The 72089-nt window shown below is 32.1% G+C and overlaps 5 protein-coding genes and 1 long non-coding RNA gene across 7 annotated transcripts in view; 3 read left to right on the top strand and 3 right to left on the bottom strand.

Moving 5' to 3' along the window:
• Window positions 6229–9145, bottom strand: LOC105155645 (EG45-like domain containing protein). Its single transcript, XM_011071548.2, has 3 exons — window positions 8982–9145; window positions 7091–7367; window positions 6229–6241 (listed from the first exon to the last, which is right to left on the bottom strand). The coding sequence occupies exons 1-3, from the start codon at window positions 9085–9087 to the stop codon at window positions 6235–6237; spliced, it is 390 nt and encodes a 129-aa protein (XP_011069850.1). The 5' UTR covers window positions 9088–9145; the 3' UTR covers window positions 6229–6234.
• On the top strand, window positions 20934–23112 carry LOC105155647 (EG45-like domain containing protein). The gene is made up of 3 exons (XM_011071549.2): window positions 20934–21122; window positions 21948–22224; window positions 22931–23112. The coding sequence occupies exons 1-3, from the start codon at window positions 21020–21022 to the stop codon at window positions 22935–22937; spliced, it is 387 nt and encodes a 128-aa protein (XP_011069851.1). The 5' UTR covers window positions 20934–21019; the 3' UTR covers window positions 22938–23112.
• Window positions 41894–44502, bottom strand: LOC110011604. The gene is made up of 2 exons (XR_002286628.1): window positions 44331–44502; window positions 41894–42588 (listed from the first exon to the last, which is right to left on the bottom strand). It is a non-coding gene; the product is annotated as an uncharacterized LOC110011604 (long non-coding RNA).
• LOC105155648 (EG45-like domain containing protein) lies at window positions 42023–43163 on the top strand. Its single transcript, XM_011071550.2, has 3 exons — window positions 42023–42158; window positions 42340–42616; window positions 42918–43163. The coding sequence occupies exons 1-3, from the start codon at window positions 42056–42058 to the stop codon at window positions 42922–42924; spliced, it is 387 nt and encodes a 128-aa protein (XP_011069852.1). The 5' UTR covers window positions 42023–42055; the 3' UTR covers window positions 42925–43163.
• LOC105155649 (RING-H2 finger protein ATL56) lies at window positions 50857–52069 on the top strand. The gene has a single exon (XM_011071551.2). It carries the CDS (start codon window positions 51124–51126, stop codon window positions 51652–51654), a length of 531 nt encoding a protein of 176 aa, XP_011069853.1. The 5' UTR covers window positions 50857–51123; the 3' UTR covers window positions 51655–52069.
• Window positions 68101–72089, bottom strand: part of LOC105155877 (serine carboxypeptidase-like 18) — a 7386-nt gene continuing 3397 nt past the window's right edge. Inside the window, exons 7-15 of one of the 2 annotated variants that reach the window (XM_011071861.2) lie at window positions 71896–71997; window positions 71363–71449; window positions 71089–71256; window positions 70912–70983; window positions 70540–70685; window positions 70310–70423; window positions 70111–70165; window positions 69500–69632; window positions 68101–68564 (exon numbers count right to left, since the gene is read on the bottom strand). In XM_011071861.2, the coding sequence (XP_011070163.1) occupies window positions 69549–69632; window positions 70111–70165; window positions 70310–70423; window positions 70540–70685; window positions 70912–70983; window positions 71089–71256; window positions 71363–71449; window positions 71896–71997 (828 nt within the window). In that variant the 3' untranslated portion in view covers window positions 68101–68564; window positions 69500–69548. Of the gene's footprint in view, window positions 68565–69075; window positions 69267–69499; window positions 69633–70110; window positions 70166–70309; window positions 70424–70539; window positions 70686–70911; window positions 70984–71088; window positions 71257–71362; window positions 71450–71895; window positions 71998–72089 lie in introns of those variants that run through there. The other variant, XM_020691451.1, reaches the window with a different exon arrangement.

Raw genomic sequence — 72089 nt, forward strand, 5'->3', positions numbered from 1 at the left:
GAGTAGGGTCAATTCCTCGGGTATTGGCTTTACTGTCGATTCCTTCAAAGAAAAAAAATAATTGGGGATTTTGATTGTGAAAAAGAATAAAAAACTAAATTAAACTAGAGAGCTAATAAAATTAGAATAGGTAAATATAGGAGAAGACTTTTCTGGTTAAGGTCGGATTCATACTCAATTCCATTGGTTGATCATTGGTGTAAATATAACATTTGATTAAATAAATAAACCAGTATGGTCATTAGTACGACCTAACGACCTCACCTTTCATTACCTTTTCCTCAGCAAAGGTACGACCATTGGTTAGATCCATAATCAATGGACAATCCTGGGAATGTCCACAAGATTTAATCCATCAACAGCATTAAGAATCAGAAAGACCTGATTCTAACTAACAAATTGCTACGAGAATAATTCATTTAAGTTAGATCATGCATTCCCCATAACATAACTAACTACTATGACATAAATAATCATGTTAAGTTGCTACTGAGTATTGAACTAAACAAACAATTAACGAATTTGAAATATTGCTCAATTTTTCCATCTTTACTCCATCAGTTTCGGCAGCAACACAAGACTCTCCAGGCAGAACTCCGACGACCAGTCCTTCTAAATGTAATGTTTACAAGCGGTGGCTTGTTGGGGAAGATGGAGCAAATTTCTCTGGCCATACTAAAAAAAATGGAACAAATAATGGAGACCTCAAATGCCTAACAATTGATGTGGACAATCTTGATTTTCGCAAGGGTATCTATGACTTTTCTATATATTATCACACAAAATAAGGATGCAAGATAAACATGTAAACAGTATTATTTTTAAGATTGGAGGTTTGATTATGCTTCAACAAGGTAATGTAAACAACTAGCAAAAAGGTCCCCAGTTTTCACTAATCCTAACATTAATAATGGTTTAATCAATCAACTTATAAACACATCACAATAAGTAAAGGAGGCTAAAAGCTAAATGTTACTAATCGTGTGATATTATTACATTTTCAGCATTTAAAGACTTGACGGGAAGAAAATGTGGCAACTTTGGCAACAGAAGACACTTAAAGAAAAGGAGGAAACTGTGGCAGATTTGCATATTTGATTAGACGCCTGCACACTGTGCAGAAGAATGAAAGGAGCAATTTTTGCTACTGAAGATGGAATGATTGATGAACGAATTTTACAAAATTCTCGTGTTTGGAAGGCTTGCTAGGATCAAGGAATTAGTAGATTTAACTCTTTTTTGTCAATTAGGTATCTACCCTATTTTTGTGTTCAAGTTAATGGGGTACTAGCAGTATAAATAGAGAGGCATTTTATACCTCTTGGATCTTTTTTTTTCTACTTTTTACTTCTATGTTTTGAATACATTGTATTTTTTTTAATGAAATTCTACTTTTCTCTTATGAATTCTTCTATTAGTATGTTATGCTAATCCTTTTATTTTCCACTTCAAGTTATAGTGATTGCTTGATTCCCAAATATTGTGAGATCTAATCTATGCTAATTCACTTTCATTTAAAAGATATTTTTATTCTCTCTACTCTCATTACAAATAATCTGATTTATAAATAATATAGTCAATTATTCATTATCAAAATATTTATCTAACTAATTGACCTTGCAAATCCATAGTTATTTGTATAGTTCAAGAATTATTAGCAACATAGCATGATTGATTATGTGAGAGTAGTTAATTATGTTTCTCCCCCCTCTTTTATTTTTTGAAGAAACCAACTTACGACCAATCCTCGTTGAATTGACCCTACTCACCACTTTTATCAAAGTGTTTGTAGAAAATTATTTTTTATGGTCTCTACACCCATCAAATTTTGACTCTGTTGCGGGGGATTAGTGTTTTTAAGTAAATTTCTTCTCAACTACTTATTTTTGCTATTGATTTTTTATGCCAAGATCTTCTCGTAGAGGTGAACTAAAGTTTGATCCTTAGATCAAGAAGATCACACGAAAACTTCATTGGGACTATTTGAGCATATCGGACTCACGCCAAGGCATCCACCGACCCTCTGACTGATCAGGCATCATGCACTCAGGGACCTTCTCTTTCCTTTCTCTCCTTAATTTTCGTCCTTGAGTTGTATGTCTATATACACATTGAGGGCAATGTGTTAAGTGTGAGGGTATTGTGTTATAGATATCTATAAAATTGGTGGGTGATTTTTGGTATTGGGGGGTAACTTTGACTTGTGTTACTCCTTGATTGATGAATTTATAATGAGTCTCTTGATGAAAATATTTGTGAAATATTTGCTTTGATCCACTGGTGAGTTTTTCGTGACTCAATGACGTTGTATGCAAGGAAAATATATGCTCCATGTTTTAGATGATTCATGGTTAAAAATTTGTTTTTTGCAATAACGACTTGAATTAAAGTTTATACTTGTGAAGTTAACAGACTGAACATACCATGTACGACTTTGAGCTCAAAATACTCATTAGATATTTCATTTTTCATGAGAGAAAATGCTTTTGTGACTAGAGCATCACGAAAAATGGGTGTCTACTCGAACGAATGGTTCTCAAAACAAGGTGAGGATTTGAATGTTGTGGTTTTTGTGCACTAAAGAATGTATTTCAAAACAAGTGTGGGGGTTTTTATATTGTGATTTTGCATGATGAAAAAGTGTGGAAGCTAACATTATTACCTTGTTCTATGTCTAATTGCAAAAAGAGAGGAAAAAATAAAAGAAAAGAAGAAAAGTTGGCAAGAGACAAGAAACCGATATTCTTTCCTCATGAAAAAGAAAAAGAAAAAAAAAAGAAATAGCAAGGCATAGTTCAAGAAGTTATCAAAAAACTTGGGGAATTGAAATGCTAGATGAGTTACTCTCGAGAGCCTTGATTAAATTGATCAGTTGATTTCTTGGTGCTCTATTTGAATTTCTTGGAATTTAACCTCCTTATCCATAAAACTTTCTACCCCCAAATCAGCTCCATTATAATCAAAGTTAAAGACTTTTTTATGTATATGTATGCATATTTCCAAGTGGTGGAGATGTGGTAGATAAGCAAGCATATGATGAAGTATTATCATAGCAAGTATTGAGGAAAACACTCACCCATACACACCCGAGTTTAAAAGCATATATGTTGAGTTGTCTTTACCATGAGGCGTGTCATTTCTTTTGCACACAGTTACATCTTGCCTTGAGTGTTTTCACTTTTGAAGAGGGATCCAAATGCTAAATGATCTAATTTTGCTCAAGGACTAGCAAAATATTAAGTGTGTGGATAATTGATAAGTGCATAAACTGCCACATTTTAATGAGAATAACGTCTTTTTATAAAAGTTGTTCCTAATCATATGGTATTATTGCATTTTCACCATGCAAAAACTTAATGGAAAGCAAAGATGGCAACTTTGAGCTAAAAGCGGCAATCGAAGACACTTAAATAAAGGAGAAAATTGTGGCATATTTACATATTCGATCATACGCCCCCACGCTTAGTGTTTCAATCAACTCTGTAGAAGAAGGAAATGAGAAATTTTTCCTACAGCGGTGGAATGATTGCTGCATGAATTTTAGAAGACTCTGTTGTTTGGAACGCTTGCTAGGATCAAGGAATTGGTTTATAAACTCTTTGGGGCAATTAGGTATCTACTCCACTTTTTTATTCAAGTTCATGGGGTACTAGTAGTATAAATAGAGAAGCATTTTATACCTTTCGATCTTTTTTTATCTTCTTTTTACTTCTAGCTTTTGAATACATCGCTGATTTTCTAATGCAATTCTACTTTTCTCTTATGAATTCTTAAATTACTGTGTTACGCTAATTCTTTTATTTTTTAGTTGAAATTATGGTGATTGTTTAATTTTCAAATACTGTGAAATCTATTCTATGCTTATCACTTTCATATAAAAGAAATTTGTGTTATTCTCTGTGCTCTTATTACAAATAATTTGATTCATGAATGGTATATCAATTATTCACTGTCAAGAATATTTACCTAGCTAATTGAACTTGTAAATCCATAATTATTTGTGTAGTTCAATAATTAGTAGCAACATAGCATCGTTGATTATGTGATAATAGTTAATTTTACTATGGAGAATGTGATCTAACTTAAATAAATTCTCGTAGGAATTTATTGGTTAAAATTAAGCGTTTCTATTTCTTAATGTTGTTAGTGAAATAAATCTTGTGGACTTTTCCAAGATTGTTCATTAATTAGAGAATTAGCCAATGGGCATTCCCTAGCTAACGAAAAGGTAAGGAAAAATGAGGTCGTTCTGTCATACCAATTGCCAAAACTGATTTATCTATTTAAACAATTGATATTTTTGTATCAATGATCAATAGTGGCATCAAGCATAAACCTGACTTTAACCAAAAAAATTCTCTCATATTTATTCATATTATTTAATATTGTCTTTTTAATCTCACCCAAAAACTTTCTCCAAAGTTTTTGTAGAAAATTATTTTTAGTGGTCTGCGTATCCATTCCCCCTAGATTACAGGAAATATTATTAGGGGCATAGGAAAATTTTAATCCATATCGTTTTTGGTCAAGTTTAAATCAATTTTATGACAGATGCAATACATTTACCATGTAATTGGTGTACGATTTAGAAAAATGATTAATCACATGACAAGTGTATTAGACATGCTCTATGATTAATTTGATTCCTCTAAATGTAGTTTGGGTAAGAATTTTGTGAGGGGCATATGTGGAAAATCAATGGAGACAACATTTGTGTGTTTGTGTGTTTTGAAATTCCAACTTACTCATCCTATTTAATTTGAATTCTTCCCGCATTAGAGATCAAACTGGTCAAGTTGGCAGGCAATGCAAAGATCAACGATTGTCACTACAACTTCACCATTCCGGCAAGGCTGACGTATGTTTTGGTATTATTATATTATTTGAATTTTCTAGAAAATAAATTGTACTATTATGAATACTTTTACTTTAATAATTTGTCGAGCTAAACAAAATAAGTGAATAAATAAAAACCTCAAAATTAAGAAAATTGTAAAAGTTTTGCGACATATAAAACTTATGGTTAAAAGAAAAGAAATCTTTTAATTAAATATTAATAAATAAGAGAATTTATAATGAAAAAAGACCAAGGTTTTTTTTGTCCTAAAATAGGGCAAAAACTAGTAGTTGAAAATGAAATTTTTGATGGATAATTCTTTTAGAATTCAAGAATAATTTAATAATTTTCTAAATATAACAATATATTATAAGGGGGATTATAGTAATTTTTAATTTTTAACTTGAATTCAAGTCAGTCCTCTGACAAACGAGACAAATTTATTTTGTGATTCACTTTCTTTTTATTAGTAAGTTATTACATTTAAACAGATCAGTTCACTTCAAAACATGAGCCATTAATTAATTACTTTGAATTTGTACGGAGATGAACGCTTCATATTTTATCTTTCGAAAGGCACAATGCATCGTATCTTTATTGATACTTTACAATATCATATTGCTCCCAAAAATTCCAAAAATTAAATGGTGAGCAATATAATTTTCAAGTTGCTATAAGCTTATTGCATATTAATATAGCCTTTTTTTTCTGGTAAAATTTAACAGTTATTGCCTACTTATACATTTCAATCTATTTTGTATTTTAGACTACGCAAGCCGTATCTTAGTCATTTCGTTTTATTTGTACTTATTTTATTTTCTCATTCATGATAATTGTTTTACTTCTTATTTTTTTTGGTTCAAACTGATGAAATGATATTGAGATTTTGAAATTATTTCGAATTACTTTTTCTTTATTCGGCCATTTTCTTGTACTCAATAAAAGTAAGTTTCTACTCGTGCTTTATATTTTAATTTTTATAAGTAAGATCGTTTTAAATTATGTACTTTAATATAGTTTTTGAGGAAGATAAATTATATAAACAAACAATACATATTTTTATTTTTTATTTTTATATAGTACTGGATATATGTAAAAATCGACCCATGTGTTTAAAGCACTATGATTTACCTATTAAAGCACAAATTTTATTTTGTGTAAAAGATTCATTTATAGAATAATATATTATAAAATATTTTATTTAATTTTAAAAAAATACTAACCGTGCATAACACGGATTCTAGGATAGTTTTATAAATAAACAAGCATATTAAGTATAAGACACTGCAACGAAAAGTAGACCATATACCCACGTCTATAAAACTTGAATTCATTGCAACCTCGTAATTGTAAGATCTTGAAAAGTTGAATATTTTCGTTTTACCATTGCCGTTCCCTTAAGCCCTGCAAAATTACGAGGGATCTCCAAATGTTAATTAAACTTGTTCTAATTTTTTAATTATTATTATTATTATTATTATTAGTCATTTAAAATAAGATTACATTTCTCAAAATAATTTTTCTAAAATATTATTTCAATAAAAAGAGACTATAATCCCAATTTTTCGTGACTTAATCAATCTAAAGTTGTAGCCAAACACACTAGAGACAATTGCTGTGGCAATTTTGGTTTTGTTGCAATTTAATTTAGTAATTACGTCCTGCAACTTAAGGAATTAGCATATTAAAATTAAAATTTGTCAAAAATTGTATGTAACCGGATTTCGGCATGTGCACCTCGGATGAGCTCCTAATTCCTAGCAGGTTGTAATAATAAACGAATTTTGTCTTAATATGTCAATGTTTTTTTAAATTACAAGGCTTAATTGTCAGGTTCAATTTCATCCGAGATTAAAATTACCGCTCCTTATACTTAGGGGGCAATTAATTAGTTGCTATTTTTCTGTGTTCTAAAAAAAAAAGAAGAAGAAAAGAGAAATTTTAAAGGTGTATGAAGTCTTGAATTTTGATTATCTAGCCTCCCCTAGATTATACTATCAAGCCATAAAAATTTTTATTAAAATTTGGTCTCGTCAAATTTAAATCAATTACATGATAAGTGCAATATTTTTATCATATAATTGATGTACAATTTAGGAAAAATGATAAATTACATAGCAAGTGTATTACATTTATTTTATAATTGATTTGATCCGATTAAATTTGATTTGGACAAGAATTTTGTGAGGGGTATACATGGAATATCAATGGGGGCGACGTCTGTGTACGTGTATTTTGAAAATTCCAACTTACTCATTATATTCAATTCGGATTCTTGCAGCATTAGGGTCAGCAATTCTGGAGAAAGCTTCCGCAGAGAGATCAAACTGGTCAGGTTGGCAAGCAATGCAAAGATCAACGATTGTCACTACGACTTCACCGTTCCGGCAAGGTTGAGGTACGTTTTCGTTGGTGGGTCCGGTGCACCGGATTCTATACCTTCTTCCACAGGCCGTACCATTGTTGTATAGATCAGGATTAACTGCTGCAAACAATGTGCTTGGAACTTGGGATCCGTAGCATGCAGATGCTGCATTGTTACAAACACTTAATACACACTTAATTGGCTATGGCCTAAATCGTGGTAAATAATTTTTATTAATTATAATTAAATAAAAATTGATACAAAAATTTAAATTATCTAGTACGAAAATTATTTTTACCATGATTATGAGCCATAATAAATGTTTTTGCCATGACTTTTAGCCATTACAAATATTTTTTAGTAACACCAGCAAAAATCACGGACAACAATCTTTGTATCGCCTTGATAATCAATCACTATCTACTAAGTTATTTATTTTTACAATTACTATTAACTATAATTAAATATTAATTTCTCTTTAATGGTTGTACTATATATGCAATTTTCTTCGAACTTAGGTAGAAAAAAAGAATTTGTATGAACTTTTGTTCCATTTTACTCGAGAAATTAAATTACAAACAGAAATATTATAATAAATGTATTCTCATAACTAATAACTAAGGCCAAAAGTAAAAAAATAATGGTGAATAATAAAAAACGTAGACATTGCAACCACTACCAATTGTTATTTAAACAAACAAGAGCAAAATATCAGTTTACTGAAATTATCCAAGGATAAAAAACCCTTGGATAAATTCCATACTTGATAAATTTTATAAACAAACCCAAAATATTAGTTTTCAAACTCCATCCGAGTAACCCATGTGTAGTAATTTATCCCAAAAAGTGATGAGCCCAAATGAAACAACAATTATAGAGATAATGGTGGGTTTGATAACCCTTATACAATAATTTACAGATCAATGAATAAAGAAATAATAACAGAAAAATAGCAATATTAAAGTAACTGGCTAAGGAGCCAGATCCGGCAACCGAATGCCCAAGCGCCACCATCGGCCGGCAACCCTCACGTTTGCAAAAAAACCCACAAACCTACCAAGACACAAAGACCCACAAAAAGACCACTTAGGTTTCACTTAGAATCACTCATAATTCCACTAAAGAGTTTCTTTCACACTCAGCAAATATTCTCACGAAGTATTTCACGAAGAAGGGTTTTAGTTTTGTTCTTGTTCTATCTCTCTAAAATCATAGAAAACCAATATATAGATAGATAGATAGATAGAACACAGAGAATAGAGAAAGAGGTGAGATGACGAGAGATTTCCAAGAGCATTGGAAACTTGATAGGAACAAAACCAGAAATAGAAAAGAGGGAGAAGAAGAGACATCGGCTGAGTAGTGAAAGAATAGAGTTAAATAATGATTTAGGGTTAAGTACAAGAAGGATCGGGTTTGTGGGTCGGGTCAGGTAATGGGCCGGGCAACAAGTGGGATGCCATCCAAGTGAGGGGCTTTTGGTGGGTTGGTCCATGGGCCAAAAAAATCCAACATTTGTCCCCCTGGACCATGGCCCAAAAAGGAACAAGGCACAAGGCTGGATCCGGCATTCATTGCTAGAACTCTACGTTGTAACTAGAAAACAGAGAGAATGACTTTGTACACAAGGATAGAAAAATAAGTTAAGTTATAAATTTTTCCAAAATACTCCTCCAATATTTTTTTCAGAAACCAAATTTGCATCTTCTTCCTTTTTGGCATTTTGCAATCTTTATTATTATTATTATTGTTAAATAGCAAAAGAGGAAGTGAACTTACGAAGGGGCGTTGGATTGGAGAAGGTGGCGATTCCAGGAACGGCACAGGCCATGGAAATTAGGCTACTTGCAATGACTGCCAATATTATGACTCGTTCGGGGCCCATATTTTTTAACCTAAATTTTGTGAGGAAACAAATCTCCTTACCTTTGTTTCGTTCGTTCAATTAATTTACAATCCTATTTATAGGATGATCAGCTCATGGAATTTCATTTAACACTAATTCTTCACACTTTCTCTAAGTCTTATGAATGACTTTGCAGATGAAATTACAGAGGCTTCTACTTTCTACCATCGACTTTTCAACTTCGAGAATTTGCACGACATTATCAACATGTATGCCGTGTCTTTTTTTTCTTTCTTTTTTCTACTTTTTCTTTTTTTTTTTTTTGATAAGTTATAACAAGCACTTTTGGTAGTTAGTAAAATTATAAATACTCTTTTATTGTTTGGAAGATTACTGATATCCCCCTAAGATTAGCTTAATTCATTAGTCTCCTTTAGGTTTTTTTTTCCAGTTTTGTGTTGATTTAGCCAAAAACCCTTTGTGAACTATGAATTATAATTTTACTTATTTTAAAAAAAATAATTTTTTATAAACTGAGGGGATATTTTTTTTATAATCTTTTATTTTTATAAAAAAATTAATATACAGTAAGGGAAAAGTTGATAACTCCATACCCCCATTCAAAAATTATATAATTTTAATAAACATCAAGGGATATGTATTTATAATTTTTGAAATAGTGAGGGGGTTATTCATAATTTACCATTTTTCCTTCTTTTCTTTGTGTATGTTTACTTGTTTGCTTGTGTATTTATTGTAGTTTAAAGGTTTTCATAAATGTTAGAACCAATTTGATGTACAAAAACTCAAGTTGATGGCAATTGATGCTTAGCTCATTTGATGAAGTTGAGATCCCATAATTAAGACGTCATGTGTTTGAATCCTACTAATGTGTGAGTCGCTCTACTTTAATGTAGTTGTTGACCAATCATAATCGTAGTTATCGATTAATTATATATATTCGATATTTTTAAAAATACCAAATTTTCGACACAGCTAAATGAAAAAAAATACATGGAAGGGGAGTAAAAAACATTTTACTATATCCATGTTTTAATAATATTAGCCACTAGTTTGTGTGTGTGTATATATATATTGATGAAATCAAAAAAAATATTTTCATAATTATTATCTTGCTTTGACCAAGAAATTTTAGTGAAATACTGTTGAAATATAGTATAATTTACTAGTAATTAATCTTAATCGAGACAAAAATTGAACAGTATCTAAAATATGAGATCTTATGACCACGTGAGTGAAATGTCGGATTTGCCATCACCTAATTTCATAGAGGAAGAAAAGAGGATAAAATTGAGAAAATTGAAAAGATAAAAAACTAAATAATGAGGAATTCGTAATCGATAGGATAAAAATAATGAACAGGAATTAAATTATAGATGAAAAATCAAACTATCCAGAGAAATCTCAATCAATATAATCTTTATATCCATGCAATCTATCTGAACTTATTTATCTCGAAACGTGTAAGTGTTATATATGACTGAAGATAATACCGTAGATTATTCTTACAATATATTAATTAGTTCAAACATTTCTTCTATTGAAGAGAAGACAATTCTTAATGAAATTGTGTTTAAATGAAAGTCAAATCAGACAGACACTGAATAGAGCATGACTGTATCTGCTGGGGCCTTATGTATGAATTTAGAATGAGCTATATATGTTGCAGTATCACATATGACAAATTATCTAATTAATTATAAATTAGAGATGTTTATTTGGAATAAAGGCGAAATACCTTAAATATTGCACTAGAAATACTTTCTTGAGATATTAATTTGCCAGAACTTATGAATAAATTACTTTCCATTTATGTTTGTCTTTAGGGTTTCCAACGTAACTATAATTAAATTGTGTCATAAAATTGTATTTTTTTAATTTAGTCAAGATTCATAAAAGTTCCTAATACTATATAATGTGGCTAGATCGATCCAAAAACTTCGTATATAGTCAAACAAAGGGTTTAATGCAATTTACCATTCTGTGATATTGAGAATGAGCAAAGTACTCCTTATGAAAAAAATAGTAGCAATTAATTGCTTCGTTTTAAAAAACATAGAGAGTATATTGCTGTAATTTTTAAATATAAAGAGATAAATTGCTATGTTATTTTTCATAAAAAAGTATTTTTTTCATTTACAATATCAGAAAAGAGTTGTTTGTATTTTTCCGGTCAAAGAAAACAAGCCAAATTTCCTTGGGATTTTCTGGAAGGATTCCGTATGACAGTTACAATTTACGTTGAACATAGGAAAAAACTAAATTTTGATATGATTTAAGACAGAGACCTGTTGTGGCAATTGGTGTCTGCGCTGCGTGATGTACGTATGGATTTATATTCGGCACGTCACATGACAAAATTGACAATATTGTTGATATTGTTAACAGTTTCTGTGTGATGTAACATCAGATCAAGAATCTTGGTCAGGTTTACCAGTCTTTGATGGCTTTCTGCCCAGAAAACATGAAAATCCATGTTTTGACAAAGCGGTCAACATCGAATGTTTCCTTCATAAAACATAGATGATGTCCCTTAACTCAATCATATTACCTTAATTATTCACTTAGCTCAAGTGATAAGATTGAGGACTCGACTAAGATTTTGTGGGTTTGATCCCTACAAATGTAAGGTATATATATAGTCTACTTTTGGCTCAAAGGCAATTTTTATCCACAATTTTGGTTATTTCCTATTTTAATTCAATAACTATTTAGGGTTGCAATAAAGTTCTTTAATTATTTAATTTGCTCGATTTTGGAACATAGGCCTCCGACATTTTTCTAACCATCGAATTATTACTCAACGGAAAATAAGTGCAAAACTCATACGGACCGACGTGCCGTGAATAATTTGCGGATACATTTTTTATCAGCTGATTTGTTGATGATGTGGCGGAGGATGGATTTTATAAAAAAAGAATATTCAATGTGGCAGAGGTTGCCATGTCGACTTACTGATATGGAATAGTATCTTATTTTCTTATTTTCTTTAAATATATTTATTGATTAAAAAATATAAATATACTAAATTAGTATTTAAATTTAAATATATTGAAAGACGTGGAATTATGAAACCGAACCCCGTCCATAAATAATTGAGAAAAGTATTATTTTAGTCCGCTAAGTATGCTTAATTTTAATTTTAGTTCGATAACTATGTCCATTTTTGTTTAGGTTCAATAACTTACGAAATTGCTTACTTTTACTCTTTTGGCAGATTTGCGGACAATTTTACCCCTATGAGTACATATGGACTAAAACTGCTTTTCAAAAGTTGCATAGGGGTAAAATTGTCCGAATATCTGCCAGAGGACTAAAAGTAAGTAATTTCGTAAGTTAATGGACCTAAACAAAAATGGACATAGTTATTGAACTAAAATTAAAATTAGACATACTTAGTGAACTAAAATAATACTTTTCCCTAAATAATTATAACAAACAAAAGACTACGTCTATTCCAACTTAAAGCTTTTCTTTTTAGTAAGAGAATTTGCTGATTTTAGTGACAGTACGCCGCCACCCGAGACGTGCCAAAAGTTTTCGTTGAAAATAAAAATCATTTGTGAAAATGAAGTTTGATTTTAGACATGATCATCATACCTATGACAGAAGAGGAGGGAAAAATAATACAAATATATACGTTCGAATACGAATAACTGACAAACTTGTCCGGTTCTCTGCTTAAGTTTCAAAGCAGCTTTTCAAGAACAGAAGCAGTAAACACAAAGGCAAGAACGAGGCTCAAAATTTCGAGACCTCCTGCAGGAGATTTCGTGCATATATATATATGTTTATTTATAGTCAATTATTGAAGGTGATATATGTAAAATACTATTTGATAAGTATAGTTAGATTACAACCAACTTTTATGAGTTTTGATATGATTATACGAATTTTTTTTAATTAAAAAATTATAAATATTTTTTTTATTATTTGAAACACTACAAATACCCACTCTTAAATAAAAAATAATTATATAGCTTCACTACCAAAAAATTAATTTTTTGCTAGATTATAAATGACCATAGGTTAAAAATCATCAATGCTATTAACCACGATTAAATAGAATTGAATCAAAGACATAAATTTTTATTGCGATTAATCAATATTCACAATGATTCTTTGTCATAGTCAAAATATTTATCATGGTTTAGCAAAGGCTAATATTTTGGCTACACTTACAAAAACAACAGTTGATGGCCGTCGCAAAATCGTGGTTGATTTGTATTTAACTTGCAACAACTTTTTTCTTCTAACTATAATTATTAACCATAGTGAAAAAATATATTTTTTTTCTAGTGCCCCTAGATGGTAATGTGAAAATACTACTTTACCCTTATTGATTTTTTTCTTAATAAAGTTTGAAAAAATATAAAAAAGAATCTAACGCTGATGCACATTTAATAATCAATATGCATATTAGTTCAAAAATATTTTAGAAAATTTTAAATTGTATATAAAATTATAATTCACTGCAAAAAAGTAGGCATCCAACTCCAGCCTAGCCATAGCATATACTTATATATATATATATATATATGTATCTATAACTACAAAAATGATTGTAGTTACTTTTGAAACATATAACTTTGTAGCTAATTTTGGCTACAATTATTTTAATTTCTGTAACTATCTCATAACTACGAATATCTGTAGTCCTTTCTACGGATATATACAATATGTAAGTTTTGTTATCAATTTTATTGCAGTAATAACTAAATATCCATTGTGAATATTTAGCAATTTTTATAATCTTAAATATGAAAGTTCTATTACTATATATATCATAGTGTCACTTCCTGGTTCTGCTCCCACAGCATAGCACTTTATCTCGCATAGCACTTAATTTCAACTTTGCTTGGTGATCAGCTCTGATATCACTTGTCGCGCCCCGGGCCACTATACTCTTCCGAAGCGAGAATTGCCTCGAAACCCGTGCATCCATGTGCATTCTGAAATTTAATTATGAATAATTCACTGAGAAGAGATATCAAATGCACTTAAATTTTTTGATCAATATTTATATATTACTTATCTAATTATTTCATAATTCATGTGGAATAGTGTATTACGTACACATTGTAATGGATAGTCTTTAGCCACTATTGTGGCAATGGGCAGGAAAAAATTTGTAGTAATTAATTTCCAATGCCATGGCTATGAAATATGTAGCAATTTTTTTTAACGAAATTACTTAGCAATGTCGTCGTTCACTATAGAATAGATGTTTAATAGTTATTTTCACTAGTATAGAGATGGAAATTTCATTGTTAATTTTGTTTCCATTGCAAATGAGATTCTGTATCATTTTTTGTTTTCGAAACTACGATACTTTTGTATTTCGCTTTATAAATTAAAATATTCTATAGTTTTTGTTTTTAAATTTATTCCCTATGCAAAACGTTGTAGTTAAGTCGTTGTCTACGTACCTCATTTTCTTTGGATACCTTAATACATAATTTGCTACAAAATATTCATTTTTAGTCCATCTCATTAGCTACGGAATTACAATACTTATAGCCGTTTCATTGCCCTTTTTTTTGTTGGATAATTTAATAGACAATTTGCTATGGAATATCCATTGTCGGTCCATCTCATTAGCTATGAAATTAATTTCATTGCAATATTATTCATAGTATATGCCTTGTTCTCTTGTAATGATTCATAATCCCAAATGGTATTTTGGTCAGATCACTATAAAAATTGAATGAAAACTAACGAATGCTAACGGAATGAGCTCGTATTAGACGAACGTTAAAATAATGGAGTATTTATAATTTTCTAAACGATAAAAAGATATTTGTTATTACGCCAAATCTTATTAAAGGTTATAGTAATTTACCCGATAACTATTAAATAATTGTTAATTCGTTAGCGGTTTTGTAAACATACGCTTCCTCCTTAACAATATTGCCTAGAATAATAATTTGTTTGCATACTTTTCTCATTCTTTTCCATTATAAATTATTTTTTAACACTGTGGGGGCATCTGAATATAGTTTAGTTGAATTAACTTCGCTCATTATATCAAAATTATGACAGTAGGTGAAGCGACATTATCAAATACTCTTTCTTCCTTCACTAAAGTTGAACAATAGGGAAATATATCATATATCTTTTGGCAAGTTTCAATTAACGAAAAATTGTGCATTGCATCGGATATATTTTGTCAAATCAGATTTCAATTAACTCAAATCGTGTATTTATAATCAATATATTTTGCTTCATGTTTATTGATTCTATCTTTTATTTTGGAATGTGTTGTATTACATATTTTGCGCCGCACATGATTTTATGGGACAAAAAATATTTATTTTTAGGTTTAATGGTACGAAAATACTATGAGATGTTAGAAGACCAATTTTTCCTCCTTTTTCTCAGACTCGAGTGACTTTTCCCGCCAAAATTGTGGGATTGACGGCCATTAAGGCCCATGTGCACGGGACATGGGCTCTGCTGTTAAGTTGATACCAAAAATGCTTATTTATTTTTTTTGTTTAATAGTACCAAAATCCGAACTTGTAAAATTTGTGGTACCAAAAACAAAACTAATATTTTTTAATAGTACCAAAACACGATTTTGCCGTATTTATAATATATCTTAAAACATGACGGATGATGGCCTACCACAACCGTTTATATATATATACTCGTGGAGAAGTAGTTACACTAGAAAAAATATATATATAGCTGTTTACTATGACTATAATTAATAACCATAGTTAAAGGTAAAAACTCGTGATAGATACTAATTAACCATGGTTGCACGATGAATATTAATTGTTGCTTCTGCAAACGAGCCAAAACATTCGCTGCAACTTAAGATTATAACAAATATATTTTTTCCATAGATAAAACCACGACAAATGTTGATTAATCATAGGCAAACCTTAAATTTTCGTATTGATTTTATCTGACTATAATAGATAGTATCTATTTACTACGACCTATAAATTCTGGTGATTTATGGCGCAGACGAATTTGTTTTGTTAATCTGTAAGATTAATAACTTTTTAGTGCACGCTGGACATGCAGATTATCTGATAGACACATATAAGATAATTAAACTAGTAATACTTGAACAATTTTGGCTTTTATTTCATGTGAAAGCCATAATGTTGATATTCGTTGAGGTTATGTACATCTGCTTTTTCTTTGATAGAGTAACATATTTTCATTATGGGTTTTGAGTTTTTCAAGTTGAAGCTAATATCATATTATAAAAGGTAAATTACATTGAGTCTTGAAGGTTAGATTTAATTATATAAATATAATATTTTTATTTTTTTATAAAATTATAATTATATTTATTGAGGTTTTAATTGTAATTACAAATACATTCTCTATACCATGGTGAAATTTTACAAAAACATCCCCCGATATATCGCACTAACACCCCGATAAGAGATGCATTTGTAATTTTATAAAAGATCAGGAGTATTTCCATAATTAGACCTAATGTTAAGGAGTATCGATGTAATTTATCTTATTATAAATTAATATGCCACTGCAAGATTTTGTGGAAAAGAATCATACATTTAACCATGCATTTGTGTGATATATTATTTTATTTTATTTGTGAATTTGAAATTTTTTGATGCAACAGATATTAATTTTCTTTTGGGACAATGGAACATCTAAACATCTCTCTGTTCGTGCTTTTTACAAAAAGTGGATTGTTATAAACTACAAAGACCACTCTAACCATTTTTAATTTTTGGAAATGATAATATAATCAAATAAATCGAACAGTGAATTGATCCGATTATTACATCAATATAACAAAAATGGGTAAAATAAGCTTTCTCTCACTGAATTATTTTTTATGTTACATTAATTTACTTTTTTAAACTAACAAATATAATACTTACCCCCTAAAATAAAACTTTTGAACAATATTGCCCCTATATTATATATATGTTTATTTAGTTCAAAGAATTTTTTTTAAAATAATTTTGCATTTTAAGTTTAGTTAAATTTTCTTAATTAAAAAAATATATTTCAAATATAATAAAATGAAATACAATTAGTGAGTTTAAGTAGTTCGAATTTTATTTTATTTTACAGATTCAAAGTTAAGTAATGAATGAGTAGAATAACTACACCGAAAAAATCATAAAAAGGTTTTATTAATTTGATTATAAAATTAAGTTATTAAGTAATTATTCTTTTAGAAAAAAATAAGTAATTACTATCGGATTTTTAAATATATATTTTTTAAAATATGATAAAATACATATATTAATTTATTTCTAAAAACTTTTGATTAAGTATATGTATTTGTCAATTTCTTTTAAAACTCATATTTGAGTTGTTGGTTATATTACATTTGTTGTGTATCAATTATATATTAATTTATACTTCATTTTTAATTTAATTTATACTTTATTTTTAATTTAAATTTTTATTTATTTAAAAAATTAGTTAGAAAATAATTTGATAATAATTTAATGAGCAAAATACTAATATATATTAAAATAATATAATTGTTAAGGCATGAGGGTCATTTTTATCCAACTAAGGGGGTAAGTGATATATTTATCAATTTATTGGGTAAATTCAAATAAAATATAGTTTAGGGAGCAAACTGTATTTTACCCTAATAAAAAATGATGAAATAAAGTACAATAAATTTATATAAATCGAGACAAATACATAAAGTTCTGATGAAACTCTAATCATTGAGTGCGACTTTCTAGGCTCCATGCAGGTTAAAATATTTTAAATAAAAAACACTAGAAATTTTTTTTTTACTGCCAATCATTTATTGACTATGGATTAAACTTTGTTGTAAATAACTATTATTAGCTACGATTAAATAAAAATCGATTCAAAAATTGAACTTATTTATCATGAAAATCATTTTTCCTTCAACTATGAGCCAAGATAAATGTTTTTGCCATGTATTAGCACAATTTCAAATACTACGGCCAACAATCGTTGTATGGTCGTGATCAATAATTTTTTATTATAATTATTAATTTTTAATTATGACAATAATTATAATTTAATATTATATTTTTATAGCAAAAATACCATATTGAATTAGAAAAATATAATAAAACCCGTCCAACCAAGGTCCTATACACCCTATGGTGCTAACAAATTATTCAAACGAGAGAGGTAGGAAAAAAAAAACAGCCTCTAACAACGTATTTACTTATTTATATATTGGGTAAATTACACTACCTTTTTGAGTTTGATACACTTACCAATACCCCTTGTTATTTGAGAAGTTGTAAATATCTACTTCAAATAAAAAATAACTATATAGTTCCTAGACGGTGAAGTGGACATTACTATATAATCCTTGCTGAATTTAAAAAAAAAGAACATTTAAAAAATATAAAAAATTTTGAGGGTGGATAAATTAAATAATAATCTATAGGGAAATATTAGCTTATAAAATTATTTTAGAAAATTATAAAATATTATAAAATTATATTTTATAATCTAAAAGGGCATTTTGGAGTTCATCATAAAAATTGGATGAGAACCTAACGAAATGAGTTCGTAGTTAGACGAACATTAAAATCAGAGAGTATTTATAATTTTTCAAATAACGAAAAAATATTTATAATTATGTCAAATTTCAAGAGAAGATCGTAATTTAGTTTTTATGTATTTGTTTCATTTATCTTGGACCGAATTTCTTAGATGAATGTTCATTGAAGTAGGCCATTAATAATCATGTGCATACTTGGTACTAGATGTGGGAAAGTCTTGGTCTCTTCTTCAAATGTTTTAAATTTGAATTTCTGCACATGGAATTGTAGAGTCCACTACTTCATAATGACATCAATTTTGCATTTTATTTATATACCATAATTTAAGTCGTTTGTGATTTTGGTACCAATATTATTGACCACACCAAAATACATCCTTTATCTTCATAATTTTTCTCCTAATTAAGTCAATTCTCTGATAATTTTTAGCGAATTAGCATGTGCTGCTCACGTGCTCCATTAAATTGAGGGTTTGAGAGGAAAGAAAATTAGCCACATTTGGCGATATCATACAGAAAACAAGACTTTTCCGATTCCTCTCAAAGTGCCCACCTCTTCACGCCCAAAAATTCACTTTCCTTCGTCATAATTACAAATTTCTCTGAAGAAACCACAGTAATAGCAAAATAATAATAAATAATCAAGACTTTGACATAGAAAAGAAAGTTCCACACTTTCTAGGAAAAAAAAAATTTTGGTCCATTAACTTTATTCGCGATTAATTTTAGTACACTAACTTTTGTTGTTATCACATTTTGACAATAATTTACAGAAATGGGTCAATTAAGCACGGTGGCGAACGAAAATTGAATTTTTTGTCGGAAAATAGCATGTGCACGGCACATGCTCTTTAATTTGAGAATTTTTAGTTCCATGTGGCACTATAGTATTACATGGCACTTGAGGTGGCAATTTTTGGAAGGAAAAATGTTAGTTTTTCCTCCCAAAGCTAATTACCAACTAATAAAAAGAGAAAAATACCATTTCTTCCCCATTTTGCTTCCATCCTCATCCCGTCTTCAAATGTTAATTTTCCCTCCCAAAGCCAATTACCAACTAATAAAAAGGGAAAAATAATCTCCATTGAGGGATGGGTTTCTCATCATCACCATTTTAGTAGCAAAAATTTTAGATTTCACACAATAATAAAGTGAATCGTAAAAAAGGGGAGAGAAATTAGGGCTGAAAAATTTGGGGAGTTCTGCTTCTAAAAAATTTGACAAGATGTACACGTCATTGTCTATATGGAAATACACGTGGCTATACTGGCTGCTTTTTCACCATGGCCTTGCCAAGTCAGCAATTTCCGGTGGAAATATTTAAATTAGCCGAAAAATTGGCAATAAAATCCTAATTTGTATTTAATTGATCAATTTCTGTAAATTATTGATCAAAATGTGATAACAACGAAAGTTAGTGTACTAAAATTAACCGTGGACAAAGTTAATAGACCAAATTTTATTTTTCCCACAGTTTTTTGCAGCCGATCTCATGTCTAATCGATCCACACAACAAAGTGAACCCACCCCATCGCAGAATCATGAAGCTTCCTTTTTTATTCTCATCCATTGCCAAGCTCAATTGCGAGGCCGCCACACAAGTGACATGTCGACATGTGCTAAATCCATCAAGAAGTTATGAAAAGTTGATTTGGGACGGAAGTTGCAAAAGTTTTTGAGTTAAAGGTCCAATTAATGTGCTGACCTCAATAATATTGTACCAGAATTGCTAATGTCTTAAGTTACGAGACGTAAAATGCAATTTTTCAGAAAATGATACGTTTGGCTTGTTCTTTTTAAATTAATTTACATCTAAATTTAACTGAGTGTCTATCCCGTCAAATTGTGTGCTTGATTTTCTACAATTGAAAAGTTTGGCATGTCTGCGGAAGGCAAATTTTCCCTCAATATACGGTTTTGACTAGTCCAATTGAAGGAACAAATAAATTCGCTTACACAAAGGAAATTATGTTAGACTTTTTCTTTTTTATTGAATTTTCAACTTTATTCAACTCATATTTGTTGAACGTCCATCTCATCTCAACTCGTTCGAGAGGAGATAATTTAATATTAATATCTTAATATGTTCCTTCAAAATCTTTGTTTGGCCTGACTCTAGTACCATATAAACAACCACTTGTAGCAAATTGTAAGAAGTTCAGTTAAAATTAATGATGCTGAAATGAAAAATCAGACAAGAACCCTAGCTGGAGTCTTGGACGAAATATTAACTGTCAAATAAAATCGGCCTATGTTTACATAATCACGAAAGTCAGACCAAGGGAACGTGTGAACAACGTTAACTGAATGCAATTGATGACCTGATGTCCTATAAATAGGGGGCATTACCAGTCATGGAATGCAAGATATAGTGTTATTACATATAATTAGATAAAGAACTGTAGGACAAAGTTTGGAGGTCTTTCCAGAAAACTTAGGTCGAAAATGGCGATCGAACGTGTTATAATCTTGGCACTCGTTGCCAGTAGCCTCATTGCCATGGCTTCTGCCATTGCTGGAACTGCCACTTTCTACACTGTTTACGTTCGTAAGTTCTCTCTCTCTCTCTACTAATGATTAACCAAATTTTAAACCGGATGGTTTTTTAAAAATTTGAAATAATTATATAACAAGTGTAATGCACTTGTCTTGTGATTAGTGTTTAGATGAAGAAAAGTGATGATAAATGTATCAAACTTACTATAGAATTGGTTTAATTCGACCGAATCTAGTTTAAAATTCGCTTGAATAATACGACAATATCACACTACAAAAAATGCAAACTTTAGCTATGTATCATGGTTAAAAACAAATAGCCATAATAATAGTTATTGACCATGGTCATGCAGCGGTTGTTGGCTGTGGTATCCATGAGGGTAACAAAAATATTTGTCATTGTTTAGCTATGGCAAATACCTTTTTCTTGATAAAAAATCTATGTTTTTGAATTGATTTTATTTAATTATGGTCAATAAAAATTAATTACTATAATTTTTAGCCCATAACTATTAAAATTGTAGCCGATAGTAATTTTTTTTTAGTGTGAGCTGTAAAAGTTTGTAAGTATATATGCGTGCGTGTGATTCATTGTTTTTGCACTGAAACATTGAACAAACATTCTTCTTACTAGACAATTTTTTCTTTTTATTAAGTGAAGTGATCATATACTAATTATCAATATCACATAACTATATCTAATAAAAAGTTACTATAAAGTAGAATAGCATCCCAAGTAGATTTCGAACACATGACCTTATACAATAATCCACGAACTTTCTAGACATGGGAGAAAAGAGAAAACAACATAGAGGCTCAATTTTGATGAAAAATCCCATGTCTAAATTTAAGATTAACGGTCGTCCCATGTTTGCAGCGTCTGCATGCTATGGATTCCAGGACCAGGGGACGATGATAGCAGCAGCTAATCCTGCTCTGTACAACAATGGTGCGGCCTGTGGAAGAAGTTACAGGGTTCGATGCACTGGACGGACCAACGATGGCGTACTTCAGCCCTGCCGCAATGGTGAAATTACAGTGAGGATTGTTGATCTCTGTCCAGGATGTGGACCCGACCAGCTGGATCTCTCCCAGGAAGCTTTCTCCATGATTGCTGACCCTAATGCTGGAAGAATCCGTATTGATTACAACCCGTGAGTAGACCTTGTATTTTGGTTCTAAAAAACACACTTATTTAGAAAAAATAAATTGAAATATTCGACTTAGATTCAAATTATGGAAAAATTGCTATTTTAGTTTCATAATTATAAGAGATAGGCAATTTTAGTGCCGGAATTCAAATTTTCAATGAAGCCATACGATTTTGAAAAATCGGTCTTTTAACCTAATGTCAGCACAAAATTCTGCCAGGTAGCAATTTTCTAGCTAATTTTACCATTAATTTGTTAATTTTTTAAAATTACAAAACTTAGTTACGGAATTCAATTTCAATAGATCTAAAATTACCGACCCTTATAATTACAGGACTAAAATTACAATATTCCTTTTAATTACCATACCACATTCGTTAAAAATAATTAATGCATCGTTAGACACATTTCTTTTTCAAAAAATATTGAAATTAACTCAGCTCGAGCTTAGTTAGAAACCCAAAAAAATGAAATATTCGTAAATATATTAAGTTACTTCATCTCAATTAATTTGCTTAAATAAGATCCATTCAAGCTCGATATAAATAAAATAAGAACCAAATTGAAATACTATTCTTGAAACTGGATAAAAATTAAAAAATGTTTCAAACATAATATCTTGCACTCAATTCAATTTTTCCACTCCATATATATATAAAAAACACATGTACATATTATCACTGAATCTGGTTCTTCTGGAAATGTGCAGGGCATAAGGTGGCATCCAACTTCAGCTTTCCAAGAATAAGCTTTATGGAATGTTATTTATGTGGTATATGTAAACTAGTTGTTGTGGAATAAATGATGTATGGAAATCAGTGCAGATTTCTGCGGATGTTACTTGTAATACTTCCATTAAATGAAATAAAGATAAAGTTTTATTACTTTCTTCCAAACACTGCTCCTACTTCTAAAACTTTAGAAAAAAATTACATTTCAGACAAAAGCTTAACTTGACTTTGTTATAAATAACTTCAACTTCATTTCAACCTATTTTACCCTCAATATGATTATCTTAATTCCATTTTACCCTTCTAATTCAATGTATTCTTTAGGTTTTCTTCAATAGGTTGATTACATTTAAACTTCCTTTAAAAATATAAAATTGTACTTTATCTCCATATAAAAAACAAGATATATAGTACAGAAGATTATTGTAATGAAATTAATTTTATAGCTAACGAGATAGATTAACAATGGATATTTCATTATAAACTTGTGTACGTAGACACCGAAATATTACAGTCCTGTAGATAATTAATAAGATCAACTAGCGATGTATATTCCATAGCAATGTATATATATTACAAATATTCAAAGAAAATGAGGTACATAGGCAACGAAGTGCTACAAATATTGCAACAAAGTGTACATTAGTTCAATTTTTATTACTTACATATATATTAAATTAGCTATGCCTTAATGTTTCGTTAATATTTTCATTGCTAGTACAACGGATTATTTGTTATAAATTTAAGGAATTTTTTTTAGTCCAATAACTTGGCTCTAGTTCAATTAGTACAACGGTGGCTGATTTTTCTAATTTTCGCTAGAAATTAGCATGTGTGCGGCATATGCCATTGAATTTGGGGATATTTTAATCTCATTTGGCACTAAAAACTGACGTGGCAGATGAACTGAATTTATTTTGTTAAGTAATTATATTTTTTAGTCCACTAACTTTGTTCATGGTCTAATTTGTCTAATGTGGCACTAAAGAATGACTTGACATTTGAAGTGGATATATATATTTTTTTATCTCTTCTTTGCCACATAAACACTTTTGTTAAAAAAGGTCAAATTTACATAAAAACAAGCTTTGAATTTATATTTTATACTAGCTTCCGTTACACGTGATCTGTGCATGCATATAATAAATAATCTTACACATTTTAAAATATATTATAAATTAGAATAAAATATATAACTCAGTATACCAGCTTATAAACATATATATTATCTACAAAAAAAAATATAAACACATTAAATTAAAGATAATTATAAATATTTATTTTTTAAATACTTAATAATTATATATTATAAAAATCAATTATTTTATAAATAATTATAGATTATATAGATAAAACATATAAATAATTTTATTTTATTTTGTTATAGATAATTATTCTATTTAATTATAAATTATAGATAAAACATACATATAATTTTAATTTTATAAAAAGTACATTAAAATTATAGGTGATTCTTATTTTATATCATATAATACATATGTTGCGGAATGACTAATGGTGACCAAGTCCTTGCCCTCTTAGCCTTGTTTTTAGCTTATTTTAACAAACAAATTCAAATCTTTTTGCTAAACATAAACATATCCGTTTCATTATGTGGGGATGGGATAGAGTCCTATTTGTTTCAACAACTTAGACATGGCTCTATAAATAGGCTTGGGTTCATTTCATTTTTCACACAAAAAAAAATATCGAGAGCCTCTTCTTCTCTTCTAACTCCTTTCATTTCTGAGTGCTATTTTTGTTCGTTATTCTAAGCTTTCTTTCACGAATGCACGTGTAAGACAGTAATAGCTGTGTTAACCTTGGGGAGCGATCGGTTTATACTATCTGCACCACAGTAGTACCGAAATTTCGCTTTCAAGGCAATGGTTTTCCACGGCACAGACTTTCATTTTTTCCAACAGTTGAAAGCGAAAATATTGTTATAATGGCTGTTCCAATTGCTAAAATACTGCCTGACCTCTCCAAACCGGAGCCACTTGACGGGACCAACTATAAACGATGATCACAAAAGTTGCTCATATTTTTTGAACAATTGGACGTGGATTATGTGCTGTTCCAGAATCCACCGGAAACTCCAGCAGAAATCTCCACTCTTGCCATTATTGCAGCGGCAATTCTCGCAGAAGGGACGTCTACAAAATCTGAGCATGAGATAAAAATTGAAATACGACAGAGACAATAAAACGGTGAGAGGTCATCTGCTCAATCATATGAATAATTCTCTGTTCGATTTATTTGTCAACTATAAGAGTGCCAAAGAAATCTGGACTACAATGGAGGCAAGATACGGAGGTGATGACGCTGGAAGAAAAAAGTACGTCGTCAGCAAATGGCTTCAATATCAAATGGTCAATGAGAAGCCTATAATGGACCAAATCCATGAGTACGAGAACCTAGTAACTGAAGTGCTGAGCAAGGGTATGAAAATGTGTGAAATTTTACAAGCCAACGTACTACTGTAGAAATTCCCTCCTACTTGGAGTGAATATCTCAACCACTTGAAGCACAAGAAAAAAGATCTAACACTTCAAGAACTAATCAGCCATATGAGAACAGAGGAAGCAAATCGCCTAAAACATAAGGAAACGTCTCTCTCTTCTGTTTCAGTTAAAGCTAACCTTGTTGAGTCTGCTGGATTTAAAAATAGGTTTTCCCAGAATAAAGGAAAAGTTTTACAAAAGAACAATCAACACAAGACGTTCAAAGGACATGGCGGCAAGATCCAAAAGCACAAAATATCGTGCTACTGCTGTGGGAAACTAGGACACAAAGCATACCAGTGCTACCAAAGAAAGGATCAATAAAAGACAAAGCAAAAACCAACCACTAAATCTACTCCACAAGTCAACCTAGCTGAGAATGATGAGATCATCGCTGCGGTAGTTGTAGAAGCCAACTTAGTAGAAAATAAAGAAGACTGGATACTAGATACTGGCGCATCCAGGCATTTATGCTTCAACAAAGCATTATTGCATGAACTTAGTAACGCAACAGACGGCGAGTGTGTCTTCATCGGAAACTCTACAACCGCCGGGGTCTTGGGTAAAGGAAAGATCTTTCTTAAACTTACTTCTGGCAAAACACTTGCTTTGAATTATGTACTGTATGTGCCTTCCTTATGTAGAAATCTAGTTTCTGGTAGTTTATTGGATAAAGTTGGCTTGAAAATTGTGTTAGAATCTAATAAGGTTATAATCATTAGGAATAATAACTTTGTAGGAAAGGGATACTCTGGTGGTTTATTTGTTCTAAATACTGTTTCGCCTGCCATTAATAAAATTTCTTCCAGTTCAACTTATTTTATGAATCTGTTGATATTTGGCATGGTAGATTAGGACATGTAAACTATTCCTCTATTAAAAGGTTGAAAGCTATGAATCTTATAAATATTTTTGACACAAACGGATGCTTTAGATGTGGAGTCTGTGTAGAGGTAAAATACGTAAAGAAACCTTTTAAACCCATCACATCTAGAAGTACTGAATTACTAGAATTAATCTACTCGGATCTAGCTGATTTCAAAAATATATTAAGCAAGGGTGGTAAAAAATATTATATCTCCTTCGTTGATGATTTTTCTAGATACACTAGAATTTATTTATTAAAATCAAAAGATGAGGCTGCTGAAATGTTTTTGAAATTTAAGGCTGAATTCGAAAATCAATTAGATAAGAAGATTAAAAGACTTAGATCTGATACAGGTGAGAAATACAATACTAAATTCTTAAAAGAATTTTGTGAGATTAATGGAATAATCCATGAACTGTCTGCTCCATATACACCTCAACAAAATAGCATAGCCGAACGAAAAAATAGAACTCTAAAAGAAATGACGAATGCTATGCTTTTAAGCTCAGGTGCCTGATAATATGTGGGGGGAAGCAGCTTTATCTGCATGTTATATCCTTAATAGAGTCCCACATAAAGAATTGGATAAAACTCCTTATGAATTATGGAAAGCATTTGCTCCTAACCTTAAACTTCTTAAGGTGTGGGATTGTCTAGCTAAAGTAGCATATCCAGATTTTAAGAAAACAAACATAGAACCTAAAACCTTTGACTGTGTGTCTATTGGATATGCCCAAAATAGTGCTGCATATAGATTTATGTGTTTAAATGATAACTCTTTTGTGAATCAAGAGATGCTGAATTTTTTGAACTTGTTTTTCCATTAGTTAAAACTTCTAAAACGGACATAGCCTCGTCAAGCAATAAACCTTTGTTAACTTCCTCTAATTCTATTGTGAATGAACCCAGAAGAAGTAAAAGACAAAAAACTGAACATAGTTTTGGACCAGACTTTTTAACTGTCTTCCTAAAGGAAGACCAAGAAAAGATAAATGAAGACTTTTGTTTCAATATTTTTAGTTGAAGATGATCCTAAGACATATACGAAAGCAATAACCTCCACAGACTCTAGTTTCTGGAAGGAAGCCATTAAAAATGAACCAGATTCTATAATGTTAAATCATACTTGACATTTAGTAGATTTGCCTATAAGAAATAAGCCTATAAAATGCAAATGGGTCTTCCAGAAAAAATTGAAACTAGATGGACCAATAGACAAATTTAATTCACGATTAGTGGTTGTGGGTTTTACACAAAAGAAAGACATAGACTATTTTGACACATATTCACCTGTGACAAAGATTGCAACCATTAGAACTCTAGTTGCACTGTCAGCTATTCTTAGCTTAATAATCCATCAAATGGATGTAAAAACAGCCTTTCTAAATAGAGACTTGGAAGAAGAAATATATATGGAATAACCAGAGGGGTTTATTATACCTAGCCAAGTTTGTAAACTTAGAAAATCACTATATGGATTAAAACAAGCACCCAAACAATGGTATGAAAAAGTTGATCATACTTTAAAAACTAATGGATGCAAAACAAATGTATCAGGTACATGTGTATACTCAAAATTATTTGGGACAAAATGTGTTATTATATGCCTATATGTCGATGATATGCTGATTTGTTGCAGCAACATAGAAAGACTTGATTCAACCAAAAGATTCTTATCAGCACAATTTGACATGTAAGATCTAGGAGAAGCTGATGTAATCCTAGGTATTAAAATTAGAAAAATAGAAAATTGGTTCTCTCTTTGTCAGTCTCACTACATAAAGAAAGTTTTGGACAAGTTCGGTGGTCAAGATCAAATACCAGTCAAGGGGGCGACGGGCCCACTGTTGGGAGGATTTTTTTAAAATTCATATTAATATATACTAATATAAAATGAAAAGTTTCTCCACACTAGCTAATAAACGACGGTAAATAATACCGCTGTACTAATTTTTAAAAAAGTCAAAAATACCCTTTATAAGAAAATAGCTAACTTTTTCAAATTTTCAAAATTTAAATTTATCGGTTAAATCATTATTTTTCTTTCTTGTTTTTTATTATGGTAATCTACTAGTTTATATATTTTACTCTTATTTATAATATATTTTAAAGCGTAAAAAGTTATTTATTATATGCATGTATAAACGACATGCCACAACGACTATTTATATAATAATTTTATTTTATAATTATGTATATATTTATATAATTAAGCAATTAAATGACACATCAGCAATTTCCGTCCATTTTATTGAAAAATTGGCTCCTAAACCCTAAATCGAATGAATTTGACGTAGTTTTGCAACATAGTGTATAAAAATTGAGGAAAAATTATTTTTTTAGTTTGCTAAGTATGCCTAATATTAATTTTAGTCCGATAACTATACCCATTTTTTTAAAATCTAGTAACTTCAAAAATTGATCAAGAAAGATCTTTCGATGGACGGTTTTTCTTTTTATGACCAGAAATATTACGCGGCATGCTAGTTGAATATAATTTGGTGGTTTTTAAACTTATGTGGCAATTGAGATAAGGTGAAAAATATGTTGGATATAGTTTGAACTAGAATATAATTTATAAAACTAACATTACTTTTTTCAAAAACAAATAAACCCCCCACCCGTCTCCCTGTTCCTACCCCTCACCCCAGATCCTTCCCCGCAGCTCCTACGTACCCTCCTCCCCCCGCCTCCAGTGGCCCCGTCACCCGGCTGTCCCTACCCTTCTCCCCACCCCCAACACCCCGCATTGAGGGGGTTGACGCCAAAATTTGGGTGATTGCATCGCCTAGAGGTGCGGGTCGACGGCTTTGCCCTCTACTGTGGTCGGCGATGCTGTCGCGGGGAGAGGACGCCGCTGTCCTCCTCTGTAGTGGCGAGAGGATACCCAATTAATAATTTAATTTTAATTAATTTGATTAAATATAATTAGAAAATTTTAAACTAAATAATAAATTTTATTAAAATATATTTAAAATAAATAATTATTCAAATTAATTAATAATTTTTTTATAATTAATAGAATATTTATTCATATAAATATTTAATTTGAAAAATAAATTTATTATATTAATTTTTGTATTGAAATTATAATTTAATCTTGCAATTTGGAATCACATAATCTTAAAATTGTACATATTTTTCTAGAATTTTTATATTAAAATAATATTCGGTCAATACTAATGGCCACATATTACCTATAGTTGTACACGTGTATCAATTGCCGGAAGTTCAACAACTTACATGCCACGCTGACAATTTCCGGCTATTTTGCAAAATCTCATCGAAATATTCTCTACAAACTCCTAATTTTGATTAAATTTTATCGGATTATAAAAGTTAAAGGACTTAAGAAAATTCAAGATAGTCACCAGACTAAAATTAATATTGGGCATATTTAAGGAACTAAAAAAATAATTTTTTTAAAATTGATAACTACAAAATTAATGAACTAAAATTGAACGAGGACAAAATTAATGGACCAAACTTTTTTTCCCCCAAATTTGAACAAACATGTTATCTATCATTAGAATTAGTTGGAACGCTGTAATATTCCGTCACTATTTCCGTTCCTAGCGATGGATTATCTACAGTGGAATAAAAGTGTAATATATTTATTACAAATTAGCTATAAAATTTGATACCGCAACAACTTAAACTTTTGTTAGTGCAACAGCTTAACTACAAATTTTGCGTAGAAAATAAAATTTTGAAATAAATCTATAGAATATCTTAATTACCGATAAGTAATGAAGAGTTTGATAAATATGTTTTGCAATTTTTATTGTCAGTGGAATATATTAACTACCAATATTCTGAAGAAAATATAAAAAAATAACTTAAAATAATAACTTGATATCATAAAATAGAAAACCAATATGTAATTTTCTATGGATTTCAAGTTAATAGTTTCACTAGTATTTAAATTTTGCCATTTAAGTGCAAAGTTATTGCAATGAATTCAACTATATGTTCAACTGTTCATAATTAACCTTAACAAAATATAAAATATGAACATTAATATTTATTTGTTTTAATATATTTATATGACTTACATGTAGAGTCTGAATGATATGATAAATATGTGCTGAGTCCCAATTATTTATATTATAGAATACGTTTTTTTCATAAAAATATAATTTAATTATTTGTACTTTTCAAAAATCAATTAGCTCACATATTTTTCATACAATTTGTTATTTTCATAAAATTCAATCTGTAGTTGTAGAATTTATTCCAATTTTTTATAACAAATAAGTTCATTTTAATCATTTGTGGCGAAATAAATTTAGGACGTAGGTGGGTTATTAAAACCTAAAGTATATGTGTACAAAACAAGTATATATATATATATATATATATATATATGAAAATTAGAATACTTCATTTTTTGTATATATTCTAAAGTGACCAGTAATACCCATGATTTTTAATTAGGTGCAGATGTCATTTACGTATTATACATATGCCATACTATATTAAATATATAATTTCCTAGTTTATTGGATAATTCACAATTCTTTTTTATCTAAAAAATTCTAACTTTATGGAAATTAAAGTTATTTATTAGTATGTCGTATACCACTTGACGATGATATATTCTAACATGAAACATTTTTTAATGCATATTATATTAATGATGCGTGCGTTCAATTTACTGTAAAATGAAAATAAACAAAGATTAAATGTATTTTTGGTCCCATACCTTAATTATTCTTAATTTCCGTTCTTTAACTTTTTGGAATAGTATTTTGATTATGAATCTTTTTAATTTTCACGATTTTAGTCATTTTGTACACCGAAACTTACCTCCACCAGTGGGAAGGTTGAACTCCGATGAAAAAAGATTGAAATTATGAAAATTTAAGAGATGGAGGACTAAAATGCTAACCTAGAAAGTAAAAGGACAAAACTACTGAATAAATGCCCCAATTTTAAAATATGACGTGAGTGGCATATGTTGTTTTCCGGTGAAAAGAGTGAACTTTGACGAAAAAATGACGATTACAAAAATTAAAAGGAATAATTACACTGTTCTGCAATAAAATTTGGTGTAATTGCATATAAATCCTTGTAGTTTGAAATATTACATCTTACACCTTTGATGTTTGCTTTCGTCAAGTAAATAAGTTGCTCCTTTTGTCAAAATTCACTGAATCTGATGATATTAATAAAAACTCGAATAAAAATTCATATTTTACCCAAATTGACCTATTACCGATTTATTGCATGTTAAATAAATTTTTTATGACCAAATTATTCTTACACATGTTCAATACTTAATGTATTTGAGGAGGTATATCTTTACCGTTATAAGGGTATTTTAATTACATATGATTTACTTGACTTGCAAGAAGTCAATAAACAGACAACCGAGGCAAATATCGATTTTCATCCAATTTTTTGTTAATATAAATAAATTTAGTGAATTTAACTAATTGAAGGATCTATTTGGTAAACAAAAGCAAACTTGGGATTTAAATATAATTTTTCAAATTACAGAGAGTTTGTGTATTACACCAAACATTAGGGAAAGGGAGTGAGGATACAGGACCAAAATGCTATTCTAAAAAATTAAAGGGCGAAAATATCAAATAACTTAAATTACGAATCAAAATTGCATTTAAGTGAATAAATAATATCATAGTTTTTATATTTGTGATGATCCAAGAAAATTATTCTATAATTTTAAACCAGAAAATATAAAAACATCAAGATACATATATATTAAAGCACATATGCCAAAAAGAATAAATTAGAATAAGAAAACACTAGCAATACATTTTTTTTTGGGTAAACGTAATTTTTATTAATAAAAAACATACATAATAGTACAACAAAGTTCTTCAGTTGGTTTCTCCCTCAACAGGCCAAGGGAGAATATGTCCCATAAAACTAATAAAGATTTGAATGGTGTGTGCATATCTAGTTTTATAGTTTTACGAATATGGGTGTATATCTATTTTAGAAAAGAGTTTTAATTTTCTTTTATCTTGTTTAAATGTATTCAACAATTTGAATGCACCAATGTATTGAATTAATTTTAAATTTAAATATTTCAAATGATATAATAAATTACATATTAAAAAAATCACTAGTAGAATTAAGAGACATGACCAATTCTATTTTATGCTTGATTAAAAAACAAGGCTAAAATTAGCAGACACTATCTTAACGAAAGGAAAGCAATAAAAAAGGATTTAGTAAGCTCGGTTACTTTGTTGGAAGATTTTGGTGATTCGAGAACTATTATTTAGAGTTTGTTAGAGTAATTTTAGCTGGTTTGATTTAGTCTTGGTAATTAGCTAAATAAATGCTTAGTGACCTATATTTTTCATTAGTTCTGTTACTTGCGTGGCTTTATAAAAACCTAGATCTTTCTTCAATAAAGTATTCCAGTTGTTTTGTGTTATTTTCTGCAGTATTTCTTAACATCTAACAATTGGTATCAGAGCCTGCACTGGGCTTGTAGAAACTAGAGAGAGAAGTTGCAGTCTTCAAGTGAGCAGATGCTGAGAGAATGAACGACGACAAGACTCTAACGAAGATGCCTCATTTTGATGGTCACTACGGCCATTGGAGTAAATTGATGGGTCTGTGGAGTTTGGTAGAAAACGGCTGCGAAAAGCCAGTACAAGGGACAAGGCTGACAGAGGCGCAACAAGCGTCGCTCGATGATGCCACAACCAAGGATTATCAGGTTAAACATTATCTTTTCCAGGCACTTGATCGTACGGTCTTTGAACAAATCCTAGATCGTAGTATAGCCAAGAGTGTTTGGGATTCGATGAAACGGAAATTTGGAGGAAATGACAAGGTGAAGAAAACTCTTCTTAATTCACTAAGAAGGGAATTTGAGGTTCTATCAATGAGGAAAGATGAAATCATCAATGAGTATTTTGCAAAAGTGATGACTATTTCTAACAAGATGCGGAGCAATGGAGAAGATATGTCTGATTCAAAAATTGTTCAGAAAATTCCAAGAACCCTAATTGAGAAGTTCACGTATGTTGTGGTGTCCATCGAAGTATCAAAGAATACTGATAACATGTCCATTGATGAATTGCAAACTTCATTGGTGGTACATGAGCAGAAGTTTCGAATGGTGTACAGTGAGGATGAGGATCAAGTTCTAAAGGTAGATTCAGGGTCTGGAACAAGGGGTAGAGGAAGATCATCTAGAGGCAAAGGACGAAGAAGAGGAAGAATAGCCTTCAACAAGGCAACTGTTGAATGTTATAAATGTCACAATTTAGGACATTTTTAGTATGAATGTCCAAAATGGAATAAGGAGGCTAATTATGCCGAAGTAGAAGAAGATGAAGATGAGTTGTTGTTAATGGCATATGATGAGCTCCATGAAAACAAGGGAAGTGATGTGTGGTTTTTAGATTTAGGATGTTCAAATCACATGTGTGGGAATCAGGGTATGTTTTCAAGCTCGGATACAACTTTCTCTCATACTGTCAAGCTTGGAAACAATACAAAAATGAAGGTGATTGGAAAGGGAGTTGTGAAGCTGGTTTTGAAAGGCATTAGTTATATTATTGGTGATGTATATTGTGTGCCGGAACTCCAAAACAATCTTTTGAGCGTGGGTCAGCTGCAAGAAAAGGGATTGGGACTGCTGTTCAAAGATGGTCTGTGTAGCATCTATCATCCACAAAAAGGAAAAATGGCAGAATCCATCATGAGTGCAAACAGGATGTTTAAGTTGATTACTGATTCACCCATCACAGTAAAGGAAGAAAAGTGTCTACAGATTAGTACCACAGATCAGTCCAAGCTCTGGCATCATCATTATGGTCACCATAGCTATAAAGGTCTGCGTACATTACAAATTAAAGAAATGGTGGTTGGTTTGCCGCCAATTGTAGAAACAAATGTCATTTGTGATGCATGTATGAAAGGCAAGGAACACTGAATTCCCATTCCCAAAAGGAGCCATTAGAGAGCAACAGAGAAATTACAACTAGTTCATGCAGATCTCTGCGGTCCAATTACACCTGCCTCTAGTAGCCACAAGAGGTACTTATTGTGTTTCATTGATGACTTTTGTCGAAAGACATTGATTTATTTTCTTTTAGAGAAGTTAGAAACCTTTTATCACTTTAAATGTTTCAAAACTCTTGTAGAAACAGAGCTTGGAATGTCTATTAAGTGCTTCAGAACAGATAAAGGAGGGGAGTTCAATTCTGTAGAATTCAATGATTTTTGTGAACAAGGCATGAAGAGACAACTAACAACAGCCTACACTCCACAACAAAACGGAGTGGTCGAGCGCAAGAATCGCACAGTGATGAATTTGGTAGGGCCATGCTATCAGAGGAGAAAATACCAAAGACCTTTTGGGCAGAAGCTGCTAGTTGGGCGATTCATGTCTTAAATTGATCACCTACTTTAGCAGTGAAGGATGTGACTCCGGAAGAAGCATGGAGTGGAGAAAAACCTTCAGTGGAGCATTTTTGAGTGTTTGGTTGTGTGGGACATGCCCACATACCAGATGCTAAGTGAACAAAGCTTGAAGATAAAAGTGTGAATTGTGTATTACTTAGGGTCAGTGACGAATCTAAAGGGTATAGAATGTATAATCCAGTTGCAAAGAAAATTATTGTGAGCCATGATGTGGTTTTTTATGAAAACCGTGTGTGGAATTGGGATGCAGATTATGAAAAAGAGCAGTTGATGGATTTAGAATGGGGAGACAGCACTGTAATAACTACAAATCAAGAAGGAGAAGCGGTAGAAGATGTGGATGGAGCAGTAAATGAAGCACCAATTGCCGAAGAGAATTTGACAGCAAGAGAGGGCAGAATTCGACATCCACCAGTATGGATGACAGATTACACATCTGGTGAAGAACTGTCAAAAGATGATGAAGTAAACATGACAAGCATAGCACTTGTAGTGTCTTCTGATCCTACAAGCTTTGAGGATGCAGTTAAAAGCTCAAAATGGAGGCTGGTCATGGATGAAGAAATCAAATCCATTGAGAAAAATCAGACTTGGCAGTTAGTAGAACTATCCATTGGAACCAAGAAGATAGGAGTGAAGTGGGTTTACAAAACTAAGCTAAATGAGCTTGGTGAAGTTGACACATACAAGGCAAGATTGATAGTAAAAGGTTACTCCCAACAGCATGGAATAGATTATACAGAAGTATATGCACCTGTGGCTAAGATGGATACAGTGAGAATGATTATTGCTTTTGCTGCAAAAAGAGGATGGAGTCTCTACCAGTTAGATGTCAAATCTGCATTCTTGCATGGGGAATTGAAGGAAGATGTGTTCGTGGAGCAGCCAAGAGGATATGAAAAGAAAGGAAGTGAACATATGGTCTATAAATTACAAAAGACTCTTCACAGACTAAAACAAGCACCTAGAGCTTCGTTTAGTTGGATCAAGTCTTATTTCATCAAGGAAGGATTTGAAACGACTCCTAGTGAGCCCACACTTTTCCTTAAAAGAAAAGGAGGAAAAATTCTAATTGTAAGTATTTATGTAGATGATTTGTTGTTCACTAGTGATGATGAGGTGATGCTGTGTGAGTTCAAAAATTCTATGAATAAGCAGTTTGACATGATAGATTTAGGAAAGATGAGATTCTTTCTTGGAATTGAGGTGTTTCAAAGGGCTGATGGTGTTTTTATATGCCAAAGAAAATATGCAGTTGAAGTTTTAAGTCGTTTTGGCATGGAAGAAAGCAATTCTGTTCGTAATCCAATTGTTCTTTTGGTCAAAAGATTAATGCGGATAAAGAAGGAATCAAAGCAGATGCAACTCAGTTCAAGCAAATGGTGGGAAGCTTGATATACCTTACAGCGACTCGACCCGACCTCATGTTTGTTGTAAGTCTTATTAGTCGTTTTATAGCGAATCCCACACAACTACATTTTGCAGTAGCAAAAAGAGTTTTGAGGTACTTAAAAGGAACTATGGATTATGGTGTTTTCTACAAGAAAGGAGGAACAAGTGAAATGGTGGTTTATACAGATACTGATTACACCGGAGACAAGGAGGATAGCAAAAGCACTTCGGGTTATGTGTTCATGATGTGTGAAGGAGCAGTAGCCATAGTCTGTTTATCAAGAAAGCAACCCATAGTCACTTTATCAACCACTAAGGCCGAATTTGTAGCAGCAGCTGCGTGTGCTTGCCAAGCTATTTGGATGAGAAGAATTTTAAAAGAAATTGGTCATGTGCAGGATGATTGTACTACATTAATGTGTGATAATACTTCAACTATAAAGTTCTCAAAGAATCCAGTTTTACATGGCCGTTCCAAGCATATACGAGTAACGTTTCATTTTCTCATATATCTTACCAAAGATGGTGTTGTTGAGTTAGTTTTCTGTGGCACTCAAGACCAACTTGCAGATTTAATCACTAAGCCCCTCAAGTTAGATGCTTTTGAGAAGTTTTGTAAGAAACTGGTTATGTGTGCTGCTGCAAATTTGAACTAATTGCTTAAGCAATAAGTTCAAGGGAGGGATTGTTGGAAGATTTTGTTTGATTCGAGAACTATTATTTAGAGTTTGTTAGAGTAATTTGAGCTAGTTTGATTTAGTCTTGGAGTTACCTTTAGCTAGTTTGATTTAGTCTTGGTAATTAGCTAACTAAATGTGTAGTGACTTGTATTTTCATTAGTTCTATTACTTCCGTGGTTTTATAAAACCCCAAATCTTTTTTTAATAAAATATTCCAGTTATTTTGTGTTATTTTCTACAGTATTTCTTAACATCTAACATACTTAACAAATGTAACTATTAAGCTTTGAAGGAATGAAAAGCAACAATTATAAGCTAATTACAAGGAATTTGACTCTTTTCAACATTTCTTAAATTCATTGAAGTTTTACGGGTTTGGAGAAACTTTCAGTCAAGTATTTGAAAGCATTTTGGTGTTTGTAAATTTTCTAGTAGAGAAGCAAACAATTGGGTTGCCATTTTAGATATTTTGGTAGTAATGAATTGATTCACTAATTAATGATGTGGGTAAAACCCTAATTATAGAAAAAAATACAATTTGCTCTCGAAAGGGTACAAAATTACAAGTTTGTCAGGAGGATCCGTGCACTTTCGTTCGGGTCAGATTGCGACTCGACCCGGCAACTCGGGACATGTGGAGCGAGCACATTGGACCAACCAGACCCCCAGCTTCTCTCTATAAATACCCCCGGTCAGTGCATTAATAGTACGTCATTGTCACCACCTTTTACTTTCGGTCGCTTCAGCCATCCAGCTCACTAAGCGACCTGCTTTACGACTTAAAAACCAAACACTGACTTAAGTATCGGAGGGTCTTAGCTGGAGTCCACCCCAGGAAGTCTAACGATCTGCTTCTTTTCTCAGGGCCCAATCATTAGTTTGGGAGAGGTAGCGACCTCGAACCACTTGGAGGATCAGCTAACCCGACCAAGGAGGTCGCGTGGATTTCGACTCGAATCACTAATATTTAAAAATGAAAGAAGTTTTTACACTAACTTGGTTAGGTGTGCGTCCTGATTACCTATACGTAAAATGTATTTACACTTTGAAACTCTACAAATGAAAACACGCTTATGAGAGAAATAGTTAAATATAGGTGTGTGAGGCTCATCTTGATCATCTTCAACATGCTATGTTTTCTGCCCCTACTTTATTCTACTTTCCATATATTTGCAACTTCTGACAGCCCCCTCAAGCTGGAGCTTGATGAAGCAAGCCCAACTTGGACAGGAAACGTGAGAATTCACCAATGCGCTTAGTTGATTTGGTGAAAAGATCAGCCAGTTGGCTGGAAACAGGGATGTGAGAGGGATTGATGAAACTAAGTTTGTATTGATCCCTCACTAAATGGCATCGATTTCCAAGTGCTTAGTTCTCTCATGGAAGATGAGATTGGCAGTACTTGTGGATGGAAGCTTTGTTACTACAATAAAAATGGCTACAAAATTTGCATATATTATATATCTACAGAAAGGGCTACAGGAATTCGTGGCCCTCAGATAGCTACAAAAAATTAAAAAACTTTTACAAGCATTACCTACATAGGTTTCGGAAATAGCAACAACCACTTTTGTAGGTATAGATACAGATTTCTCAGTATTTGCTACAGGTTGGCTAAAGTGGATGCACTATTTTTTGGTAGTGCCCAAAGAAGTTCTAAAGTTGAACTTACACCCCCTCCAATAATTTACTATTTATATTTGACCACTTTCGTTAGGATTTGAACAAAAAATATTAATGTTAGCAAAACAATTGCATAATTTTTTAATTTCATCCTTCATTTAACATTCCATATAGTAATTTTGTACTTATAAGGAGAAAAACATAATGATGTTAACCTTATTCGTTACACACAAACACACATTTATATATATATATATATATATATATCATATTAATCCCTTTATAAGTACAAAAAATATAGATATATATACATATATGTAAATATTAAATAAGGAGAAAAATTAAAAATTTAAATAATTGTATTTGTTACTCTAACGGAAGCGCATCAGGTGTAAAGGAAGAATTTTAAAAAGTGTGCAAGTATAATTTCAAATTTTATTTAAAAAAAAATCTAATTTTTTATTGTCAAAGAAAGTCTAAGTGTAATAAACCCTTTTGAATAATATGAATAATGTACCACCATTAAAATTTATATGTTCACAATCTATACTTTATTCGTTGAATTTATATGACATTAATTACACTATAGACAAGGGAAAATAGCATGTTTGGTCCTGTAATTTCGGGCTTTTTTATTTTTGATTTCATTTGTTATGGGATTTTCACTTTTGCTTCCATAATTATAGAAAATAGTAATAGTTTTGTTCGCATCACATCTTTCCATTAGAAGTTTAACGGAAAAAGCCACGTGATCATTAAGTGCATGATGACCAAATGTGCTATTTTTTTTTAAAGTTATGTAACAAAAAGTGAGAATTCTGTAACAAAAGGGACCGAAAGTGTAACGACCACGTGGTATTTTTCGCTAAAATATTTAATAAAAATGTGTTATGGGACGAAAAGTGAAAATTTCGTAACCAATGGGATCAAAAGTGAAAAGACCTTAAATTACTGGATGAAAAGTGTCATTGTTCCCTAGAGAAAAATAGGAGTTAAGTTGTTCTAAATAATTAATGAGAAAGTAATTTTTTTTAAGGATCACATAGATTTACTTTTGTACATCGGTGAACAATTCTATTGGTTAATTGAATGTTATTTAATTAAATATTATGGTTTTTATTTTGATTTTTAATATTCCAATAATATAAACTAAAGTAATTTGTAAATAGTTTAATATGAAATATACTAATGGAAATAAAAATTAATGTTTTTAAGAAAAAAAAAGCCTATAATAACAAACATCAAGTCTAAATATTAAGCAGAAATAGTGTCATAAATATACAAAGACGAAATAGTTTTTAATCAATTAAACTCGCTGTGAAATTGCTTTTTCCCACAAACAATTATATTCATGTTTGGTTTTGTTTTCAAATTTCAATTTTCAGTAAAGAATATGTGTTTACAATTTATTATATGATTTTGTATGAAAATGAGAATATGTTTGATTTAAAAAATTTCCGCAAAACAAATTAATCATGAAAAAGAAAAAATGCATAACCACATCTTATCATTTTTTTCTTTTTATTAGTTTTTAGTAATAGTTCCATTATACTTATGGTTCGAAAAATTACATTTAGTATTCTTAATATTTGTTTTCGTCTATCAAAAGTCCTTCTTTTAGTTAAAATTCACTGAATTTGTTGAAATTAATAAAAAAACTGAATGAAAATTCATATTAACCCCTAATTGACTTATGACTGATTTATTGCATATCAAACAAATCTTTTTTTTGAGAAAACTACCTTTACACATCTTTACACGCTAATGCACGTGAGGAGTTATCTTTACTAGTACAAGAGAGGTTTGGTCATAAAATATTTGTTTAACCTACAATAAATCGATCGACAGTAAATATGAAGTTTCATTTAATTTTTTTTTTCAATATCAGCAAATTCAATAAATTCTTACTGACAACGATATTTACTTGTTAGATGAAAAAAACATAACTAAATATAATTTATTAAAATTACTAATTTTTTTTTTGTATAATTACACTAAACCTCGTAAGAGAACGGAATAATTATCCTTAATTTTTAACCTAGGTTGCACATAAAATTCTTTTTTTGAATTTTCGTGGCTTTAGGCCATTAACAAACACTACGATGACAGGCAAAGTCTTGGTCATCGCCTCTTCTTGAAATGCTATCTTTGAATTTTCTCTTACTTTTAATTTGTCATCTTTGAATTTTCTTTTATTTTTAATTTGTCTCGTAAATTCAACTCTGTCCTATCAGTTTGTCTTTAATTTTCAATAATTCAAAAGTTTGGCAACTCTGCGGGGTAGCAACTTATCCCCAAATATACACTTCGACTAGTTAACTTAACTATAGTGTTAAATACATTTTGCACAATTAAATATTTGAATAATATTGCTCTTATATTATATATATATATATATATATATATTGTTGTTCAAAACTTTTGCATTTTAAATTCACTTGAAATTATCTTAATTGAAAAAATATATTTAAGTTAAAATAAATTAAAATACAATTAGTAAGTTTCATAGTTCAATTTTTATTACATTTACATATTCAAAGTTAAATAATAAATTGTTATAGTAAATACTCAAAAATCTTTAATGTAAAATCATATTTGGAAATTAAAGTAATAAGTTGGTATATATAATAGATACACAATAAATATAGTATCTTAATAATTTCTATATACTTTTGAAAATAAATTGACAATATATATATGCTTAACGAAAAGTTAAATATTTTTAGAAAAAAAATTAATATTTTGCCGTATTTTCGAAGAAAGTATATTTAAAAATGAATACCTAATTACTCTTTTTTCTAAAAATAAAAAATAAATAGTTAATAACTTATACTAAAAGAAATTTAACATTTAACCATAACTGTTTGTCATCGTTAAAAATAAATAACCATAGGAAATAGTAATTGACCAAGTCCACGCAACGGTTATTGATTGTAATTTTTGTAAGTGTGGCTAAAATAATTGTCATGGTTAAAAGTCACAACAAAAATTTGTAACAAATTTTTATCCATCTTAATAAGTATACTTAAGATAAATTATTTATTTATTTAATTAACCTGTAGTTAATTTTTATGCATCTAATAATTTCACAACTTTGAAATTTTAACTAATTTTTGTGTAATTCAAGAAACCAACTTTTTTTGTCTATTATATTGAATTTTAATTTAATGTAAAATTATTTTAAAAAGTTTATAAGTACATAACATCTTATTTTTAGAGCTTATAAGCTCTTTTCTTATAATAATTACCAAATACTTTGTAACCGTAAATATATTATATAAAATATTTTAAAAAATTTATAAACTTCCCAAATACCCTCTAAGTACTACCTCTGAGAATTAGTTATACAATTTCAGGCAAAATTTGAGATGCCAAACAAATTACAAATTAGAAAAGAAACCTAAACTCTTAGACGAAATATCTACTGCCAATACAAGTGGCAATGTTCAGTACAGAAAGTCAGACAAAGCTGTGCCGCCTCGTATCTTATATATAGCGCGGGAATTTCACACTTCTTTGAATGCAAAAATACAGTGTGATTACACATATATAGTTATACACAAATTGAGCAAGATACTAGAACCAAGTTTTGAGGTTCTCCCCCAAAATTTAGGTCGAAAAATGGCCATCCAACGCGTTATAGTCTTCACGCTCATCGCCAGCAGCCTAATTTCCGGGTCCTATGCCATTGCTGGAACTGCCACCTACTATAATGTTTATGTTCGTAAGTCGCTTCTCTTTTTGCAGGGGAAAATGTAATTTTAGTTCTATAAATCATTTCTGCATGTCTTCTAAACCTATATATTTATCTAGGAAAAAATGAGTACGAGAGATTTTGTTTTTCCACTTATATTAAAATATATCGCGCGTAGAGTAATGTAAACTTGCTCCTCCCGTATTTGCAGCATCGTCATGCTATGGATTCGAGAATCAGGGCACGATGATAGCCGCAGCTAATGCTGCTCTGTTCAACAATAGTGCGGCCTGTGGGAGACGTTACAGGGTTCGATGCACTGGATCGACAAACCAAGGCATACCTCAGCCCTGCCGCAATGGTGAAATTACAGTGAAGATTGTTGATATGTGTCCAGGATGCGAAGCAAACCAGGTGGATCTGTCCCTGCAAGCTTTCGCCACCATTGCTGACCTTGATGCTGGAAGGATCAATATTGATTTTAACCCGTAAGTGGACCTTGGATTTTCTAATTGTGTGGCCAATATTAATATGGTTGCACACAATTTTACCTTCTTATTTGCAATTTTAGACACAATTTGGCGATTAGTGTCTTAAAATCGAACAAATTAAAAGAATAAAAGACTATTTTGAAACCCTAAAATATTAAAGGACTAAAATAATTAAAAAATAGCTAAAGTTAAAAGGACGAAAAATACGTTTTAATCCTACATTAGAATATATAAAGATATGTCCCTTTTTCAATCTTCATGACTTACAAATATAACTGACTCTCTTGTAATTTTCTAGGGCTTGAGGGGGTAGTTGGAGAACGAAGAATTCAACTTGCAAGAATTATAAGCTTAATAAAGATACATATATATAGGGTTTTGCTCATGGAACGGGCACTGGTATACTAACCCTTGTGAAATAAAAGGCGAAGGATATATACAGAAATCGGTGTGATCAGATTTCTACAGTGTCGGAAGACGTCGTCTGTGGATGTTACATGCATGTAATAGTAAGCGGCTTTCCAAACAATATTAATAAATAATCTCAGATGCTTAAGATGGTAATTTATGATGTATGGATATGAAAGTTGCATAATACAGATACGACAACATATTCTCAAATTTTCATAAAATTAAAATATGCAATATGTAAAAAATTATAAAAATAAAACATAAAATAAGCATACCTTACATCTAATTTTTACTCAAAACACATGGCCTAAAAAATATACATAAAAAATCCTAAACGTGTCAGACATACTTTTATTTTATATTTTCAAACATGCTGATGCTATATCCATTATGTATCTGAAGCGTGTCAGAACCGTATATGTGATGGACGGGTAATTTTTTGACGTACCCATGCATTAAATGATAATCAATGGCTTTGGTAAAAGACAGGGAAAATGCATTTTTTTTTCTTTATATATTTTTAGGGGTGGGACTTTCGACCTAGCCCAATTTCAACTATGTATTGAGGATAATAATTTAAAAGAAGTTAAGGATTTGATCTGATTTTTGTAACGTGAAATTAGCGAGTATTCTTCGGTAGAATCGGACCAAGTATGCTACTTTTTTTTTCTTTGTAATTATTATTTTTAATTGTAAAATTAAATTTGAAGTGGACCGCCAATCTACAATGATTACAGAATGAAAAATCTGTATTCTTCCCCCCTAAAAGACAACAGGTCTCAAATAGTAAATGAACAATCATATATTAATGCTGGATAAATAAAATGAAAATGGACCAGAATACCTTATTTACGTATCGTTGGAAAGTGCATTAACATAAAATATAGCATTAATAAGCGCAATACAAAAGTGTGTAAATTAAATAAACTTATCAGTCACAGGTGTTGAGAACATAAATTAAAATGCCAATTCTAATTCTACTACAAGCATGTAACAATAATTAAAGGGTTATCAAAAGAAAAAACGAGGCTACGATGTCCATCTTTGTATCATATAACGGGAATATACAGACCATCAAGTGAATATGTGTCAGTTGATGACAAAAATAGAGTCATGTCGCAATTTTGGATATACATATTACAAGAGATTGAATCCAACGTTCAACTACCCCAAAAGATATGATGAATTTCCCACATATTTAGATCACATTTTCCCATTTAACATGAGTGCTACAATTCGAGCTCTAATATCATCGGAAAGCTGGAAAAAAAGATCCATTTTTTTTAGGTTTTCAACGAACCTGTTAGGTATTGAGATTTGATCATTCAGGTCAATGTCCGGAGCCTTCTCAACAGTTTCTCCCCTTCTTTGTAATGAACAAAAAACTTCTTGCTTAACTCACCAAAATATGCATTTGCACTTTCACAGAACGTGGACACAACGTTCGCCATACAATAATCTTATAGCACATGTACTTCCTTTTGTGTTTTTGTGGTACTAGTACTTTCCTTATTTAAAGTAGTGGACTGTATATTTAGATATTTATTTACCTGCTTTTCCTCTGTTGCCGCATTATTGTTCCCCACATATCCAAATTTAGGACACCATTAGGCAGTTGGGACGTAGCAGTCTTTAGTATCGTTATCTTGAGCCATGTATGACACGTGGACATCCTGATTTATGTCTAATGTACACTCACCGTCGGCCCTATCTTTGCCAAATATCTCATGCCAGGGCGGGAAAAGGGGTCATGACTGGTAATGCATTGTCCTTGCAATTGATTGACATGTTCAATATACTAGTTAATCTGAACTACTACTAAGAATAAATCTAAACATATCGCATGTTATACTTACAATATTTTGGAAAATAAAAAATTAGAAGTTGAAATTTATCTTGCAGTACTCATCCCAAACATCTTGTGAGTTCACCGTGAACATGATGACTATGATCAATAATGCATTCACGAGGACTTCTTCTTCTCATTAAGTAGATGTAGATAGTATCAGTCTTATCTGATTTTACCCTGCATTGTCTCGGTTTGCTAGTTCCTTCCTTATTGAATGGGTTCATCTACAAATGAACAGACTTGTAAGAAATCTGTGATCATAAACTAATTTTTCAGATAATTATTCATAAAGGAAAATAATAAAAATTCAGATAATTGAATAATTAGACCAATTTAATAGTCTCCATATGTAAATAAATTGGTTTTGCAAATAGATTCACATATTAGTACAACCGTTGGACACATATGTAAAAGATTATGCTAAAATCGTGGATTTGGCTAATGATAAACAATGGCAACACATTGGGATATGTGGTCTATAGCTTTAACTCTTCAACGATGCATTCCATATACATATTCGAAGCTAGCCCATCACGACATGTGGGAATTGTTTCTATGGTACTCACAATGTCCGTCCCAGGAATATTTGTATTGTTAGGTACCTACGGGACTTCACATTCCAATGGGTTCATACTAACAAAATTATGTAGAAGACAACAGGCAATAATAATACTATTATGCACATTAATGGAGTAGTATGAAGGGCTTCTTAAAATCCCCCATCTAATTTTCAACAAGCCAAATGTGCATTTAATAACATTAAGTGCCGTAATGTGTCTCAGATTAAATAACTCCTACGCACTTTAGGGCCCACCACCACCACGTTTCCATTCTTTCAAGTGATATCTTACACCACGGTAAGGTGTGAGGAAACCTTCTCCTAAAGATAGTAATTACCTATAGAGCAATATAAGAGGTAAAATAACAAAATTCGATTAGAATAGATTAATCTATTAAAATGTAATATGAAATTGAATAACTTGTAATTTAATATACCGTGAGGAATTTTAAGCTTGGTTGGTAGGGTTATAGGATCACGCAATACTCTACCATCAGCGACACTTCCCTCACACTTGAACAAAACGTATGTAGATTTTCCTTACGTGTTGCAAACATTAAGTACATTTAGACTAATTTGGCGCTTGCAATTTTGCTAACGCCCTTCCTCGAATTAGGTACCCGTACTTCAATGTGTGTCTTGTCTAGTGCCCCCAAACATCCTGAGAAAAATAGCAAAAGATTAATCTTTGCAAATTTAGATCAACGTAAAAAATTATTAACAGTACGTTAGATAGATTTGTGTATCTGGTTGCTAAAAAATATTATTTTAAACCATCGGCTCCAAGAATCTTGGCATCCTTCCCAAGTGGAGATGGACTAGGCAATAACATTGGCTGCAATCTGAGAACAACCTTCAAGATTGAGTGAATAATGCTTACTTATTGTGTGACCACTACGTAAGAAGTCATGCTTGGCTACATAATTTATTACTGTGGTGGACAAGCACACTAAGGAATGTCATGACTTGTTCCATAACTATTATATCTAGTTGCTCTAAGCCTGCCCAAGGATTCTAAGATTTGAGATAGACGGCCAAATGGATTCCGACTCATGTATAGGTTATTCATGCATTTAACATCACTAATTTCAACTATCTGTCTTAGATGCTTGACCTAGTCGGGTATCCTAAACTTCATGTTGTACCAATGGGTACCAAATGAATTCACCGTCTGAGATTGACATTGCCAGTATTGATAAACATAACAAAACAAGTACAATGCAAAGATAATCTCAAGTATTATAAGTTGGATAGTCATAAATATCTTTAAACGTTCAATTTTATTCATCCTATAAATAAAAACAACGTCAAGTATAAATACTGGATGCCATCTACCTTAAGAATGAGTACAAGCAGCAAACTGGATTATAAATTTTTTGCACAGCAAACTAACTCATATAGGTTAATATCAAGATTAACACTTTCTTTAACAAAAAAGTCGACAAAACACGAAAATTAAAACAGTCAATGAAAATGTATTATAGTTAGATTCCAACCTAGTCTAAGTAAAAGGGATAGTTGTTTAGTCTACTTGAAATGGTATCAACATGATTTCCTAGATGTGGACTACAGCTTCAACAGTAAATTATAATTAGAAACCCACAAAAAATTAAATAAATCATCAGTATCCCCCGTCTATGTTGAGGGAAATACATAGTTCCAACACCAAATAGTGTTTATAGGAAAAAAAAAAACTCATGTGATATTGTAAATGAGCAACTTACTCCCTTGTGAAAAACTAAATAGCAATTTACCTCCCTATATTTTTTAAAATAAAATAATTTACCCCCCTATGATTTTTAAAATGAAGCAATTTACCTCCTTATATAGGGAGGTAAATTGCTTCATTTTATAAAGTACAAGGGGGTAAATTACTATATTTTTTTCATAGGGGGATAATGTGCTCATTTTCAATATCACAGGGGGATAAATTGCTATTCACCCGTGTTTATAGCACTGTATTCACCAAAATTTCAAGTAAAATAAATAGAACCCATATCAATCATTTATAAGGTGGTGTTATTCTACTCAGCCATACTATCTATGTCAATACCCACATTTGCACATTACATATAAATTGAAAATTTACCAACAACCTCAGGATTTATCAGTTAAAGATGATAAGTATAAAGTTCAAAATCCAGCCTTTTCACAGTTCCAATAGAGGCGGCTTCAACTTCTCTTAAGCTATATGAATAAAAGAAAACAACACCATGCATGGAGATGGAAACTAATCTCCAAAAGGTTTCTGGCATCACCTGACATGGATCTGGAAAAAATATCAATGTAGCAAGCAAATGTGAAAATTAAAGAGCAAATCAAACACTTTACCAAAAATTAAAGTTTTATAATAGTAATTTTAGGAACATAGAATGAGAGGAGAGATGAGAGAGTTGGCTCACCGGTTGGAAGAAATGAAGAGTACACAAGCTTTGAAGAAAGAGATGAATCTTGATTTTACTATAGAATTTATTCAAAAAATCATGTGACGTTGTAAGAATTTTGCAGCGGGTTGGTGGTGAAAATTTATTGCAAGATAAAGATAATATTGACTTTTTTGAGGACATATTCGAGAGGCTAATTTGTATCACCAAATGCTGAGTCATGTTAACTAAATAATAACACCCTTATGGCCAAGATTACAATCACACAATTATTAGAGAATGTGCCGAGCCATTAAGGTTAATAACAGACCAGCCCGATTTGTAGTAAACACAATATTAGGCATGATTTCAAATGATATTCTGACTAATATGCAAAAGTAAAGGTGCCCTAAATATAAAAGTGCCTTAGATAATTCGAGGAAGGCACTGAAGCTTTATATATTTTTATAGGATTGGAATGCTTGGGAAAAGTATTATTTTAGTCTGCTAAATATGCCTAATTTTAATTTTAGTCCGATAACTATGTCCATTTTTGTTTAAGTCCAATAACTTACGAAATTGCTTACTTTTAGTCCTTTGGCAGATTTTCGGACAATTTTAACCCTATGAGTGCATATAGACTAAAACTGCCTTTCAAAAATTACATAGGGGTAAAATTGTCCGAAAATCTGGCAAAAAACTAAAAGTAAGCAATTTCGTAAGTTATTGAACCTAAATAAAAATAGACATAGTTATCAGACTAAAATTAAAATTAGGCATATTTAGCGGACTAAAATAATACTTTTCCCATAATGCTTATTAGTTTTAGATTTACATGATTCAAGGAAAGTAGTACTTTTCAAGTCTTATTTGAGCTTTTCTTATTTTCCACGGGCTTGTAAAATGTTTTTTTATGAGATTTTTATAATAGATATGTTAAGGTGTGTTTCAAGTAGGGGTGGACGTTCGGGAGTAATTTGGGTCGGGACTTAATTTTTGGATTTTTCAGAAAAAAATAAAAATCCGATATCGTATTACTCAATATCTTATTTTTAAAAGCTGGACAGGGAAGTCCTAGTAGTCGAACTACTCGATCAGACCTGCGACAGTAAAAAAAAAATGTTTTTCTTTCTCCTTGCTCCCAATTTTCTTCTCTTTCTTCTTCCTTCCTAATAAAAATTATTTTTCAAATACTTTTATTTTTTCTTCTTTTCCATAATCTGTGTGTTCTATAAACCCTAGCATGTCACAAAAAGAAGGTGACATAAATTTACAAAATCCAAATATTAGTGTTTAATGTTTAATTTTCTTATATGTTTAGTTTATAATGATTAACTTAATTTCTATTGTTCAACTTTATTTGATTTATTTTCATATTTTATTATTTAATTTAGTTTATTGAAGTTAAAAAGTTTTTATTTTTTACTTTTTTTAATATACTATAAATGATAAAATAGTATATTGAATATTCATAATTTATAAATTTTAAACTAAAATTTAATAAATTTGCTCAGTTAACAGTGGCTTCAAACAACCTGTGCCTTTTGATTTTCTCTTAGAAAATTTTATTTTAAAAAATAGAAACAAACAAAAATTCGGGTATTCAACGCTTCGAATTTTCGGTATTCAATTAAATCGAATATCCGAAGTTTTGGATACTCGCAAAGTTTGAATTGGAATTAGATACCTGACCTAAACTATCTGAATCTGCAATACCCGATCTGATGCCCACCCCTACTTTCGAACCTTGTATAGGTACATGAGCCTTTTAAACTAGTATTTTTTAACCGCATAAGTTGGAGAACAAAATTCACCTTAATAACCTTATCTATACTAATATAATAATGAAATATTTTTTTTACTTATATCAAAGATCCATTCATAAACGGAGGTTTATAACACCGCAATATTAATTATTTTGTTGTATCCATAATACTCTTTCAATAGTTTTCTTTTTTCTTATTTTTTCTGTATTTTTTTAAAATTAGATGTGTTGATTTATATATTTTATTTTTACTTATAATATTTTTTAAAGCGTAAAAAAATAATTATTATATACGCGCACATGTCACGGCTAGTAGAGGTCAAAAGACTATAATTTAGTTATCCTAGTTTTGCCATTAATACCACCTTAGTAATTATAAATGACTCAATTAATAATTAAATTTCTTCATTAACGTCACTTTAGTATTCGAATAATTACAAATAATTAATATTCAAGTTTCACCATTAATATCGTTTTTGGTAAATATTCAATTTTTTTATTTATTTGCTATTATCGTTTTAGGTATATTTTAATATTATTTGAACCAATTAACTTTCATTTCCATATTTGATTATCAAGATTAATATATTTTATTATTTTCATATTTTATACTATTTTTATTTCTCAATGCATATAGAAAAATTCAATATATACAAACTTATGTTAATGGTCAAGATATGGACAACATAAATTTCTATCGTGAAGATCTATATATATATATATATATGTATTTAATCAAAATATATATTAAACTTCGACTGCTATGCTTAAATTTAAATGCAAATGTTTCAATTTTAAATTACAAATTTTCAAAATTTAGAATGCAAATTCAATTTCACAATGGTTGTAATGCATTTTGATTTTATATTTAATATAATTAATTACTAAGTAATGAATTATCTTATTAATATTGATAAATAAAATGAATAGAAAATAATAATTTAACAAAATATTATTACCAAATATAATACTCAAATAAAAAATGAGAGCCAGATAATTAAAAAAAAATATTGATTAAATTTTATTTATTATTATTTATAAATTATTATTCAAGGGTAAATTAGTTATTATATAAGAAATAATATAAAAATAAATTAAAAATATTAATTAACATGAAGATAATATTAATGATAAAATTTGAATGCTAATTAAGCTATTTATAATCGCTCAAATCATGTGATGTTAATTGTCAAATTCAAAAATTAATTAAATTATTCATTATTACTTAAATACTAATATGATATTAATCACGAAACTCAAATACTAATATAAATTTTACCCCAAAGGAAAAATATGGTGCAAAATTTTCCAACCTTAACGAGGAGACGTTCCGACAAAACCATAAAGGAAAAGATAAAGAAATAGCGTCAATCTCTTCCCACCGCCACCGCCACCGCCACCGCCGCCGCCACGGTCACCTAACTCCCCCTCTACCCACCTCCAGCACCTTTTTATCTCCTTCACCAAATCCGTCTAAATCTAAAAAAATTTTCTGCTATTTTTAGTATTTGGCCAGAAAAACAAAAAATAGTATAAGTTTTCCAAAATCCGCTCTACATGCCAATTTCCAACCAAGAAAACCACCGCCGCATCTACCACCGTTCTCCGCCACAATACCTCAGCAGGGGCCAGAGAAAAATACTCCTATTCTTACTCAAATGGATAATCATGGTTGTCGTAATAGCCATCTTCCTCTTCTTCCTGGGCTTCGCCGCCGTTGCCCTGTTCCACCTTCTCTTGTTGTCCAACACTTTCAACCGCCGGTGTACCCGCTTCTTCCATCCCAACAGCGCCGCTGCAGCTGCGGCTGAAGGGTTACCTCCGATGCAGGATATTTTCCCAGTCGTCGCTTATAGCGTCGCAGCTTTTCCAAGGGGATCTGATTGCGCAATTTGCTTGGATTCGTTTGAAGAAGGGGATGAGTGTAGGAATCTTCCGGTTTGCAAGCACTTGTTTCACGCGAAATGTGTGGATCGGTGGATTGGCAAGAAACCCACTTGCCCCGTTTGTCGAACCCGGGTTGACCTGGATCCTGCAGGGCTGGCAGGGTCAAGAATTTGGGAAGATGATCGATGGAAGAGGCTTTAGGCTGTTGATTTGAGGAGGGAACTTCTTATTGAATATTGGTGGCTTGACAAGTAGAAGGAAATTCAAGAAATTGGCTGTGGACACTTTCTATTACTGCAAATGGATGATGTTTTGTAAGTCTAAAATCCGTGACCATACAATGCTTCTGCCTTTTGTGACTTCGCCTATGTACATGTATCCTTTTTGGAAATGATCACATACCTTAAGATTGTTAGTTTCGCTTTTGATTTAGTCTGGTGGATACCCTTTCTTCTAAAATCAATTATGCTGAAATGATTGTGAGGATTACAGTTTTGTTAAGGATAGAGTTGTGGGCAATAATCATTTCTAGTATTTTCAGAGCAGTTTGGATGAGACTTGTCTCTAAAATGTCCTGAAAAATTTCAAGAATACTAGAATGTACAATTAGAATTAATAAGGAATTGCTAGCAATTAATCATGTTCGCTATGTCACAATATAATATCTCCAACTGGAATTCGGCGTCCGGGTTATAACTTTTCAGTTTCATTGTAAAGTTATAATATCTACATGGTTTTGACTCTAAAAGTATCAAAGAGAAGTCATGTAAGTAATCAGGAGAAGCAGGGAAGGTTTATTCTTCCCTTAGCCTTGGGGAACTTGCATCTGGCTCGTGTGCTAGTTTACTAAGAAATGATCAGTTTTTGTATGTGATCTTCTTGACTTACGCAGCGCCGGCTGTGAAATGGCTCAACTGAAAAATTGGGAAGTTCGATCCATGACGAACTTTAGATAACTTGGCAATGCGCAACTTGGCTGCTGCTGCCTGGTGGTTTGTTAAGAAAATGCGATATATAATGGAAGTCTGTATCAATGTTAATGTTCCCAAGAACTGCTCAATTTGAAAGAGTTTCATATAATCTAGTAATTATGTCAGTATAAATGTGGTGTATGTAGCTAAAAGTGGCAGCGAAGACAAGAGTAGTAGGGCAGTGTGTTGTGGGTTGGGACTTCAGATAGGCAAAGCAAGATTATACTGGACGTTTTGGGAGATTGCGATTATTACAAGGAATGATGAGAATTGTTTCTCATATGAAAGGGCATACAGAAGTTATTGTGTGGACCATGATTTTCTTCACTGGGGAAATTGGTGAAATGAAGGCCAGATATAGTAAAGGCCTCAAGGTGTTCATAAGGAGTTCGCACAAGTAAAGTTCCATGAGGAGACCGAGATCAGATCCTTTGGTGTAGTACTGACTTTGGAGATGGAAGGTAAGCTTTGGAGATCTTTTAGCCTGCTCATGTTATCTGATTGTTTCCATGAAATTGCTGAAACTTTCTAAATAGATTTTTATCCATGCCATCTTATCCTTTTCTGTCATAGTATTGGCTTACCAAGAAAGTAAGATCTGTGCAAGTTTCCTTGGTTAATATATGAATTTGCCAGAAACACTATTCTTTCTAGGTGGACTGCACGCTTTATATCTGTTGGGAATGCTGAAAACGGTGTCCATCATAAGCTCTTGCTGCCTATGTTTTAGAAACATCTGGAACATCTCTTCCAAATTTCGTACCTTACTTCCCAGGAAAAAAGATCATGAAATGATTCTTCAAATCTTGAACCTAACCCAACATTGCCATGACTCCGCATTTGTTCTAGTTAGCCACTACAGGTGGAATTTGTAATGGCTTTTTTGAATTGGCCGTTTCAGACGATATTTGTAACGGGGTGAACTTGTTGACGTCATTGAGAGAATAATGAAAATGAATTTTTTTGTAACGGCCAAAAACCATTACAAATTTTATGTGTACATAACTGTTACAATTTGTAGGCCGTACTATTTTGCTATGGTTTTTGTAATGGTTATCTATTTTTGTAACGAATATTTGGCCAAATAATCAACTGTTACAATAGCAATGGAAAAAATAGTTGCAAAGTATACGAAAAAAAGGTGTACAAGAACCGTTGTATTAGGAACGATTTTTTTTATAAGAGTCATTCCAAATGCCATTACAAAGTAATGGCTATATTTTCTAACGACTAGTTTTCAACGGCTATCTTTGGTGTTCCAAAGGCGGTTACAAAACTGTTACAAAACAACTTATATAACATATATGCATTTCATTTTATTTCGTTTCAAAACTTGGAAAAAAAAGAAACAGAACTTTGCCTGCCACATTCTCGATCGAAATTCTTCAATATAAGTTTATTCATTTAATATTGTTTTTAAATTCGAATTGATTTTAATACTTGATTATTATTTTTAGGTCCAACTGCAATTTTCATACGACCATCAATAATGTGGTCAAAGGGCATATTCGCATTCTTGGGCCAACATATAGCCAATCCCACAAGAACACCAGCTATTCTAGTTCCAGAAATTGAATGTAAGTATAATATTATTTAAATTTAATTAAAATTTATATTTTTTTATCAAATAATTATACTTTTTTTTTTTGTTGATTTTTCAGATGTCATACTAGTAGGACTGCAATGACGAGAGAATGTTCAAACTCGTCAAGTCGTAGGCGGAGAAGTTCCTACGGAAGCGGTTTGCTAACGCCTGGAACCAGTTGGCCCGATCGCGTGCTGACTGAGGAGATCTAGCACCAATTATTGGAGTTCTGGTCGAGCCCAAAATTCCGAGCACAGTCGGCCAAAAATAAGGTCAACCAGGCAGCAAATCCGGATCAGCTGCGACGGTCTACCATGGGTGTTCGTCATCCATTAGGGTCACAAGCGGAAGATGGTATGTTTTTCAACGCATATTTGTGATTACATTTAATTTTTTATATTTTTTTTATCATTTTTATATTGATTTTTGAATAGGAAACACAACTCAGACGCCCCATCACTCAGATGGAGGTGTTCGAGAAGGTCTACAAAAAGAAGGACAACCAATGGAGCGGCCCGAGAGCGGAGGAGGTCGTAGTAAGTAATTAAAAATTTATACGTCATTTATTCTTTTAATTTTATATACTTTTTTTACTCTAATTATTTTACATGTTTGCAGGAGATGCTCTTGAGGATGATAGAGGAACGCTACAAAGCAATAAAGAGCCTCCATTGTCCTCTCAAGGCTCCATGGCCTCGGACGAGCAGCAGGTCTAGATGTCAGCAGTGGGTGGCTGGAAGAGGAGCCGAGTATTTGGTCTCGGCTCTGAGGCCCACCACTCAATTGTTAGACCATCACAAGCGACGTAGTCGACTGCTCCCTCACCCCTCCACCACAGCCAGAGCGCCCAACATAGATGATCAGCTGTTGGCACTCGAGCACTACATCAGATGTGTCAATTTTTTTATTTTGTAAAAATAAAACTTTGTAATAATATTTTAACTTTTTCTAATTAAATTATTAATTTTTTATTATATTATGTTTGTTTTATATAAATTCATTTAAAAAAATTAAAATATATTAACTAAAATAAATTTTAAAATATATTAAATACTTAAATAAAATAAATAGTAAAATATATTAAAAAATAATAATTTTTGTAACTACATTTGTAGTGGCTGTTGTAATACACTAATAAAAGATCAGATCATAAGGCCGTTATAAAATGTGCCAAAAACAGTTACTGGTTAGAAAGTAGGCCACTCCAAAGACCGTTACAAAAGTAGTATTAACAGCAGTTACAAGTGCAGTGGCAAAAACACATAATATAATACAAAATAGTTACAAAGAATATTACAAAAATCATTCCAAATATCTGGCAAAATCATACTTAAATGTATTATAAAGGCTGTTACAATAACAATTATATCATATCCAACCGAGCCGTTACAAAAGATGTTCCAAATTAATTTTTTTTAATGTCACAAAGTTTGTAACGGCTACAGACAGCTATCACAAAGACCGTTACAAATTGTAATGGTTGTTTGCCAAGCCGTTACAAAGACTTTGTAACGCCTCGTTTAGCTATGGTAGGCCTTCCCATTACAAATCTATTATAAATGAAAAAGTCTACAAAATAATTTAAAAGTCGTTCCAATAAAATGATTTTTTTGTAGTGACGTTCCTGTTGATGAAACTGAGCTGTGGGAGAGTCTAGCAATCAATCTCTCACCATTCGGATCTTTATCATTAATTTCTTTCGCTTTATTATGTCTCATCTTTTTTCTTAAGGTCATATGTGCCTTTTCCTATGTTGAAATACAGTCTATAGGATGTGTGCTTATGTTACTAATTGTAACAACAATCAAAATTATATCTTTACACCTAATTCTGGTTTAAACTTCCCAAGGGTTCATGTTTCTTGAGATGTTGAAGTTGTTCAGAATGACTAATGTAATTTGTTTTGTCCCATATAGGTAGTGCAACTCCTTTTTTTTTCTATATATATTGAGCCAACTTATTATCTTTGGAATGAGAAATGTGGGTTCGGATCATCGTTCGAGCTCTCTTCTGCTCTCTCGTCCTCCTCCTCTTTTTCTGTCTTTACTTTGTTCGTTGTTCCAAGCTCTCTACCACGAGTGAGCGTGTTAGAGAGTTATAGTTGTGTTAACCTTAGGGAGCAAACGGTTTACGCTATCTGCACCGTGGTGGCACAGAAATATCACTTTCAAGGCAGAGTTTTGTACACGGCACAACTTCTATTTTTTTCTAATAGTTGAAAGCGAAATTTGTATAATGGTTGTTCCTCTTGCTAAAACACTGCCTGGTCTCTCCAAGCTAGAGCCACTTGACGAGATCAACTTTAAACGATGGTCACAAAAGTTGCTCATCTTTTTCGAACAATTGAACGTGGAATATGTGTTGTTCCAGAATCCACTGGAAACTCCCACAGAGATCTCCACTCTTGCTATAACTCCAGCAAAAATTCCGCAGATGGGACAACCACAAAATCTAAAGATGACGCAAATACGATAGAGACAATAAAACAGTGAGAGGTCACCTGCTTAATCACATGAATAATTCTCTATTCGACTTGTTTGTCAACTCTATAAGAGTGCCAAAGAAATCTAGACTACAATGGAAGCAAGATACGGTGGTGACGAAGCTGGAAGAAAAAAGTACGTCGTCGGTAAATGGCTCCAATTTCAAATGATCGATATGAAGCCTATAATAGACCAAATCCACGAATACGAGAACCTAGTGGCAGAAGTCCTGAGCGAGGGCATGAAAATGTGTAACATTTTACAAGCCAATGTATACTTGAAAAATTCCCTCCTATTTGGAGTGAATATCGGAACCATTTAAAACACAAGAAAAGAGATCTAACCATCCAAAAATTGATCGGCCATGTGAAAATGAAAGAAGCGAATCGTTTAAAAGATAAGAAAACTTCTCTCTCTTCTCTTTCAGTTAAAACTAACCTTGTTGAGTCTGCTAGATCTAAATACAAGTTTCACCAGAATAAAGGGAAACAACTTTTGCTAGATCTAACAAGTTTCACCAGAATAAAGGGAAACAACTTTAAAAGAACAATCAACATAAGCCATTCAGAGGACCTGACGGTAAGATCCAAAAGAACAAAATATCATGCTACTGCTGCAAGAAACCATGACACAAAGCGTACTAGTGTTACCAAATAAAGAATCAACAGAAGGCAAACCAAAAATTAACCACTCAATCTACTCCACAAGTCAACCTAACCGAAAATGACGAGATCATCGCTATAATAGTTGTAGAGGTCAACCTGGTGGAGAACAAAGAAGACTAGATACTAGACACTGGTGCATTTAGGCATTTATGCTCCAACAAAGCCCTATTTCATGAACTTCTTGACGTAACAAACGGAGAGTATGTTTTCATGGGGAACTCTAGAACCGCAGGAGTCTTGAGTAAAGGAAAGATCTTCCTTAATTGTACTTCTGGCAAAACACTAGCTTTAAATGACGTATTATACATGCCTTCTTTGCTCAGAAATCTAGTTTTCTGGTAGTTTGTTGAATAAAGCTGGCTTGAAAATTGTGTTAGAATCTGATAAGGTAATAATCACTAAAAATAATGACTTTGTAGGAAATGGATACTTATCTGATGGCTTATTTGTCCTAGGGGAAGCAGTTTTATCTGCATGCTATATTCTTAATAGAAATAAAACTCCTTATGAATTATGGAAAGGGTTTGCTCCTAACTTTAAACTTCTTAAGGTGTGAGGTGGTCTAGCTAAAGTAGCATATCCTAAATTCAAGAAAACAAACATAGGACCTAAGACCATTGACTATGTTTATTAGTTATGCTCAAAATAGTGTCGTATATAGATTCATGTGCTTAAATGATAACTCTCTTTATGAATCAAGAGATGCTTAATTCTCTGAACTAGTTTTTCCATTGATTAATACTATTAGAACAGACATAGCCTCTTCGAGCAACAAACCTTTGTTAACTTCCTCTAATTCTGTTGTGAATGAACTTAGAAGAAGTAAAAAACAAAAAAAATAAAACATAGTATTGGACCAGACTTTCTAATTGCTTTCTTAACAGAAGACCATGGAAATTAAATGAAAACTTTCTTTCAATGTTTCTAGTTGAAGATGATCCCAAGACATATATGGAAGCAATAACCTCTATAGACTCTAGTTTCTGAAAAAGAAGCCATAAGAAATGAACTAGCTTCTATCATGTTAAATCATACTTGGGATTTGGTGGATTTTCCTATAGGAAGTAAGCCTATAAAATGCAAATGAATTTTCAAGAAGAAAATGAAACCAGATGGGTCAATCGGCAAATTTAAGGTATGATTAGTGGTTGTGGGTTATACTCAAAAGAAAGGCATGGACTATTTTGGCACATACTCACTTGTGACAAAGATTGCGATCATTAGAACTCTAGTTGCACTGTTGGCTATTCTGGGCTTAATAATGCATAAAATGGATGTAAAAACAGCCTTTCTAAATGGTGACTTGTAAGAAGAAATATAGATGAAACAACCAAAAGGGTTTTTTGATACCCAATTAAGAAAATAAAGTATGTAAACTCAAAAAATCACTATATGGACTAAAACAAGCACCCAAACAATGGTTTTAAAAGTTTGATCATACTTTAAAAACTAATGGATACAAGACAAATGTATCAGGTACATGTGTGTACTCAAAATTATTTGGGACAAATGTGCTATTATATGCCTATATGTCGATGATATGCTGATTTTTGGCAACAACATAGAAATAATTAAGGAAACCAAAAGATTCTTATCAGCATAGTTTGACATGAAAGATCTTGGAGAAGCTGATGTAATTCTAGACGTTAAAATTAGAAAAACTGAAAAGGAGTTCTCTCTTTGTCAATCACACTACATAAAGAAATCTTGGACAAGTTTGGTGGTCAAGATGAGATACCAGTCAAAACACCTTATGACCCGAGCGTATGTCTCAAAAAGAATAAAGGTAATAGTGTGTCACAAGCCAAGTATGCAAAAGTCATAGTGAGTGTCATGTTTCTCATGAACTACATTAGACCTGACATTGCTTACGTTGTGAATAGACTAAGTCGTTATACCCATAATCTCAATAATAAACACTAGAATGCACTACGTCACTTGTTGAGATATCTAAAGGGTACTATAAACTTGAGTTTGCACTTTAATAAATTTCCTGCAGTGTTAGAAGGATTATGCGATGCGAATTGGGTTACCGATAATGATGAAGTAAGCTCAACTAGTGTATATGTTTTTACTTTGGATGGGGGAGCTATTTCCTGAAAATCTGCAAAACAAACTTGTATAGCTCGCTCTACTATGAAATCTGTATTTATAGCTCTTGAATTAGCATGTCAATAAGTAGAGTGGCTGAGAAACTTATTGGGAGATGTCCCCTTATGGAGTTCAACTATGCCAGTGTCTCTACACTATGACACCCAAGCTTGTATTAGAATTGCCAAGAACTATGCTTACAATGATAAAAGGAGGCATATTCGTATCAAACATGAAGCAGTAAAAGAACTCCTAAAGAATGGGATAATCTCCTTGGATTATGTGAGGTCCGAGAGGAACTTGGCAGATTCTCTCACGAAAGAACTTACCAAGAGAATTATATGGAGTCCTCAAGAGCAATGGGGCTAAAACCCCTTGATTGATGGAGTAGTAAAAATAAATCCATAGCCCTGTGTTTGAGTGGTCATAACAAGGACTTGATGGATAACCCTGACTATGTTTATGTTTAGGAGGATAGGCTCATAGCTCAATTGTTGAGTGGTCTATTTACTTGATGAAGCTATCTCGATGGGTGTGAAGGTGGGCCGCCTTATATGAAAGAAAAATGGAAGTTCTTTCTAGAACACTCATCAGAACCCAAGGTATTAGCACAATGTCATTAATAGTGCTTGGAACTTTTATTGCAGAACAACGAACACCAAGGAATTTATACGTGATTGTGGGGGTCTCAATCTGAGCTATCGAAAGTTCAAGAATTATATCTCTCGTTGGCTAGTTTGATTGCCTCACTTCACTATGGATTAATTTAATTGAAAGATATTAATGCTTAAGTATATTTCTTCCTTCGCTCAGAAAATCAAATTCTTCATCTACATTAGCCATTTGAGGGGGATGTTGGGAATGACTAATGTAGTTTGTTTTGTCCCATATAGGTAGTGTAACTCCTTTTTTTCCTGTATATAGTGAGCCAACTTATTATCTTTGGAATGAGAAGTATGGGTAGGTGGATTTTGGTAGAATTATCACATGTAACTTTTAGGCTCCTGCATAGAAGATAAATGGGCAATAAATTACATGTGTGCATCATGAGGAACTGGGAATGCAATGAGTGGTGTTGGAACGAATGCAATTACAGTCATAATCATTTAACTAGGATCATTTGGAAGGGACTTGTGACCTACGAATTGGATTAGGTGGCTTCAGAGATGGAGAAAAAGTAGATTGGATCCTAGAGGAACGAGTTTCAGGGGTTGAAAGAGATTCAGGGTTAGCTAAAGAAGAGGAATCATCCTCTGTGTTTAGGATAGGTAGAGGTAGTGACACTGAATCGGTTTTTGAAGGTGAGGACTAGAAATGAAATACATTTTGGGGATGATTACATCTCTGGAAGTGAAAAAGATATGGGTATCAAGATCATATACTTTGTAAGCCTTTTTGGACTAATAATACCCTAAGAACGCACATTTAGAGGCTCTTCTGTCAAATTTCTACTTATGAGGTATGATATTGGTGGCATAGCACAAGCACCCAATTGTTTTCAGTTGGGCAAAGTTAGGGGGTTTGTGATAGAGCATTTCAAAGGGGCATTTCCAGCTAAGGATGGAAGTAGGCAGCCTATTCACAAGGTATGTTGCAGTCAGCACTGACTTCCCCTAGAAATGCTTTGGTAAGTGAGACTGGGATAACAAGGCTCTGGCTATTTCAAGAATATGTTTATGTTTGCGTTCAGCTACACCATTCTGTTGGGTGTGTAAGGACAAGATGTTTGATGAATGATTCCCAAGGAGGCAAACAAAGATTGAAATTGAGTGTTAACAAATTGAATTCCATTGTCTGATCGTACCACTTGAACAGAGGATTGAAACTGAGTTTTGATCATGGTAAAGAAGTTGTCTAAAGTGTAGTGAACCCGGGACTTGTATTTCAGGAGAAAAGTTCAAGTAGCTCAACTAAAATCGTCTAAAGTTGTTAGGAAATAGTTACAAGTAGTTAAGAGAGCAATTTCTAAGGTCTACATAGATTAATGCATATCAGTTCAAGTATTTGTTTGGAGTGGTTGTTGCTAGGAGTAAAAAGCAACCTATGCTGCTTAGCCATAGGACAAATATCACATTCTGTGTTGTGTACAAAATCAATATTGTTTATTTCTAGGATGTGTTTGAGCACAAGAGAAGAGGGAGGACCCAACCTTTTGTGCCATACTGTTCTATTATAAATGTGATATGTAAGACAAGTATTGGGATATATGGCCCAATGACTGCAAGTCCACTAGACAAAGGCCCACAAGTCTCACCCACTTGGCAAGACCCACCTCCGCCTTACCCGGCCCATACCCGGTACCCGACCTACTACTCTATTAATTGGTAACCTAACCCTAAAACAGTATTTGGTCTGTTTCTCCTTCTTTGTGCGCCGCTATTTTCTCTCCCCGAAATCTTCTCTTCTTCTCCCATGGATTTGCTGAGATCCTCCTTCTCTAATCCTCACCGGAGAAGGATGTGGCTTTCCTAAGCCAATATGATGGCTTATGGAAAGCCACCAAACCTTCTATCTACGTTTTTCTTTTCGAAACCTATAAGTGGAGACTCTGCTTTTCAACCGAGATACGATATCACAACTCCCTCTCATATTATTCTAGTTCTGAGTGAACGAAGAGTGTGTCTCTGTGATCTTTAGATCTCTGTGATCGATTGGTGAGCTTGTTGATGGTGGAGTAGCCGTGGGTGAGAACAAGTGGAAACCAAGTCTTCAGTGACTGTGCTTTGTGCGATACCATACCAGATCTGGTTCTATCTGAGCCGCCTTCATCTTTTAAATCTATATATTTTCAGATTAAGTTTTTTCTGTATTCTTTGTTTATTTCACTTGGTCTGTAATTTAAGGAGTTTTGTACTCCATTGTGATACCTGTAATAGTTGTTAGGTCATTCATTTTTGAGGTATCACTGAGGGTTATCCACCCCTACAGTGGTATCAAAGCCGTCTCTGATCCCAAAAAGTCTCCGGTGGTGGTAACATCTGAAACCCCTCCTCTTTACTTTCTGTTGATATCTCTGCTCTATTTATAAACTGTTAGTTCTTTATACTATTATTTTACCGTGGTGAAACCCTAATATCCCTCTTGGCCGGACCCTCGAGGTCATCGGGTATCTGGACGGGACTTAGGCTGGTGAGCCTCGGTTCGCGTTAATTTTAGTTTAATATTATTGACCTTGTGATTTCTTAAATCTCTGTTGATCTACTATGATCTCTTAATCTTTGTGATATTTAATCTGTTAGATTTTCGTAACACTGATCTGTGTGATCTTAATATAAAACTGTTGATATATATTCTAATGTGATTATTGTTATTTATCAACTGATTGTGATCTCTGTGATCTTATAACCCTACTGCGACATATTCATTGTTATTGAATTTCACGTATCTGCTGCATTTCTCTGATTTACTGAGATACCATTTTTGTGATTCTTTCTTCCTCACCTTATTGATTATATACAGTGATTTATCGTGATTGTCTGATATTTCTGTAAACTACTTGTTGAGAATACTTGATAAAACTTTTTCTTAATCACTAAAACCTGCTTAAAATCCTTTCTGAAATCTTTAAACTTGTTTTAAGATGGCCGGATATAACCTACAACCTTTTGATGGAAAAAGCAATTTTTCAATCTGGCAACAAAAAATGAAGGAAATTTTGATTTGGCAAAGAGTTTTTAAGGCCATTGATGGAAACTATTTGAAAATTGTTTCGGAAGAAAAGATTCAAGAAAATGATGAATTTGCTTACTCTTCGATTATTTTGAACTTGTCTGACACTGTTTTACATAAAATCGGTAAACAAAATTCTTCTAAAGAATTGTGGGATAAGCTTGAGGAGCTTTATACTGAGACATCGTTGCCCAGTAAACTGTTTTTATTGGAAAAAAGTTTTAGATATAAACTTGACCTTTCTAAAAACATTGATGAAAATCTGGATGATTTTAACAAACTTATACAAGACATTAAACTCAAGGGTGACAAAAATATTGATGAATATTCTCCAATTGTGCTGTTGAATGCTATTCCTGAATCTTACTCTGATGTTAAAGCTGCTATTAAGTATGGTAGAGACTGTTAATCTGGAAACTGTTGTGAATGGACTTAAGAGTAAGGAAATGGACCTTAGGGCTAATAAACCTAGTCAAAACCAACACGAGGTGAATTCTGTTAGGGGAAGATCTATGTTTAGAAACTTTAGATATAATAACAGAAGCAAAAGTAGGAGTAAGAGTAGAAATGGAAATCGGAATAAATTTAGACCTAGAGAGAACTTTAATAATGATGACAAAACCAGAGAGAGACGTTGTTATAACTGTGGTATAAAAGGACACTACACTAAGGATTGTAGAAAACCTAGAAAGGATAATCGAGATAGATATGAAGAAAAAGAAAAGGCTAATAACGTTTCTGATGAGAATAATGGTTAATAAACCAGAAATCGAGGATCACCAGCCTAAGTCCCGTCCAGTACCCGACGACCTCGAGGGTCCGGCCAAGAGGGATATTAGGGGGCTTAACCGCGGTAAAACAGAAATAATAATATTTCAGCCGTAATATAGAACGAGATATCAACGGTAGTTATCAGCAGAATATAAAAGGACACTACACTAAGGATTGTAGAAAACCTAGAAAGGATAATCGAGATAGATATGAAGAAAAAGAAAAGGCTAATAACGTTTCTGATGAGAATAATGGTGAAGTCTTTGTTGTGTGCGAAGCAAGCTCTGTGAATTCTTTTGATATGCACGAATGGTTGATTGATTCTGGTTGCACATTTCATATGAGTCCTTTCAAAGATATTTTCACTAATCTGTGATATGAGCATGCTGGTTTTGTTTCTATGGCTAATGAGAAAAGATGTGAAATTGAAGGTCTTGGTGACATTTCTTTGTGTTTTAAAGATGGCTATAAAATGACTTTGAAAAATGTCAGATATGTTCCTGATTTAATCCATAATCTTATTTCCTGTGCCGCATTAGAGGAAGATGGTATTGAGGGTAGATGGGGCAAAGGCCTCGTGAAAATCATGAAGGGTTCATTAGTTGTTTTCAAAGTTGAACGAAAGCGTAATCTTTATATATGCACTGTTTCCTATGACTATCTTGCTGCATCTGTTTCTGGATGTGACTAACTATTTTATGGCATAAGAGACTTGGTCATATTAGTCAAAAGGGTCTTGATTTTTTAAGAAACGATGGCATTTTGAATGAGAACATTGAAAAAATTTCTGTGATGATTGTGTACTTGGTAAGCATCATAAACTGCATTTTCCTGCTTCACCCTCCCCAAATCCCTCCATGTCTACTTGTATTCTTGATTATATGCATGTTGATCTTTGGGGACCTTCGAATGTGCCTACTCATGGTGGTAATCGATATTTCTTGTCTATTATAGATAATTTTTCTAGAAAAGTTTTTGTTTTCTTAATGAAGCACAAATCTGAAGTGTTTGAAAAGTTTGAAAATGGAGAGTTTTAGTTGAAAACCAAACTGGAAAGAGGTTGAAATCTCTTCGTACTGATAATGGTTTGGAGTTTTGTAATCAAAGTTTTTCATAAATGTGTGATAAACATTGTATAAAAAGGCATAAAACAAACCCCTATACCCCCAACAAAATGGAGTTGCTGAAAGAATGAATCGAACATTGCTTGATAAAGTTAGATGCCTACTTGTGAGTTCTGGTTTGCCAAAAACTTTTTGGGGTGAGGCTGTTCTTACTGCTGCACATTTGATTAATATGTCTCCTTCTGTACCACTACTTGGAAAAACCCCTGAACATGTTTGGAATGGTAAAATTCCTGATTTATCTGCATTACGTGTTTTTGGATGTGCTGCATTCGTTCATCAATCTGTTGATAAATTAGAACCTAGGGCCATAAAATTTGTTTTTATTGGTTATCCTGTGGGGGTTAAGGGATATAGACTTTGGGTACGTAGTCGACCCGGCTTTAAGGTTTTAATCAGTAGAGATGTTACATTCAACGAAATGAAATGCCTTGTTTAGAGAAGACTCTAACCCTAGAAAAAGAGAAAAACTTTAATAAGGTGGAGAATAACTTAGGGGATAACCAACAAGAGGGAGAATTAGAAAACACATTAGAGACTAGAAATACTGAAAATGAGATTGAAAATGCAGAAAATCCTGAACCAAACCCATTAGAACAATACCTACTTGCTAGGCACAGCAATTAAAGGCAAATTAGGGCTCCTATGAAACTTAGAGATTTTGAAACAGCCCTGAATACTGAGATGACTGAACCCACTAGCTTAGATGAGGCTTTGAAATCCAAACAGTGGCTTAGTGCTATGAATGAAGAGATGAAATCATTAAATGAAAACAAAACATGGGTTTTAGTTCCAAAATCAAAAAATGCCTCCATAGTATATTGCAAGTGAATTTATAAAATCAAGCAAGAAAACCCTATCAAATACAAGGCTAGGTTAGTAGCTAAGGGGTTTACGCAAAAAGAGGGTATAGATTACAACGAAATTTTTTCTCCTGTCATGAAATACACAACTGTTCGTATTATCCTTCCTCTCACTGCATACTACAATTGGGAACTCAAGCAAATGGATGTCAAAACTGCTTTTCTACATGGTGATTTAGATGAGAATATTTATATGTGCCAACCTGCTGGTTTTATTGATGAATCTAAACCTGATTATGTGTGCTTGTTGAAAAAATCATTATATGGTTTAAAACAATCACCGAGACAGTGGAATAAGAAATTTGACTCATTCATCATTCATTAAAGTTCACTAAGAGTCACTATGATCACTATCTGTATTTTAAGCATGTGCACGATTCTCCTATCTTCCTTGTTCTTTATGTTGATGACATGCTTATTGCCAGCCCAAATTCTCATCTCATTAGTGATTTACAAAAATAGCTTTGTAATGTTTTTGAAATGAAAGACCTTGGAAATGCAAAACAAATTCTTGGCATGAACATCTCTAGAAATAGAGAAAAATCTTCTATTCTCTTAAACCAAAAATCTTATATCTTATCTGTTTTAAAAAGGTTTTCAATGAAAAATGCAAAACCAGTATCCATACCCCTAGCTGCACACTTTCAACTTTCTAAAGACCAATCTCCCAAAACGGATTCTGAAAAAGCCAAAATGGATAAAGTTCCTTATTCAATGTTATTGGCTCTATTATGTATCTCATGGTATGCACAAGAACCGACATTGCATATGCCATTAGTGTCCTTAGTAGATACATGTCAAATCCCGGTACCCCTCATTGGGATGCATTGAAATACTTGCTTAGATACTTGCGTAGTTCTGTTGATATTGGCATTACATTTTCTAGAAATTCTAATTATGCTCAACTTGTTGGATATGTGGACTCAAATTATGCTAATGATCGAGATAGTCGCAAGTCCACTACATCTTACGTGTTTACTCTGTGTGGTGCATGCATTAGTTGGAAATCTCAACTACAACACATAGTTGCCTAATCAACCACTGAAGCGGAATACATTGCTACAACCGAAGCTTTCAAAGAAGCCATTTGGCTTGATGGTAGATTCCATTTCATCCGAGACATCGTGGGTAAGGATGTTATAAAACTAGAAAAGGTCAAAACGGAGGAAAACCCCGCTGATATGGGGACCAAAAGCCTGCCGGTAGATAAGTTCAATTTGTGTTTAAAAAATTTGAGATTAATTCCTGACTAATCTTGTTCTCTCCTAGCTGTTTTTCTTTTGCAGGTACACGCAGGAGGGTCCCCGGGCTGTGATGAAAAGTTCCAGATCTATAGGCAGCTCTGGACAATGTTTCCTTATGGGTCATTGGTCCAAGGTGGAGCATGTTGGGATATATGGCCCAATGACTGCAAGCCCACTAGACAAAGGCCCACGAGTCTCACCCACTTGGCAAGACCCACCTCCGCCTTACTCGGCCCATACCCGGTACCCGACCCACTACTCTATTAATTGGTAACCTAACCCTAAAACTGCATTTGGTCTGTTTCTCCTTCTTTGTGCGCCGCTGTTTTCTCTCCCCCAAATCTTCTCTTCTTCTCCCATGGATTTGCTGAGATCCTCCTTCTCTAATCCTCACCGGAGAAGGAGGTGGCTTTCCTAAGCCAATATGATGGCTTATGGAAAGCCACCAAACCTTCTATCTACGTTTTTCTTTTCGACACCTATAAATGGAGACTCTGCTTTTCAACCGAGATACGATATCACCACTCCCTCTCATATTATTCTAGTTCTGAGTGAACGAAGAGTGTGTCTGAGGTTGTTGGTGGTGGAGTAGCCGTGGGTGAGGACAAGTGGAAACCAAGTCTTCAGTGACTGTGCTTTGTGCGATACCATACCAGATCTGGTTCTATCTGACCCGCTTTCATCTTTTAAATCTATATATTTTGAGATTAAGTTTTTTCTGTATTCTTTCTTTATTTCACTTGGTCTGTAATCTAAGGAGTTTTGTACTCCATTGTGATACCTGTAATAGTTGTTAGGTCATTCATTTTTGAGGTTGATACTAAGGGTTATCCACCCCTACAACAAGTATCTTTATTTTTTACGTATGAATCAATGACAGTAGGATCAAATGAAGAATAATCTAAGAGGTACATATTGCCCGACTGTTTCCTTTCTGCCAGAACTCTAATATTCTTTTGGTCCTAAAATAGGTGATGAGAAGAACAAAATAACACTTCAATATATGAGGATGAGCAAAGCTTAGGAACTGAGAAAAGATTGAATGCAAATGAGGTACCAACAACACTTCTGTAAGTGTAAAATTCTTGTGCAAAGATACATTCCCAGTGTGAGTGACTAGTTGAGTGGTGACATAAGGTAAATGTACCGAAATAGGATGAGCAAAGAGGGAAAAAATATTATGAATGCAAGAGTTAGCACACATGTCATTTGTAACCCCCCTGTCCATATCTAGGAGGTTAAAATATTAGCTCCACAGCCAGAAAAAAAATCATTCATAACTAGAAAGTCATCCACATGTCCAAAGTTTCCTTATGATTGATCAAGTTGTACATTGTTCTTTATGAGTTTGATCAATTCATGTATCCAACTCTTCCTTAGTATCAGACAAAGTTCCTTTCCTATTTCCATCATCCACTGCAAATCCTCTGGCAAGTCCTACATCTCGTTTTGGCTTGTCTATCAACTCCTTGTACCAATCAGGTATCCCATGGAGCTTCAAGCAAGTTTCTGCGATGTTCTGTCACAGTGTCCATAATATTGAGTTCTTTTGTCTGCATTATATTTCTTCTTCTCATATTTGGAACCTCCCCTCACATGTAGTGCTGCTTTTTCAGTGGTATCAGACAACTCCATAAGTTGATGTCTGACATCATCAAAACCATCTAAGCCCCATTAGAAACTGGATGAGTTGTATGAATGCAGCCAAATTTGCCACAGCCTTTGACGCACTACAAGTGCATCCATTACAAGTGCATTGTAGTGTTAGCTTCAATTTTGTCATTTCATCCCAAAATTTCTTCATATTGGTGAAATACGAAGACAAAGATACATTTGCTTGTGTCATTGAACATATTTCTCTATTTAGATCTATTTTAAATGAATTCTTTTAGATCTATTTTGAAATCAAACCTTGTTATCCACCCTACTCATTTAGACTTAACCTATTTGGGGTTGAATCAATGTGAAGTAATCGATTTTGATCTTTTCTTGTTTTTTCACAATCTCGTTACGTGGTATTAAAATCAATTACGTCGATATAAAGATTCTTTGAAGTTATATTCCTTATCTTTGTACATGTAACGTGTATATATTAATTGAAATATAAAATGTAATAAAATTCAAAATAAAAAGTTGAACCCACTTAACAGTTGTCGTTGTCGAATAATCTAAATAATCTTAGAGCAAAGAATTAAAATGGGTCTAATGATAATGAGAATACTTTATTATTACATTAACATCAACCAAAGTAAATCATACGTTCATAATAGGAAAAAACTCTTCAGGTTTTTCCTTCCGGAACTGTACTTTCATAGGCCAGTTCTTTACTTCCTGCTTAATTAAATACCTATCAAGAGCAAAAGTAGATTATATATTTATATAATCATTCATAACATAACTAGGGTGTGAAATAGGGAATAAAATAAAAATTAATGATCTGATTATATAATAATCATTCTTATTTGATATTATAGTTTAATTAAATAAGAACATTAATACATGCTCGTGTGCTAATTAATGCTTTGACAAAAAGACTTAAGAATAATATTAAGAATAAAAATAATTGTTTAAAATTCTTACTCGATGTAGACGTTCACCATCTTGATATTACTTTTGAAAAAGTGTCAATTTAGAGCTCGATTTCACGAATCCATCTATCGAACAGAGCAAAGCTTTCCTTGGGTCTGAATTCAGGATTTGTGTGACCACTTCCCTGAAACAACCAAAGAGTAAGTACACGTCAGATAAGTACAGGTTATTAGTGAAAGTTTTCAATTTTTTTTTCCGAACAATTCAATTAACAAACTCATGCTACAATCACCTTATATTATAATAAACTTATATTAAGTGAAATAAATACCCATTATAATAAAGTCACATTAAAAAACAAATACCCGTACATTTATTGACACTCCGACTCCTGAATTCAACTTTATTCATACAATCATAGGAATGTTCATATTTTTTCTAGAGATGAGAAAGTAACCTAAAAATAAATAGTTCAAATTGTTATCGATTCTGAATCATTTGGTATATGGGAAAGTTTGATGCTAATTGTATTGTTAGCGGTCTACTTTGAATGTCAAACTCGACCTAGATAGATAGTTGTGAAATGAGACCAATTATATTTCGTAGTTGAGTTAAATTTATAAAAATGAAGAATATAAATAAGAACAACAAGTATCACTTACCTTTATAGTGGCATATGTCAGTTCATAGTTCCCTTGTGCATACTGCATTGTGTATCTTTAAAAATCGAAAAAAAAAAAAAAGTTGCAATTTATCAGTAAAATTAGGTTGAACAAATTAGATTATTAAAAATCAAATAAACTTGCAAATCAAGAATATTAATTGTATATATGAGCCAAGTACTGGGATCGAAGAACAAACCCTCCAATTTGGTCGTCAACAAACCAAGGTCTCCAATCACTTTTAATCGGCACTTTAAGAGATTCTATCCATTTCTCCGTGGATGTATGAGGAGCCACCAAGTCGTGATCACCGCTGTCAACATATTAAATTGAAATTAAGTATAGGAAAGAAAATTATTCTAATAGATATACTTACAAGAATTAAATAATGTACAAAAAATAAACTTATAACTAATATCAAATTTTTACCTGAAAATCAAAACTCGGGCATTTGTCTGTGTGAACTTTTTGTGATAGCCTATTGTACTTGGAACATCTTTAATATAAGGAATTTTTCCACTTGGACCAGGCTTGCTATGTCTAAGGGTTTGGTTGCATCTTACCCATTGTGTTCCCTGTTGAATATTTATATTAATTTATTTCTCACAAACACTAATGATATCTGTATAGTTCACTTGACTGATTTGTATACAGACCGGAACCAATCACAGTGCATTGTACTTATCATGTAATTAGTATACAGTTAATAAAAAATAACGAATCACATAGCAAATATATCACGTTTTCTATGTTGATTCGTTTATGTCAAAACCTAATTCTAATTAATAAGAATTTTCATACCTCACGAACATTAAGAGCCTTCTGCACAGCCTTATCATTTGCCCATGAATGGGAAAGAAAAGCATTATCTTCCTAAACAACAAAGAGCAACATTGACATAAAAATCAAACAAAATGTAAAAGGAAACAAGGGATAATTAAAGGACATTTGATAGAAGCGAGAGAGAGAGAATATTACCCGACACCATTCTTTTTTCTTACGAGTAACAACGGGTTGTATGAAATCTAATGCTATTTCATCAACAGAAGATGGATACAACGACATAACATCGCGTCTCTTTGGTGCCCATAGTGCCTCGTCGCACCATGGTTCTAAGATGTGGGGCTGGTATATTTTGGCGAGACACTATGTACAAATCAAATTAATACTAAATGTTAGTCGTAAAGGATATATATAAGTAGTGCTAATAAGTTATGTTTTAAGAAAGCTAAATAAAGTTTTTCGTACTTACCTGATTTATCTTTTCGAGATCATTTACACATATAGTGTTCGTCGGATCTGCATTTTTATAATTCCCATGACAATGAACTTTTGCTGACTGAAAACCAACACCAACAATTGTTATAAGAAGGTTGTTAACCTAAAAAGTTGAACTACCTCACAAAATTTAAATTGTTATAAAAATATAATTTAATATTTTAATATATTTAACGGAACGCTCCCCTTCCGTACAGACGCTATTCTTCTCTACCAAGCATTGCACGTGTTTTTTTTTTTTTCTTTTTTTTTTTTTTTTTTTTTTTTTTTTTTGCTTTTGTTCTCTCATAAATGGGGTAGCAATAACATTTGGATTGAGGACCTCATCTTACCATCATATCTAAAAATTTAAACTATTAGAAAAAAATAATTTAATAATATTTCTAACATTTCTTATATCGTAATTCTGATGTTGCATAATCTTCAAAGAGTTTGCAACATGAAAACCTGCAGAAAATAGCATCGGTCGTTGTTGAAACAATGTAAAAGTAGAGAGGATGAGATTGCCTGATATAATTTCTCGGATAGGAGGCCCATTCCATGAGCATATGGTACTCTTTCATTAATGTCCTGATATAAATCTGTAATAGGATTTCCCAATGCATAGCCCTGCTCTCAATTCCAAGATAATTATAAAAAGGAAATTAGTCTTTTTTCCAAAAAAAAGAAATAACACATTAGTTAAAAGAAATTCTAATCTG

The sequence above is a fragment of the Sesamum indicum genome, linkage group LG2 (assembly GCF_000512975.1).
Source record: "Sesamum indicum cultivar Zhongzhi No. 13 linkage group LG2, S_indicum_v1.0, whole genome shotgun sequence".
Taxonomy (NCBI): Eukaryota; Viridiplantae; Streptophyta; class Magnoliopsida; order Lamiales; family Pedaliaceae; genus Sesamum; species Sesamum indicum.

Coding starts and splice junctions, on each gene's coding strand:
- LOC105155645 (XM_011071548.2), bottom strand. CDS start 9,087: ATGGGCCCCGAACGAGTCATAATATTGGCAGTCATTGCAAGTAGCCTA. Junction 7,368..8,981: donor CTCCAATCCAACGCCCCTTC/GTAAGTTCACTT, acceptor GTAACAATGCAG/CATCTGCATGCTACGGATCC.
- LOC105155647 (XM_011071549.2), top strand. CDS start 21,020: ATGGCGATCGAACGTGTTATAATCTTGGCACTCGTTGCCAGTAGCCTC. Junction 21,123..21,947: donor TTTCTACACTGTTTACGTTC/GTAAGTTCTCTC, acceptor CCATGTTTGCAG/CGTCTGCATGCTATGGATTC.
- LOC105155648 (XM_011071550.2), top strand. CDS start 42,056: ATGGCCATCCAACGCGTTATAGTCTTCACGCTCATCGCCAGCAGCCTA. Junction 42,159..42,339: donor CTACTATAATGTTTATGTTC/GTAAGTCGCTTC, acceptor CCGTATTTGCAG/CATCGTCATGCTATGGATTC.
- LOC105155649 (XM_011071551.2), top strand. CDS start 51,124: ATGCCAATTTCCAACCAAGAAAACCACCGCCGCATCTACCACCGTTCT.